Below are 71,194 nucleotides of genomic sequence, written 5' to 3' on the forward strand. Positions count from 1 at the left end.
CCAGAGAAATCCATAAGGCTGATTTCTTCTTAAAATTCTCTAATACAAATCTCCTATTACAGTTAAAAAAATATAATTTTTTAATGTATAAAGTTATCACCAGATAGTTACATTTATATCATATTAGCCTAACTCGGTAGGGGTGAGCAAAAGTCAAACCCCGTAACTAAACCAGACCAAAAATCAATAAAATCGAACCGAAATTAAATGATAACCGAATTAATCAAAAAGCGGGTTTGGTTATTTTTTATACTCTCGGTTGACCGAACCAAACCATTCACATTTTTATATATTTCTAGCTTTTTTATACCTATATTTCATGCATTTCGTGTTTTATACCACAATTTCATGTATTAATATCCCTAAGTCTAAGTGTGACATATAACTTCTTATTACATATTTGTTAAGAGTTGAGTGTACTATTGTCAATAGACACAAGAACAAGGTGAATCTTGCAATTTCATCAAAAACAGCATTTAATTACTTTTCTATAAATAAAACAAAAATATATATTTTTATTCTATTTAATTCTAATTTAAAACAAAAAAAGATACGAGTATTATATATCTCTGTCTGTAAATAATAATAAAATATTCATTCATTCATTCATTCATATCACCTACAAAACCCCCTTCATATGCTCTCAAACCCTTAACTCTTTCTCACTGTTTCTGCCAGAAAACCAATTGATTCAATCGGCTCTGATCGATGGAAGCAAGGGACGTACCACCGGTTTTGGAGGTTCGGACGGAAGGCGAGCCTGCGCTTGTGGAGGAATTAGGGCAAAATGTTGATCAGATTTTCCTCAAAGTCGATGAGGTATGAATTCATTATATTAATTAATTACACGAATAACTGCTTCCGATTGTTTAGTTTTATGATTATGAGTTAATTGATGACGATCGGTTGCTGAATGTTAAAATTGTGATTATTATGAATTTTGTTGTATGAAACCCTAAGTTTAGGTTAGGTCTATGAATGTGTGAATTGAATTTACTGTTTTTTTATTATTATTATTATTATTATTATTATTATTATTATTATTATTATTATTATTATTATGTCAGATGAACTTTTATTTTATAGAGATTGATTCTAATATATTGATTTATAAAGTTCATATGGAAATAGGTAGGGCTATTGTTACAGTTATTATTATTATTATTAGATAGGATTTATTGATGACGATCGGTTGCTGCATAGTGACATTTAGCAGGGAATGTTGAAATTGTGATTATTATCAAACCCTAAGTTTAGGTCTATGATTATGAATGTTACTAGGTCGTTTTAATTTTTATCTGAGATATTGATTTAAAGCTTTTATGCTAGAGGATTGAGCTAGATACTAGGCAGTTAATGCGTCGATACAGGTATTTGAGACATAGGTTATCGCGGTGGGATGTCGGTAATTTTAATAGCATGTAGGCTTTGTATACATAGCAGTTTAACGCAAACTAACAATTCAGTACAAAACGCTAACAATTGTAGCAGGTAGGAACTGAATAAGACTTAAAAACATTAATAGCGGCAATAGCCAATAAAAAGAAAGATAAATAGAAGGACTAAGAAGTAAGGTACTGATATTGGGAAAATAGGTGATATTTCGGTCAATGTCGCCAATATTATCCATACTGGTATGGTGACCGATATTTCACATGGGCAGTCACTGATAACCGATATTGACTGCATAGGCTAGATAAAGATCAGATGAGGTTTTATAGAGATTAATTTTGATAATTTGATTCTAAAGTTTATTTGATAATAGGTAGGTAGGTAGGTAGGTACGGGCGCACCGTTGTGTGATATAAAGTCTTTTGACTATTTTTTAAAACTTTTTTATACTTTGAAGTCGGATGCAACAGTTACATAATTAATACATAATGAAACTGAAGCCCCACATTGAGGAAACGTTGTCTTACGAATTTAGTTGAAAAGATTCACCCTTGAATTGGATTATTAGTTTTATAGACAGTGGAGTTTGTGATATATCTTATGTTCCAAGTTTTCTCTGATTAAATGAACCGCTAGAACATCATGTGTAACCATATAGAGCATGTAAACTATTTGGTCTAAGTTTGGCAATAGCGGATTAATTGTGGATTTGAGTAGCCAGAAAGATAGATATTGTATCTTCATGTAAGAGTCAGTCTTATAAACACCATAAGAAGTGGGTTTTTTTACATGGTTTTTTTGTGTTAATAGTGTTGATCATATTGCGTTACATTCTTCAGTTTATATGCATTTTTAGGGTTCAGTTTTTAACTTTACATGATATAACTAATATACAGCTTGAGAAAAGATTTAATGAAGTTGAGCAGTTCTACTCAAAGACAAATAAAAAACAGTCAAACACTTCTAAAGGTAGTTCAGCAACGAAAGACAATGAGAAAGATAAGCAATTAACAAGCTTTAAGAAGCGACAGCAGGATGCATCACGCAGAGAAGCAGCTGCTGCGAAGAGAATGCAAGATCTTATGCGCCAGCTTGCAGGATTCTTACGTCTGCACATCATATATCCTTTACATCTTACCAAACATTTCTTGAATTTATGAATCAATTTTGATTTTTATTGGAAGCAGATTAATTACACAATAAAATACATTGTATGGCTCCCATGTAACCAATATTGCTTCATCATACCATATTTGAATAGGTCGAAGCACTTTATCTTGACAAAACAAACATTTTAATTTTTTTGGGACCCACCAAGATGATGTACAGATGGTTAAAGATACCATAGTCGGTCTAATTTACTAGATGTGACTTGTGAGTAGAAGTTAAGATGGAACCTAAATTGTGTAGGATATCTGTGAAATCTATCGCTTATAACGTTACCCTCGTATTAAATATTCGCATCGCTTAAATAATATGCTACCATATTTGAACTTCCTTAACTGTCATTGGTGTTACGACGCACAAATGGGCTGGACCATTCATGCAACCGGTGGACGTTGTAGGGCTTGGATTGCATGATTATTATGAGGTATTTCTCTACTTTTTAAGTCATCATTTATCATCTAACGATCTATTTCTTGTTTATCTTATGTGACATTGCTCACTTTATGTTGGTGCACAATTTTCAATCTAGATAATTGAAAAGCCAATGGACTTCAGTACAATCAAAACTAAAATGGAGGCAAAAGACGGGAATGGGTATAAACACATTCGAGAAATACACGCAGACGTGAGATTAATTTTTAAGAATGCGATGAAGTATAATGATGAGAGAAACGATGTTCATGTCATGGCCAAAACTTTGTTAGCAAAATATGATGATAAATGGGTGAATAATTTTATGGCAAAAGTTGATGAAGAGGTAAGTTCTAAACAACGAATGTAAACTTTGTAATTGTTCAGGGATTGTTTGGTAACATTTAGAACTATGAATTTGTACTTGTAGGATGCAAGAAGAAGAAGAGAGGAAGCAGAAGCACAGTTAGATGTACAGCTGGCTCAGGAGGTTACTCATGCTAAAATGGCTAGAGAATTGAATAGTGAAGTAGGTTAAAACTTTAAAACTTTGTACCAAGTTGATTATTTTAATATTTTTTTAATATCTTCTTGATGGTTTTATTCCTTTTTCAGCTTGACGCGATTAACAAGCGGGTTGAGGAAATGAGAGAAGTTGTGCTTAGCAAGTGCAGGTTTGTCCTAAGATTATCTTTAAGCATACGAGCATAGAACCTAAATTTGTTTATTAATTTAATAATGAGTTAATGATAGTAATAATATAGAGTGTGCAATTTCAGGAAAATGTCCACGGAAGAGAAGAAAGCACTGATGACTGTTTTGACACAGTTATCACCTGAAGATTTGAACAAGGCGCTACTTATTGTTGCTCAAAATAACCCCAGCTTTCAAGCAACGGGTCAAGAGGTTGACCTTGACATTGATGCACAGGTTATAATCTATATTTTAAACAAATCGAATTTTTTAATGTTAGTCAGCATGTGTTGTGACATCGTGTTTTTGTTCATGTAACGTGCAGAGCGAGGCGACTTTATGGAAGTTAAAGTTCTTTGTGAAAGATTTGCTTCAGAGTCAAGGAAAGAGTCCAACAAGCATTGGTGGCACCGCCACCAACACTACCACTACCAACAATAATCAAACTAAACGGAAACGAGAGACAAATGATGGGCCTGCTAAGCCTACCCAGAAAAAGAGTAAAAAACCTTCGTGAGGCTTTTGCTATCTGGTTGAATCTGTGATTATGTTAATAATACATCTCTGTTAACGTCATAATCAAGGTTAGCTCAACTGAATATGTACCTTTTTTGGTTATTTAAGTAACATGTAGTTTTGGAGTCTTTGGTTACAATGAATTATCATCTTTTTTACTTTGCTTAGGTCGGGATTTGCCAGTTTTAATCGTTTATACAATCGGTTGGTTTTTCAAAACGATTACATATTTGTTTGTACATTATTGAAAATTCTTCTGGAGTTGGATTGGTTAATTACATGTTTTCCAAAATCCATAATTTGTTTAAATAAAGATCACCAATAATATAGATATAAAATTATAAATCACTTAACCCTGTAGTTTATTCTTAAACTGATTTAAGGAACGCCTTCAACTCACCATTATAATATTAGTGTTGTTCACGAACACTATTGAACGAACACGGTCTCTGTCTGTGTTTATCTGTTAAGCTTACCGGACAAAAATTTTTTGCATGCCCGGCTCGTTTGTTAAACGAACGAATATGATCGAACTTCTGGCCGGATGGACATCCAGACGTACGTCGAGATTTGGATCGAAAAGTCATGATCAAACATCGAGATTTGGATCGAAAAATCATGGAGAATGGATTCATGTCAACGAAGGCCTCGCCTTCTTCGCCGTCCTTTGGCTTTGCAAGAACTCCATTGTTCCCTTTCATAAATTGGGGATTTAGTTTTCATGGGGATGATCATGATTTTAACGTATAAATAACATTAAGAATATCTTTTTATGGAGGGCGGTTGCCCCCATAATTCAAGTGTAGGTATGCCCCTCTACATCCATGATGTGTAATTCAATCTCTAATTTACCTCTAATTGTAGGGTAACATCTCAGAACAACAAAGCAATCAAAAAGACAAATAGCATCAGTTAAGAGAGTGACAACGTGTGGTTTCAAAGAGAGATTATAGATCACTATCATCCGTGGGGCTCAAACCACTAAGAAATCTCCTAGATAGTGACATCTCGTGGTCCCAATAAGAGAACCATTATATGACGTCAATATATATGCGATTGTACATGTAGCTAACGAAGCGACACATACGCATATATGTTGAGAATTTGTAATAGTCTCTCATACACGACTTTGCTTTAATATCCTAACGGTCACTATATCACCATATCTCACTTAAATAATTCGATAATGACTACTATGTAAAAGATTAGAAACAACAAACACATGTGTGCACCGTGCACCATACATTCTTTGGTTAAGGTTAAAAGACGATTATATTGTACCTCCAAACATTTGACACGAATAATTAACTCCAACATGATATGCAAAAGGTAAACCTACAAGCGTCACTTACCTAAACATTAACACAAACTTGTTTTGTAACTAGGTTACACGAAACTTGGTTGTATTCAACCTTCTAATAATACCATGAAAGACACGCCCGTTTAGCATAATTGTTACACACCTCAGTTAAAAAAAATTCAACCCATAAACTAACTACATTAGCTAGGGGAGATGATATTATTGATAAAATTATAAATCCACATCACTCTAATAAAAAAAAGTTACACATGTTGTACGTATGTGTGTTCATTTGACACGATCAGGTAAACGTGCTATTCATGTCGTAAAGGATTAAACTCATTTATGCACCCTTTTATTCTGAGTCATTAACATGCCACCCGCTATATGACCGAAACACCTGTAGATTAAATCTGAACTCGTTTAATTTCATTTCAAGCGATACGATTACAACAGTTGCGTTAATAATTGCCACTTCCATTTTAATATGACTCACTTATTACAACATTTTGCCATATATTTTCTGAAGTTATAAATATTTAACACACAACATAATGCAATTGTGCCAATGAGCTAGTGTGTAGCGGTAAGAAAGAGACTTGTTGTTTCATGTGATGCATGTTCGATTCATACTCGTATCATTTAGTTTCAGATGCACCCGAGTGATGATGGGAGCATTGCTTGTCCTAGGGCTGTGTGGTCGACGACCCCTGACCCAACACCCCGTTAGGCCCGAAATTTTATTTAAAAAAAAATTATATGTATTTTTATGAAAAACAATATGTATATTTAATATTTAAAGTCAGTTACAAAATAACTAGCCTGGTCTAGTGATAAATCATAACCAAGTAAGCCCATAACAATTATCGGAGACGAGCCCTGGATAGGCGAGTAAGTGGTTTTCACTAGTTGGATCCATAAATTGAATGAATTTTATCTCACCGCATTGTTGTGTCTTCGGGTGAATGTTCACGGACGCTAACCTTAGATGAGGGTTTTTCTCCTATCAAAAGATCGATGTATTCCAATGCGGTGAATTTAGAAAGCCCATTGTTGACCGTTAGAAATAAATAAATAAAATGCAATTGTTCATGCCAATTCCGTGTACACAACCACAACAGAAAGTATATAACAATTTCAAACCTTAATTCCAACAAACAAGAACAACATTAATCAAAACAAAACAAAAACAACAAACTCCATCTTCATTATTAATATTATTATTATTATTATTATTATTATTATTATTATTATCCAGCGAGCAAGCTGTGTGGGATTCACAACACCCGGAAGAACACAAGCTCCGGTACCACCATCATTACTATTACTAATACTACCCACCATCAACAAATTCGTTACCTCCTTATAACTACTATTACTATAAATCTCATTCTCCGTCACCGGCCGGACTTTCCCACCGTCGAATCTCCGGCCTAACACGGTGCCTTTGGTTCGAAACTCGTGGGCCATGTAACCGGCTAGTAGCTTGCTCGATGACGTCACCGCCGGAGGAAGTGGTTGTGGGTTTAATTTGTGCAGGCGTTGGTTATTGTTGTTATTATTCATTGGGAACGAAGGAGGGGTGGTTTTGTAATTTAGTGTGAAGTGAGGGGTAAATTTGTCAATTCGGATGAATGGAAATGAAATGGGTATTATTATTTATTAGGGTTTCGAAGTTTGATCGGAATATGATGGTTCCGGTGGGTTGTAAGGAGGTGGTGGCCGGAGACGGTGGGGAGAAAGTGTGTGGGATTGGGGGGTTTTTATAGAGAGAAAATTGAATGTGTGTGTATATATATATATATGTATATGTCTATATGATGTTTGATAAAACTCTTTAATGTTGGATAGAATTACCAAGGGTGCCATATTGGATTTTTGTGTGATTTTGAAGGGTATTTTTGTAAGAATTGGGGGTAAGATGGGTAAGTTGTTTTAGCAAAGAGTCGGTGGTTTTGGATGTGGTGTTGTTTATACGTTTGTCACATTACAACTTATTTCTTCTTACATGAATAATCGATTAACATATTTTTATTTCAACATTACTATACTCATTATTTTCACGTGCAACTCGCATTGTATCTAATAAATACTAATTGCATGAGAGGAAAAAAAAGTAATTTTCGTTCGTAGGCCGCATATAGCCAACTGACCAAGGATGGCTATAGCTCAACACATATATATGGCATGCGGCCTCCATGTTAGCCATGGATGGGGCAAGCGAAGCGCGTGCGGGCAGTCTTAGTATTTGTGCTGGTTGTAGGTAATACTTAAGTTAAAATGCTTGTGAGATATAAAATCAAAACGGAACAAAAATAAATATTGATAGAGATTAGGAGGTGTGGAATACATGTTCGTTAATGACTCTTGAAATTCATGCAATAATATAAAAAATTTGTTGAAAATTAAAGTGGTACTAATATGAGTTTGTAAGTGTAGAATACACGTTTGTCATAACTAGTGTATTTCATGCAACAATGAACCCGAGGGAAGGGACAATGTCCCCTCGGTGGGGTTCAGGGGAAACACCCTATATGGGGTTAAAATTGATTGTCAGTTGTAACTTGCTACTGACCATTATTCATTAGTGATCATCATGCATGATCTTTAGCAACTTAGTCCCAACGCATTCTAAAACCTATATAAAGTTGTCAAATAATCGTATTACGTATAACTACATCTACTTCTCATTCACTATATCTAATAATCGACTACTTATAAACGTTTATATGGTTTATACAAATTTACCAATAATTATTCTATGTTAAATATCTGCTTGAGTTAAAATGATTTTTACTGTTTGGTTTGTTGGTTCAAAGTTTAAACGATTATGATAAATAGTTTAGGGTTTGTGTTTTAAATAAAGACTTATTTAAATGTTTAGATTTTAAAATGTTTTATAATGAAATTCTGATGGTGGTTTTTTTAATAAAGAAAAAAGTAAAACTGTGTTTCCCAAAGAGGAAGGTTTACCGCACATGAAATACGTACCTTCACTAGTAAGTTATCCGCAATTTACTTATATTCCCCTTTCACATTAATAATATTAATACTTTTCAGAAATGTTATTGTATGAAAATTAACATATTTTCTTAAGAAAAATAATTAAATAAGAAATTAAGAATATTATAATTTATTTTTTATAAAATCTTTTGTACTCGGGCTTAAACAATGTTAATCCGTTGTTTGGGTGTGAAAAGTAAAATCAAGGTTAAAGTTTTATTTTATTTTTTTATACCAAAATTTGTGTGGCTGGGAATGTGACATTAAGTTGAATCCAAGATTAGAGAGCCTAGATTCCTTATCTTTCATTCTAAACCTTAATTTCCTCATTAACATCATAACTCCATAAGCCGGTTTCATGAATGGTCAAGTGGTATGTCCATATTATAGGTTTGATCACAACCTGTTAATAAGTTTGATTCACGCATGTGATCTTCATGAAGGATATAATCTTGATTTCATATATGAACGAGAGCTTCTGAATAAATAATTTGAAGACGAAAGAAGTTAAATGATTAATTTATAGTTATGAGATAATTGTTAGAGGTAAAGATAGAGTATAAAATTTATTTTGTTATTTTTTTGAGTATTTTTAGGAATTAAAGTCGGAGCATAAACAAGTTAAATGTTACTAACAATAGTGAAAAAAGTCAAATGAGTTGTGTATGAAATATCGTTTATTTATGAAGGTTTGCGCCAATAATGCCTTTAAATTAAATCATCTCATATACATTACACATGATAATAAAAGCATTATTTGAGGTGGCTTTACCTTTTCTATTAGTTGCATAAATATTCATACCATCATGCTATTCACTTTCCATAAATAACACATGTGATTATCATCAAGAAACTTAATCGATGACTAAAGCTCAAAACATGGTGTATGCATAGGGGAAAGATAACTTAAGTCGATTCTAAAGATATTTATGGTATGGATTTGGTCCCACTACTTTGTCATTTTGTTTCTCATTAATCATTTAGTATGTAATATTGTGTGGTTTATGTATAACGGTCGGAAATCAATAGCAAAATGTTAGAGTTGCTCAATATCTCAATCAAGATTTGAATAACCTAAGTTGGTTATTCAAATGTCTAAGGTTGAGGCGGCGGAGATTTCTATGGATGACGTTGGGGTGGTGACAAGAGACAATGAGAAACATATTTATAGGGTTTGGAGAGAGAAAGAGGAATTTGTCATTGACGTGAAGAGCGAGAGGTTGTGGATTTTTTTAATGAAGATGCTCTAAAGGGCTTCAACTAAATGAGTTATTTAGTTGACAAACCAACCTTGTTGTCTAAATTTGTTGAATAAACTAGAACGTGGTTGTGATGACGGTAGCATTACGGCAGTGGTAATTGTGGTGGCAGTGGCGTGGGTGCGGTCAACATGAAGGACTGGAGTATCTTATTTGGTCGAGCATTGAAGACTATTTCTTTTATGACTTAAAAAACTAGTTCCAACTTCAGCTTTTTCTCTAATCAAAAATCAAACATGTTATATATTGATTTAATATTTCAGTTCTAATAAATTATGCGAACTAAATAAGTAGAGTAGAGCTAAAATTTTAATTCTATCCAAAAATTCAAAAAAAATTATAAATGTGTATAGTAGAGCTTAAATTTTAATCCTATCCAAAAATTCGAAAAACTTGTTGAATTATGGATAAGACTTGGTAAAAGAAACTTAACATCTTTGCATCACATCATGTCTAAAGTTGTCCATTTCTAATACCTTGTCATTGTCTTAACTCTATGCTACCAAACCAAGCTTCATAATGACACCACCCCTATCCCAAAAATGGCAAGGAGACATTAAAGATAAAGATAGATTTGTTAGATTTAACCTGTGGTGTATATAGGTGATGGTGGTGCGGTGGCTGTTAACAACAAGGGTGGGGGTGGTTTGATCATTTTTCACCGACTTAACAGAAAATTTTAACGACGTTATCAGATTATTACCACCGTAGTTACAAAATTCATACCACCAATCCACCTTAGTAATAAGTTTATAACTATTAGGATCAAGTTTGTAATTAATTAAATTTGAAATCATGCGAAAGCAAAAGACAAACTTTAAATTGTTTGCATGATTTATATTTCTGCAAATTAAAGACACTCAACTTGACAATCATAACATCTAGAAGCAAACATAAAGTATCTGGTGAAGAACATACAGACATGATCAAAATCAAATAACTATTTATTTCTGCAGATTTAATCTTGAAACCATATGCTCCACCTTCTGCATAATCGAAACAAGAGATTTAATGGTTAAGAAACAGAAGGAAAAAACATCATGGGACCCGATTGACAAGTTCAAACGATTATCAAGGAATCTTTAAGAACACACTTTCTATCCTAGTTTGTTCATCAACATATGCTCATGGATGGGTTGGTGATTGCATATATTGTATGACTCAATTCTATAGACGTTGAATTATTTTAGGTCTCGTTGTTTTATAATGATAATGGATTAAACGGGTTAAACAGAAAAATATTCTCTTTTAAGTCTTTTAAAAGAGACAGATTAGAGATCAAATTATCACATTAGCTGATTACGAAAATAACAAAAAGGACAAAAAATGATAACGGGTGAACCCAATGTGTTTCCGCCCGGACTTAAATACTGCATGTTCTGATCCAAACCCATTTGACCCATTACCTGACCCACCATTTTTACCACCCCTAATTTAATATAGATGATTATCTACTGCGATAACAACAACGAACAAAATTGACCATATATACAAATACAAAGAATGGTTTGACTCAGGTATGCTTTGTTTCCAACGGGTCAAATTATCAAATTAAAATAAATAGCAGGGAAATGGATTGAACGGGTCACTGTATAACTATGTGTAATACGAAAAACCTCCTAAACTATGTTAACAAAAATATTAGTTACTGCGAAATAATATAACTTTTCTCATAGTTGACACACAATATGTAGAATGAGTTTAAAAAATTGGACAAAAGTGTTTGGGGCCAACTCACCTCAACCCATATCAGCAGACCCATTTATTCCCACTTCCCAACTAGCCCAACCCCCGATCCTTTCACATGGCCACGGTGAAATGCTATCAAATTGGTGGTTTTATGGTCCACTCCAATGTCACTCATATCATAGTTATGGTCGATTTTGGTTGTGTTTCATCTCAAATGGGTCGAATTAATAAAATTTATCAGAAAGGGGAGGGGGGCGGTGTATATAGGCCAAAAGCCAACTATACAAATGGGTCATCTTTCATTACAAAGCAAAGTAACCAGCAAACACTTTTTAGAATCTATATTTAAATGCGTTAAATGTGATAAAAAATGATATTGTTACAATAATATTCTAAAGCTTTAACCAAAACTACTTTTAATTTTAGAGGTTGTATGCTTGGTTTAAAAAAGTGTGAGCCGCTAAAAGGAGTTTAGATCCCAAAAGCCGAAGCGCGAGCGCACGTATTACGTACACAAGGTGGTGCTCTATGTCAACCAAATAAGCTTTGTTTACAACTAGAAGTTGTGTCTATCTCATCTAATTTACATATCAACCTTTTTCTCAAGTAAACCTTTCATGATATCTTCATCCCTTTTGTTTTTTTTACGTATCAGCCTCCTAAGGTCCCTAATTTTAACAAATTTTGACCTGACGCGTTTTCTTGAGACACACTCGCGACTTAAAGGCAAGGTTACGTATGTTAAAATAGGCCACCACTACCCAACCCACCCATCTAGCCACCCCTGAGGCCCTGATTGAGCAATCAAAACATATATTTGTATCATAATATCAGAATGATGTTAATAATGCAACTTACATGCTCGGTGTGTGGCAAATACTTCCCATCAAAGGTCAGAACCACGCGATCCTTCCCGTCTACACCTTTCACTTTATCCACAGAGCATAAAAAGTCTATAGCTGACATTCTAAACAACAAATATAAAATTCAAATCAATCTCAATAAACTTTAAACCAAATTCTAATCCATACAGTAACTCAATGGAGCATTACAAAGTAAACTTACATTCCATCCCCAAACTGTTCATTGATAATTTCCTTAATACTTTCACCAAAGTGCATAACAGCCTCATTCAACCTTCACAATTTCAAACACTGTCAATCAATTACTCAAAAAACATGATTTAACAATCAAATCAGTATCAATTAGTAGGGGTGTAAACAGCCGAGCTGCTCGTGAGCTACTCGACATAGGCTTGTTAAAAGCTCGACTTGACATGAGCTAAAATGAGCTCATGCTTTTATTGAGGCTCATTTAATAAACAAGCTCAAGCCCGAGCTTCACATATCGAGATCAAGTCAGTTCACAAGCATGAACGAGCCTTTTATTTATATAGATTTTATTCAACATATTTATAAAACAACTATTATGATGTATAAAATTATTATTGAAAATAACTAAGCAATATATTATATATAAAAACTGTAATTATACTTAGGAAAACAGGATTTTAATAATCCTAAGTTGATAAAAATTCATACTTACATTCTGACCAATGATAAATCATCATAGATTTATACTAGATTATCACTCGATTTTTCTCACAACAACGATTATGAAAGAAAAAGATAAACGTATGAGAAAAATCAAGTATAAATCAAATGTAAATTGAGTGTAAAACATTATGCTACCGGGATTGCTCTTAACAAAAATTAAAAGTTAGCATTATCATAGGTCAAAGTGTAAGCATGAAATATTATCGGCCAATTAGTGATAGTTTAGACTATTAATCCAACTTTCCTTATAAATCAATCAATCAATCAATCATACCTAGTGAAGTCCCACCAACAGCAAAGCTATAGGTAGGGTCTGGGGAGGGTGGGATATAGGCACACCGTACCTCTATCCAAAGGGATAAAGAGGTGGCTTCCAGAGAGACCCTCAGCTCTAAAGTCCATATGTATGAAGCAATACAAAGGAAATCAAAGTTTAACAGTAATAATAATAATATTAATGATAATAATAATAATAGTAATAATAATAATAATCATAATACTAATAATAATATATATGAAAAGAATATACTAATACTATGTATATGGGAAGAATAATACTAATAGTAATACCAATACTAATACTATAAATGTGACCAAAATAAGGTAAATAGAAGCCCTAAGGAATTCCTTTCTCATTAAAAATCCTTAACTTTAATTCTACTTCTCCATGAATTCCTATCCTCAACCATGTCCTCAGAAAGGTTTAAGTCTATCAAATCATGCTTAATCTCTCATCCCACGTCAGTTTAGGTCGTCCTCTACCCCTCCTCCCTTCTATAGTAATGTTTTCTACGGTTCTAACAGGATTCGTCGGCTGTCTTCTCTTCACATGTCCAAACCATCTCAATCTCCCCTCTCTTATCTTTTCTGCTATGTTCGCCACCCCTAATCTCTCTCGAAACACAACGTTTCTTATTCGGTCTAACCTTGTGTCCCACACATCCAACGTAGCATTCTCATTTCTGCTACCTCCATCTTCCGCACTTGTGCCTTCTTGATAGCCCAACAATCCGATCTATATAACATTGCAGGTCTAACCGCAACCCTATAAAATTTTCCCTTTAGTTTAGATGGGAAACTCTTGTCGCACAGTATACCTGTGGCTGCTTTCCATTTACACCATCCTACCTGAACTCGATGGGTCACATCACTGTCTAATTCCCCATCGCTCTGAACAAATGATCCTAGATACTTGAACTTCGTTACTTGCGGAACCACATGCCCTTCAATGGTGATCTGTACATCCTCGTTGTCATTCCCCCCGCCGAAATCACAGTGGAGGTACTCCGTCTTAGAGCGACTAATCCTTAAACCTTTTGTCTCTAAGGTTGTTCGCCACTCCTCAAGCCTCATGTTTAGATCTTGTTTTCTCTCAGCAAGTAACACAATATCGTCTGCGAACATCATGCACCACGGAAGCGTCCCCTGAATCGACTTTGACAACTCATCCAAGACTACTGCAAAAAGAAACGGACTCAGCGCTGACCCCTGGTGAAGACCTACCTCTGCTGGGAAGATAAATAAAAAATAGCCAAACTATAAAGCTCTAAACCATCTCGAGCTCGGCCTCAGCTCATTTACGCCTGGACAATTAAATTAACATAATTATGATAGTCAATTCACAACTAATTCCTCCAAACACCACAAACTATCATCAATCAACAAATTAGGGCTAAATTAAACAACCTGTAGATAGTAGGATCCTGCATAATGGACGGATCATACGATCGAAGCGGCGGCTCCATCATCTGGTGAATATGCGTGTCCGTCAGTCCAGGTAACGCTGCCCTAAGTTTAGGCGCAGTGTCCGGCTTCAACTGCGCTTGGCGTCTGAGCAATTGAGCGACGTAGACGTTGGTCAAACCTGTCTCCGATGCGATTTGACCGAATGTTTTGCCGGAGTTTCGTTTCACTGTCATTAAGGAGCTGACGACATAAGCTTTCGTTGGGGTTTCTAGCTCCATGGTTGGGTTGCTAGTGTATTGAAGGGTGATGAGGTTGGTTGATTATTATTATTATTATTATTATTATTATTATCTAGGCGAGTAGTAAGTGGATGGGAAGTGTGGGCGGCGGATTGAAGTCGAGTAATTATTGTGGGGAAATCGAATTTGTGTTGTAGAGGTTTAAAGATATAGCGCTATCAATAAAATATCTCACTCAAAAACCTTTCCAATTAAAGACATTATCAATCTTTTATTTAGTAATAATAAATTTATTATGTAAATATATTGAAATAGTTTTCATTTTGATAGGAACTAGTAAGTTACCATCACCTGGTGCGGTGGGAATTCAAACGATATCTACTCAATAAACAACCGTGTTGATACGTTACTCGAAACTCAGTATAGCAATCGAAAAAGAAAAACCACCCAAAAAATAAAATTGTGATATATGCCACAATATAAAAAACAAAAGCATACCTATTTATATTTTAGAGAAAAACTAAAAAGAAAACTCAAAGAACATAATCATAGCATACAAAATATTATCTTGACACGTATTCGGTTTGTGAAAAAAGTTAAACTAAAACCAAAGAAAAAGAATAATTAAGCAAAGACAAACAAAAATGAGTTAAACTAAAGCCATAAGAAAATAAATAATTAACTAGCGACAAACAACAAAAATTAAATTATAGTTTGACAACTCTCATTGTCTAAATGTAGCAGTTATGTTTGCTATGATATATAGCTAGAGGTTGCCCTTGGCGCGTTGCGTCGGTTTCTTTAAAACTAACAATAGAAATTGAACATTATTTTACCACCACATCACCTTATTTTTCTGTTGTTTGATTTAGTATGGAATATATAAATTTATGATCTTAAAGAAATTAGTATGGAATATATAAATACATAACCTTTAAAAAATTATTTTTTATATAAAAAAAAAATAATGTGGCAACTACTTATGGAACCTCCACTAAAAATACGATACCATTAGGTTTCTCTCTCTCTATATATAGTATATATATACAATATGCTTTTTAAATTTATAATGACATAAGTTATAGTTTTCATTTTTTATTAATTTTAATAGGGTGAACTGCGGTTTTCGTCTCCGTGGTTTGTCTAAATATGTGGTTTTAGTCCATTAGTTTCAAATTTGTGATTTTCGTCCCTGTGGTTTCATTTTACTTGCAATTAAACCCAACCTCACTAACCCCGTTAAGTCTGGTCGTTAAACTTATCAGTATGCCCTTCACGTGAGGGGCAATTTTGTCCTTTTTTGTTTCTCATATACGCCCCGACCCTCACGTGAGGGGGCTTACGAATTAGGGTTGAGGTTTATTTAAGAAGAAAAAGGACAAAACTGTCCCTCACGTGAACGAACAGACTTAACAGGGTTAGTGGGGTCGGGTTTAATTGCAAGTGAAATGAAACCATAGGGACGAAAATTACAAATTTAAAACTAATGGACTAAAACCACATATTTAATATTATAGCATTAGTTTATATAGAGTGGATGTTGGTTCAAATTAAGTACTTTATGGGTTTCAAATTAAGTACTTTATGGGTTCCAAATTTGGAGAAGTTTCCTTGATTGACTTTATATGCTACGAAGTAACCAATTATCCAGTTCTAAACCAGAAATGGACTTGATTAGCATACGAAGAGATCCTGATTGGTGGGTTTGGAAGTTCGGGGATATGACATAATTTTCGGTTAAAGGCATTAGGAAGGTTATTAGTGATTTTTTTTTACTAGGATACGAAAGACTATTTTGGTTAATTATCTGCATAAAAAGTCAATATATATGAATGACATGTATTGAACGATAAGACTTCATAACGATAGTAAATATTAGTGGCAAAAGGAATAGATATCTAAAACATGCTTTGTCCTTGTAATGAAATTGATGAGGCTAATGATAACTTTGTTGCCACATGTTCGGTGGCAGGTCGAATTTGGCATCTAATTGTGTTGTGGCTTGGTTTTCCTTAAGTGACGGGTTAGTGCGGGTGGGTGAAGTGATAGATTGGTTTGAAGCATTGAAAGTTCAAAATCACAAGAAAGACTTGATTGGGTTAATTATGTATGCCACTTGATAGATTTTTCTAGAGATTCATGAATGATATTGATTAAAATAACAATCAACGCTACAAACTTATGTTATTTGACGATATTTTACATTTCATATATCTTTAGTTTAATACAAGGAACACAAAAGCAAAATTTAGGACAAAGTGGTGTGAGAATCAATTCTTGTACTTAGAACTTTTCCCATGTACTATCATTTTGCCGTGAGTTTTTTGTTAAATATAAGTTGTCTTTTGGAAGAAGAAAAAAAAAAGTATATTTAGAGCATTTATATTGTAATCTTTATTGTTATCTATATAATTTAACGAGAAAACACCTTTATTCATAAAAACTGTTCATTTAAAAAAAATCGTATACATATGATTTTCATATCTATTTGTATTCGAAAAAACAATACTTATTCACATAAAATATAGGGAATAAATATATGGAGTGAATAATGATCCAACAAACTATATCCGATTTATAATTCTAAGGTCATTTACAATTCATATCAAACTAAAAGAGGCTAATAGAAAACTTACAATTAATATACCTTGAAACCATGTTTACCCCTAAGTCCTAACAATTTCCCAAGAACCGTCAAAAGCATTAACACATCCCCCCCCCCCCCCCCTTCACAACTTCGATGGATAGTATCCATCATTCTATCTATAACACCTAGGCAAATCTTACATCAGCCATGGACGTACATGAAAGATTGTAATTGGTTTATAAAGAATGTCTCGCCTCATATATCATCAATGTGTTTTGAACCAATTAAATCAATCAATATGAGCGAGCTTCAAGCCATGAGCTTTTCAAACAACTTTAAATGAAAGTGATAGACTGATAGTGTTGGAAACAATTAGGTGGTGGTGGTGGCGGCGGCGGTGACAACATCTCATGATTTAGTTTACAAATGAATTACAAATTTATACATACGTTTTTTCTTTTTTAATTTTATGGTGATATTTCAAAATTACAACGTAAAAAGGAAAAAAAATACATATTAGAGATTTTTGTAGGTAAAAATATTTGATTTAACACTTAACAACTAATAACAACCATAATATATTTTACAACATTTGTATCTAACGTGTATATCGCACAAGAATGTGCCAAACAATGAACGCTTTAGCGCTTTTCTCTCAAACTGTCTCTTTTTTTGTCTTCATAATTATATATCCAAAATATTTTCAACATACCCTCCTTTGTCTCTTCCGTCGAAATCCATCTCAGTCTTTCGACGGAATCTGACAACCCCACCCTCTTCATCCGGTCCCACCATAGCATCGACCATGGTGCTATTAGACCGCCACGAATACTTCCAAGATCCCACGAACCACATTTGTGTCCCCTCTCCACCCACCCCTCAGCTCGATGCCACCAATGGTCTCTCGTTCCCTTTTGGCCACATTGACGGCCTTCGTCCCAATGACCTTCGGGCCACCGCTTACGAAATATTCTTCACGTCATGCCGGTCCTCCCAAGGTTTTGGAGGCCGTCCCAACATTAACGTTTACCCGTTTGAAAGTCGGGATCATAGGTCTAGGTCCCCAGGGTCACCTGGATCACCTAGCTCACCCTGTTCCCCATATAGTGGGGTCGGTATGGCAGTGACCAGCCGAGTGAAAAAAACACTCGGCTTAAAAATGTTGAACCGGACCCCTTCTACGAGGAGGAGCAACTCTTGGGGGTCCAACCCGTTTTCCCCTAGTGGGTATAATAATAGTCCTCGAAGCCCGAGAGGCTCGTTCTCGACTTTACCGTCTCGTAGCAATATAAGACGTCCGATGACATCGGCCGAGCTCATGCGACAACAAATGAAGGTGTCCGAGGATAGCGACGCTCGTGTAAGAAAGACACTCATGAGAACCCTTGTTGGCCAAGTAACTAACCTTCATTATTGTATGATCACAAAACTTGTTACATTCACAAAACTAATATGTTTTTGTTTATAACAACAGACGGGTCGTCGCGCGAATACAATAATATTACCACTAGAGCTCCTTCGTCAACTAAAGGCGGGAGAGTTCGAAGATGCAAACGAGTATCACGAATGGCAGAAACGCCAACTCAAGACCCTTGAAGCCGGGCTCCTAGACTACCCGTCTATTCCCATAGAGAAAGGAAACACGTTCCGGAAGTGCCTTCGGGACATTGTTAATAGTAGCAATGTGAAGCCGATAGACACGAGCAAGAACTCGGAGATCATGAAAACGGTGTGCAATTGTGTGGTTTTCTTATCATGGAGAAGCCCGAATGAAGCCCGGACCGATGTTTGCCATTGGGCCGATGGCTACCCGCTCAACGTAAACCTTTATCTCCACCTTCTGCAGGCCATTTTCGACTTGAAAGACGAAACTTGTGTTGCTGATGAGGTTGATGAGCTTTTAGAGCTTATCAAGAAAACATGGCCTGTTTTAGGTATCACAAGACAGATACACAATTTGTGTTTAACATGGGTACTTTTCCAACAATACGTTATAACCGGTAAGTTTATTACTTTATCGCAATTCGAACATATTTTGGACAAAACCGAAAAATACCACACTGAACCGAGTTCAGAGTTGGAAAAACCGAACAGAAAACCGAATTAGTTATGATCTCACTGAATAATTCTAACAGGACAAGTGGAGTACGATTTGCTTCGCGCTTCATTGACAATGCTAACCGAGGTCGCGAATGATGCCAGGAAAATTGACCGAGATCCAATATATGTGAACATGTTGTCGGCGATGTTGAGTTCGATGATCAAATGGTCGGAAAACCGGCTGCTTGATTACCATGAAAGCTTTAACAGAGAGACAGTTGACTTGATGGAGAACATTCTTCCTCTGGCTTTCTCTGCTGTCAAGATCTTGGAAGAATCTGGTTACGAGGATACCTCTGATTCCTCGGGAAACAAGGTCGATCAGTATATTCGATCCTCTTTAAGGAAGGCCTTTGCAAAGGTAAACCCAAAGTTCACATGTCAGTTAGTTTGATAGTTTGACCAAATAGTTTGACATTTGACCAGCTACTAAATGAATATGGGTATGATTTTTTGACATGGCATGAAGCTAAATGAAATTTGCAGGTTTGACTTTAGCCTAAATGGGCTCGGGTCAAACCTGCTCGGTCGACCTGTAAGTTTTGTCGGTCGACCCGTTTATCCAACCTGCAGAATTGCCCTTTACCAGGTTGGAATTTCGAACAGGACATGAAGCTAACACGAAATTCACGGGTTTGAGTTTAGTCAAAACGGGTTCGTATTAATTTTGGGCCGAACACGTAAACATGTTTAGCTAAAAGGGGTTGTGTTCGTGTCAATCCGTGAAGTTCGTGGTTGACCCGCTTAACCTATTTTATTTTATATATTTTTATTAAAATATGTTATAAGTGATAAATTAAACCAGCCAAATTTAAATAAACATCAACATAGTTTAAACATTAATGTTTAAAAATAAGTTAAAAAATAAATGTATATTTTAGTTTTAAAGTATTAGTATGTAAAAGTAAATAAATAAAACCTTTAGGGTTAAATAGGTTGTATTCATTTCAACATGCGAATACGCGTGTCGTGTTCAGGTGCATGAGTCTGATATGATTTCGGGTTCGACCCTCCAACAAGCGAATACGATCCATTAGCATATCTTCCTCTTACCACCTCTATATCGCGGTTTCATTTACTAATGTGATACAGTGTGTGTCACAGATGGTGAAAAACATGAACACAATGAACGGATCATTTAAGTTACGAGACGAGAGCGGAAAACTTATCGAACTAGCGAAACGGACGGAGGATTTAGCGTTTCGAGAGAAGGAAATGTTTAGCCCAGTACTAAAAACGTGGCACCTGTTCTCGGCCGGAGTTGCAGCAGTCACACTACAAACATGCTATGGAAGCATGTTGAGGCAGTTTTTAGCAGCTAACACCATGCTTTCCAACGAGATCGTCATTCTTCTTCAACGGGCCGATAAGCTCGAAAAGGTTCTGGTTAATATGGTAGTTGAAGACTCGATAGAATGTGAAAACGGAGGTAGGACCTTCGTGAGGGAGATGGTTCCTTACGACGTTGATTCCATCGTGTTGAGATATTTAAGGCAATGGGTTCAAGATTGCTTGAAAAGAGTTAAAGATGTTGTTGAGACAGCTAAAGAAACAGAGGTATTTATAAAATTATATAACTAACGAACCATGTTACCGTTGACGGTTCTGATTATTTCGTTCTGTGTAAAGACATGGAACCCGAAGTCGAAAAGTGAGCCTTACGCACAATCAACCGCGGAGCTATTGAAACAAACCAAAGAAGCGGTTGAATCTTTCTTCGACATCTCGATTAGCATTTCCGAAGATCTGGTCCGTGAATTTGCCGACGCGATCGAACGTATTCTACACGATTATACAGCCTTCGTTGCATCATGCGGTAATAACTAATAACACGAACCCAACATCATAACATATCAATCAAACCTTTATTCACATTCTTGTTCATGATACAGGTTCAAAACAGAGTTATGTTCCTACACTACCGCCTCTAACCCGATGCGGTCAGGGCTCAAAGTTCACCAGACTATGGCGAATAGCCGCAGTCGCACAATGTGGTGTGAACTTAGGTGATTCCGGGCTCGAAGAAGGCAATTATTCTAGACCGTCAACTAGTCGCGGAACGCAACGCCTCTACATCCGACTCAACTCGTTGCACTACATTCTCTCCCAACTCAATACAATCGACAAAATTCTATCAATCTCCCCTCGAATTGTCGCACAGTCTCCACGAAACCGATTCAGTGGCAACCGGAAACCGGTGGGCGGGTCATACTTTGAGCAAACCCGGTCCACGATCCAATGGGCCACTAAACACGTGTCCGGGATCGCGGCTTATAGGTTAATATACCTAGACTCGAACTCGGTTTTCTACGGGAGTTTATATGTCGGAGACGTGGAAACTTCACGAATCGGGCCCGCTCTGAAGATCATGAAGCATAACTTGACTTTGTTAACCGCGATTGTGACTGAACGCGCTCAGCCACTAGCAATAAAAGAGTTGATGAAGGCTACATTTGATGCATACCTTAGAATTCTTTTGGCAGGAGGAATCTCCCGGGACTTTACACGATCCGATCACAGGATAATCGAAGAAGATTTGAGGAATTTGAAGAAGCTATTTTCGGGTTGTGGTGAAGGGTTGATAGTGGAGGATGCGGTGGACCGAGAGGCGGAGGCGGCGGAAGGAGTGGTGGCGTTGATGGGGAAGCCAACCGAGCAGCTGGTGGATGAGTTTAGTGCCTTGGTTTGTGACGGGAACGGTGTCGGGGTGATGGGCGGTTCGGGGAAGAAACTACCGATGCCCCCGACGACCGGGAAATGGAGCAGTATGGATCCAAATACAATCTTGAGGGTTTTTTGTCATAGAAATGAAGGTGCTGCAAATTTGTTCTTGAAGAAAACATTTCAACTACCAAAAAGGAAGTAAATGGCTAAAATCAATCAAGGTGGGATTTGTGATTCTTGTGGTGTGAAGAGGGATACCATTTGTTCTTGAGCTAATATTCATATGGCTAAAAGAGTTCACTCAAGATTCTTCAAGATTCACATGTTTGTACTTTATAGGGGAGAAAATGTTCTTGCTAAAATTAACATTTTTAGCAAAAAGCGGTGCGGTTCTGGTGTACACAGTTTGGTTCAGTTGGTTTCAACGAAAATTCCGAGGCAAACTGCTTACTACGGTTTTGGAAAAGGCAAGTGAGACTTGTCGGGTTGGTTTTGCCGGTGGGGCTGGCCAAGCCAGCCAAAAAGGTTCGGTTTGATGGTTTGAACCGCTTTTAAAGAAAGTTAGATTGTTAGTTTGTATATATTAAAATTTTGAAAATAATTTAAAAAATATGGTCTCTTAAAATATTATATATGAGCATAAATATTTCAAAAATGAACAATAAATAAATAATAAAGGCAAACAACATGTTCAGTTTACATGGCCGGTTCCAAGTTTCGGTCATATAAAAAGAATCACTAGACCATTAAGAACAAGCTTAAGAAAACTAAAACCAGAAGCCATAACCACAAATGAGCATAACCAAGCAATGTGGACGACATATTCAAATACCAAGTCGAAGAGACGATAATAAATTAATAATTATCTCCATATCATATATAACAACAATGTGTTTTCACAACATGATCAAGAACTCTTTAATATAACACGATACAAGAAGATTAGCCTAAATGTATTACCATCCAAAAGCCGGACGCGTGTAAGATCTACATTATGTTACATATGCAAGAATCTTCATCTTCATCTTCAGAATCACTTACATCACTGCAGCCCCAAACAATAATAATCAAATAACACAAGATCAGTATTAACAATATAAAGTCGATATTTTTATCCAAGATTTTTAACAAAAAAACATAATATCAATCCTAACAAAGCAGAAACACTATCATATTAATGCAAAAATCGAAAAAAATAAATAAAATTGAATTTACCTCGGTTGATATTCCAAAACTTCAGCAAGTTTATACCCATTCCTATCATTCCACTGCACTTTCCTGTGCTTATTTCCCGATTTCTTCGATAATCCGCCTTTATTAGGCAACAACAGTTTCTTTGATTCATCATCTTCATCTTCCACCTTCTCCTCACTTTTTTTGTGATTCCCGTTCTCTATAAGTTTCGATTCCATCCCAGATTCATCCATTTACACATAAACAACAATACCCAACTCCAAAAACTATCCCCAATTACCCACAATTAAAATACCCCCAATTCAACTCCAAAAAGTCAAAACCATCACAAATTCAAGATAATTAAGTACGTTACACAATTGATGATCAATCAGACTTGACCACCCAAAAAGTCAACGCCAATTAATCACCAAACCCGGAACAATTCTAATCAAATTGGACACAAAACCGTCAAGATCAAGAAAGTCTTGCAAATGTCAACGAAAGCACCAAACTTTGACGAATTCACACAAACCCAGAAACGATTCACCAAGATTTCGAAAATGAATCGTGGGTTTGTGATCAAATTAGACGAAAAACGAGGTTGAATTAACAATTGGGTTTTTTTGTGAATTAGGGTTAATAAGAACTTGCAGAAACCCTAGAAATCAAATGGGAGGATTTGGGGGAAAATAAAAGAGAGTGTAGTTTGATATGCATTAAAGCAAATTACCGTGTAAAAATTAAAAATGAAATAATGATGATGATGATTGTTTGTTTGTTTATTTATTTATTTATAATAATAAGAATAAAAAATGATGAAATTGGTGTGTGGGGATATGATATTAAAAATGAATCAATGGCTGAAACAAGATTTGGTAAGTTAGGGAAAGTCTAGGTCGTTAATTTCGTTATCATCATATGTCCCGCCATTGTGTTTTGTTGGGTTGGTGGGACCCACGTTTCCTAGTTGAGTTTTGGTCTTTTGAAAACGTCATAACTAGATGAATTGGTTTTTGGTTAAATATGCTTGATTTCGTTGTAAAATCTATATCTATAAAATTTATGTAAAAGGTTATTAGGGTGAAACTGGCACACCCAAATTGGGTAGTTCGGGAAGTTTGGGAAAACGAGTACAGTTGATTTGGGTACTGGACCCGTGTTGTTCGTCGAGGAAGAACAATGAAAAAGGGTTGTTGGGTTGAATGTGAATGCCTCTTGCACTTTTGGTACTTTAGGGTGAATTTGGATAAAAATGAAGTGACGCTCTTTCGTTAGTTTTTTTTTTCTTTTTAAGACTGCTTGTCATGCGTTTACGCCCAAGACGTTATATGGCCACCTTATCTTCTTGTTGGTTGTTAAAGCATGTCGTTCACAATAAAAGGGAGTGCCACCCCTCTTTCTCCCTTCCAGTTAACGTGGTAGCGCTCATGAGTGCTCAAAAGAGAGGGGTCCACCTCATTTCAACCAATCATATTCTTTTTTTTTGTGAGTTAGTTAAAACTTACTGTTTACGTGACAGTGATGTGATTCTTTAAGTAGTCTAAATGTTTTTAAGATGATGCATGATTTTTTTAATGTTGTGATACATAAACTTTTGATAATAAGTTTATGATACATTGGACTTTTGAATTCTGATCATTTGTGATACATATCATACTTAACATTAGAAAGGAAACAAATCCATTGAATTTGGTATTCATTGTCCAATTTAAATTATTAATTAGGGTCAACTATTTACAAAAGTGCACTAAGAATAAATATAAAAAAAAAGTAATCATATTAAAACGTTAAACATGTACACCAAACGTATGTCCTTATCAATTATTAAAATAATTGGGTAAAAGAGAATTGCGTGCGTCATAGTAGCACGTAAACTCAAAGTGTGCCACAATGTTTTAGTCGAATTAGACTTAAAACTGAAATTTGAATCGAACTGATTGCATTTAATTCATTTAACATACGTTTACTATAAATAATATTCATATTATTTAATTCATTTAATTCATTTGAATCGAACTGATTGTAGGGGTATGGTACTAAACCCGGTTTTACGACCCTAAATTTATTATGTTTGGCTTATTTTATTATATGGACTAATACAATGTTATTGGGCTGAGGGGGTTTTGTGGAGGTAACCCTAACTGGGCTAGGCCCATTAGGGTACCATGATGGTGGCCATGAGGCTCCCTATATAAGGAGGTCTCCACCTCCTTATTAGGGGTTGGTCATTCTCAATAAGAGCCACCACCATATTTTTGTGTCTGTGAACAAGAGATCCTGGAGATTTCTTAGCGGTCACCTCCACACCCCCAAAAAGTCATTGCAGATCCCAACCAGCCGGAGAAGAAGATCAAGACGTGGTTCGTTCATCTCGAAATCCGTGGAAACATCGTCATGGATCAGGTCAGATTCATCTCGTGCTTCGACATTGGCGCCATCCGTGGGACGGCAATGAACCACGCTTCGCTTCTCGTCTCGGCCCTCTGATCTGTTCATCAATATCTCGGGTCTACAGTTTCTTCTTTCAGATATGTTCTATGGAAATCCAAAAATCCGTAGATCTAAAAAATACTTCCAGATCTGGAAATACACAGGAAGAAATACCACCGAACTTTTGGGGAAAACCCTTAGATCTGTGTTTTTTCTAAGTGAAATATACCAAATCTAGTTATGATTTTTTCAGATCTGGGTTCGTTTGAGCAACAGTCACACTTCATATTCATAGATCTATAAATCCTATTAGATCTGTTGGTTTTACATAAAACCTACCTGATGTGGATATTCAAAATCTCTAGATCGTGCGCGCCACCGCGGATCAAAATCGCTCCCTGTGGATCAACTTCGGATTCCGCATGCGCGCTCCCGGCGATCACTCTACGCCACAGCGGGTCGCATGCGCGCTCCCGGCGATCACTACGCGCCACAGCGGGTCGCATGCGCGCCCCCGGCGATCACTCTACGCCACAGCGACTTGCATGCGCGCCCCCGGCGATCACTCTACGCCACAGCGACTTGCATGCGCGCTCCCAGCGATCACTCTACGTCACAGCGGGTCGCATGCGCGCCCCCGGCGATCACTCTACGCCACAGCGGGTCGCATGCGCGCTCCCGGCGATCACTCTACGCCACAGCGGGTCGCATTCGCGCTCCCGGCGATCACTCTACGCCACAGCGGGTCGCATGCGCGCTCCCGGCGATCACTCTACGCCACAGCTCACGCATATCACATGCTCATGAAGACAGCCAAAACCTATGCTCGTGGCGCATATCACATGCTCACGCCTCACGCATGCTCACGCGTATCACGTATGCTCACGCATACCACATATGCTCACGCATCACGTATGCTCACGCATCACGTATGCTCACGCATATCACATGCTCACGCATCTCATATGCTCACGCATCACATATGTTATTGGGCTTCACGTATGCTTATGCATATTAGATGCTCACGCATCATGCACGCTCACGCACCACATCTGCACGTGAGAATAAAGGAGACATTGCGCAGGCCGCGCGTAAGCGACATAACAAATGAACAGTCTAATCCAAATCAGGATAAGAACAACCATGATTGTACTCACATGGCTACGCGCCATACTTAAAGGTTGGGAATCCTCATAATATCACATATGGCTACGCGCCATACTTAAAGGTTGGGAATCCTCATAATATCCCATATGGCTACGCGCCATACTTAAAGGTTGGGAATCCTCATAATATCCCATATGGCTACGCGCCATACTTAAAGGTTGGGAATCCTCATAATATCCCATATGGCTACGCGCCATACTTAAAGGTTGGGAATCCTCATAATATCCCATTTGGCTACGCGCCATACTTAAAGGTTGGGAATCCTCATAATATCCCATATGGCTACGCGCCATACTTAAAGGTTGGGAATCCTCATAATATCCCATATGGCTACGCGCCAAACTTAAAGGTTGGGAATCCTCATAAACCCATAGGCCACGCGCCAAGCTTAAAGGTTGGGCACACCTCATAATTTGCCCGAGGATGGGAACCATGCAATACATCCACTTTTAGTTGACATGTTTTTGCAGGTTCGGCTACGAGCCGCACAAACACCTATGACATCATTATTATCATCTGGCCATTTGTGCCTCCATTATTATTTTGAAAACAGGCCGGGATATTCATCCTGCGCGGAGGAGGCCCTTGTGGGCCAGTCATTATCATCATTTTATAGCTCGTAAGTCGCCTCGCGCGCAAGCTTTTATTATTCTTATAGCTCGTAAGACGCCTCGCGCGCAAGCTTTTATTATTCTTATAGCTCGTAAGACGCCACGCGCGCAGGCTTCATTATTCTCATAGATCCGTAAGTCGCCTCGCGCGCAAGCTTTTATTATTCTTATAGCTCGTAAGACGCCACGGCCGCAGGCTTCATTATTCTCATAGATCCGTAAGTCGCCTCGCGCGCAGGCTTCATTATTTTTACAGCTCGTAAGTCGCCTCACGCGCGCAATGTAACATCCCGAAATTTCAAGATAATATTAATTATATTACTTAATAATAGAGGGAAAGTTGACTCGGGTTCGGGAATTAAATAATAGAGTAGGAGTTGGTATGAGTCGGGCTAGTGTTGGATTAATTGAGATGGGTTAAATGAGAATGGGATTTCAGGGATATAAATACCCCCAAAACCCCAAAATATCTTCATTTTATATCTATTTCTTCACACACTCAAAACACACACATCCTAACCGATCAAGATTCGGAGCCGAGACCCGAGGTTTTGTTGATAGATCTGAGTTGGTAAGGTAAGAACAAATCCAACAAAGCTAATATTACTGTAAATGGTTAGGATTAGATGGGTTAACCGGACCCGAAACCCAAACTGCCCAAATCGGACCCCTAAAACGTCGATTTTAGGCCGATTTGATGGTTGGGATTTGTAGGCGCCGATCATACGATTCCGTGGGTACCAAAATCGAGTTATTTGGCTAAGAAACGAAGGAGTTATGGGCAAACAGATCTGCAGCGCGATAACTTCGCCTGCAAGATTAAGTTCGCCTGATGAACTTCGCCTTCAAGCGTAACTTCGCCTAAGGATAACTTCGCCTACGGCCAAGTTCGCCTAAGGATAACTTCGCCTACGGCCAAGTTCGCCTAAGGATAACTTCGCCTGAAGCCAAGTTCGCCTAAGGTTTAACTTCGCCTGAAGCCAAGTTCGCCTAAGGTTTAACTTCGCCTGAAGCCAAGTTCGCCTAAGGTTTAACTTCGCCTGAAGCCAAGTTCGCCTGAGGTTTAACTTCGCCTAGAGCTAAGTTCGCCCGAGGGTTAACTTCGCCTAAAGCCAAGTTTGATTAGAAAATAAATTATAAAGCGATAAGTTAAAGTAAGCTAATACTAGGCCACCAGATTAGATCAGACGAGTATTGATACGTGTAACTTGTACAGTCAGCCGAGCTCAAATAGAGAAGGGATTTACAGCTATCAGAAAAAGAAGCAGAATTCAGGTGAGTTTCTAGCCCCATTCCTTGTTATGTTTTCGGGGCTGTGTGCATACTTGATGTGTTGTTAATACATTTATCCTAAGTGATAAGTGTATGCCATATGTGATATATGTGATATGTATGAATGATTGCTTGATGGTACGTGAACGATCTTCGGATATTGCACGTACTGTCAGGTTGTAACGTTATAAATATGGTAAGTATGATATGTATGTTTATGTGTATGAATGTAATAAAGTTAATAAACGAAGGAAATGACGGTTGTATGGTTGTATGGTTACGAAAAGGGTACCGAGCCCTAATAATACTCGAGGTATGATGTATGGTTGTATGGTAACGAAGAGGGAATCGAACCCTACTAATATTCGAAAACAAGGGACCAGACCCTTATAATATCTGTGATGTTAGGGACCAGACCCTTATAATATCTGTGATGTTAGGGACCGGACCCTTATAATATCTGTGATGTTAGGGACCAGACCCTTATAATATCTGTGATGTTAGGGACCAGACCCTTATAATATCTGTGATGTTAGGGACCAGACCCTTATAATATCTGTGATGTTAGGGACCAGACCCTTACAATATCTGTGAGGATAGGGACCAGACCCTCATAATATCTGTGATGTTAGGGACCAGACCCTTATAATATCTGTGATGTTAGGGACCAGACCCTTATAATATCTGTGAGGTTATAGGGCGAAAGGCTCTTTAAAACGTATGATTATGAATGTAAAGAAAGTATGTAGGTAAGAAAGAAAGTATGTAAGTAAGAATGAAGGTGTGAGTACTTATGTGTGTATGAAAGAAAGTTATGAGGTTAACTACGTATGTATGTAATAAGGTATTGTATGGTATTGTATGATTAACTAGAACTCACTCAGCGTAGCTGACTTTTAGTATGCACGCAGGTGAGCTGATTATAGAGTTAGCATGAGGATGACACACGGCATGGATTGAACGGCTGGCATCTGAAGAAAGAAGTAAAGATGTTTTAAATATAAAGATTTGTGTTATGGTATCAAAGAAAAGATTTAATGTTTTGTAACAAATGATTGATGTTTTATATTCCGCGAAAAGTTTTAATAAACTCTGATTTGAAGGACTGTGTTTATGAGTAAATCCGACGCTAAAGTAGGGCTACCGGGTTCGGGGCCTTACACGCAAGCTTTATTATTCATATAGCTCGTAAGACGCCTCGCGCGCAAGCTTTTATTATTCTTATAGCTCGTATTCTTATAGCTCGTAAGACGCCTCGCGCGCAAGCTTTTATTATTCTTATAGCTCGTAAGACGCCACGCGCGCAGGCTTCATTATTCTCATAGATCCATAAGTCGCCTCGCGCGCAGGCTTCATTATTTTTACAGCTCGTAAGTCGCCTCACGCGCGCAAGCTTTATTATTCTTATAGCTCGTAAGTCGCCTCGTGCGCAAGCTTTTATTATTCTCATAGCTCATAAGTCGCCTCGCGCGCAAGCTTTATTATTCTCATAGCTCGTAAGTCGCCTCGCGCCCAGGCTTTTATTATTCGGCGTGCTATATCTTATTCATGCTAGTGCACCATCATTATCATAAAAACCACAACACGTCACCATCATGAAGAAAACCTCCCAAAACTCAAAGACAATAAAGATAAGGCCGAAGAAAAGGGAAAAAACCGCCTCACGCCCTAACACACCTCATAAAGTCCAGCGCTCCACCTAAACGCTTGCGCGCCCAGGAGCAACGCTGGACTTGGGGGGCTTGTAGGGGTATGGTACTAAACCCGGTTTTACGACCCTAAATTTATTATGTTTGGCTTATTTTATTATATGGACTAATACAATGTTATTGGGCTGAGGGGGTTTTGTGGAGGTAACCCTAACTGGGCTAGGCCCATTAGGGTACCATGATGGTGGCCATGATGCTCCCTATATAAGGAGGTCTCCACCTCCTTATTAGGGGTTGGTCATTCTCAATAAGAGCCACCACCATATTTTTGTGTCTGTGAACAAGAGATCCTGGAGATTTCTTAGCGGTCACCTCCACACCCCCAAAAAGTCATTGCAGATCCCAACCAGCCGGAGAAGAAGATCAAGACGTGGTTCGTTCATCTCGAAATCCGTGGAAACATCGTCATGGATCAGGTCAGATTTATCTCGTGCTTCGACAGTATTGTATATAGTGAGTGCAAGACACTAACAAGTAACAACTACAAGCTCGTTGCATAAGAATTAAATGCAATTTAATATTGGGTACCAATGTGTTTGTAAAATGCTTCCAATCAAATGAATGAATGTGGGACAAAGGGTGCATATTACCTTTGGTGTGTAACCTTATCATTCACAAAACTAATTTATATTATTTTTAAAATAAAATAAATAAGAATCATGATACGATAAAAAATAAAGAAACATCTTAAAATAAAGAGACGCGACTTGTATGTCGGTCAATCTAACCCGTCCTATTTTAGGGCCAAGCTGACATGTCCGTTTTGTTACGCACTAAAGCACCATCAGATACATGATTGTATTTCAAAGATTCGTAGCCAACACACGGTTGCCACGTCATCATGTACCATAATGCAAACGTAGGCATCTCAATAGTGACAGATCCATTAGTTGTTGGATATGTACCCACCACCCACCCCAACCTCCTATGGGTGATGCACTAAAGATGCATACAAATACAAAAAGTCACATATTGCTTAGAAGTTTACCAAAAATGATTGCAACAAAGGACTTCATTTTCACTCAAACTATCTGTTTACTCAACTGTAAAATAAAACATGCTGCATTTCCTAGTTTTTCATACCTTGCATTTTTCTCTATAACATCTGTTTAGTATTTACATACTATATCAAGATCAAGAAGATAACATAATATGGCGTGTTTCGAGAGGGCATCACCGGCTTTAAAGCAGATTTTGCTTCAACTCTATCGGTAATGTTTCTTTTTTCTTTTTTTTAAAACCATGATAACTCGTTAAGAAAACTCAACCGGGCCCCACCAATACCCTGCTAACCAGTAGCCAGTAGGACATGATTCCAGTGGAAGCTGTGTGTCACCCCTGGATGTTTTTTTTTATATATATTATGACTGTTAAATCGGTTCCACCTTTAAGTCGTACACGGCTCATTAGAGCTAGATATTTTTGGCTCTTTGGCAGACAATTATAAGTGTCTTCCATGTAGATTTTCCAGCCATGGTCCATGGTGGTGCACCCTATTTATGTAGCATTATAACGTCACTAAAATCCGAAGTGGCAAAGCCGCAAAGGTGTCAACAATAGTGTTCCAAAATTCACCAAGATTCTCTGTTAATTGTAAATACACATAAAGATTAGAAAGTACAAAGCAGACGTGGTAAACGGGCTGGACTCGACTCATTACACATGTCATTTTTGGTTCGGGTCGGGTTGACACAACACACTTTTTCTCTAGAATATTTTTTTTGAAAAAAATAAATGGTGTGTCATATATGATGACATGATTTACATTATTCAATACTTATAAATTTTTTAAACAAAATAATTCAGAAAGTTGTATGTATTAGAGAAGCACTTTGTATACTTGACCTGCTTGACCGGTTTTCATTTAAGTTGAACCGGTTAAAGATGCAACAGAACTGGAATCGACCCGTTCGTAGGTAAACGTGTCGAAGCTGCCACCAGTAATAAAGATTTTAAAACGAATTGTTCCTTTCGTGACAGTGCTGATAAGCCTTTAGCAGTCGAACACCACTTGCATGAATTTGGATCTTTGCAATACCACATTCAGGTAAACAAAAAAAGTAACAAACTTATCGAATTCAACAACTTTTCTGATTCAACTAACACAAGATTCACTAGTCATATGTTACAGAAGCACATCATGTATATCTATCTATCTCGACCCCTATTTTATCCACCGGATCCTCAATATTATACGGATTTCCTCATTACACGATTGAAACCGTGAAAGGAATCGGTCATGAAGTAGTTCAGATTGTTGAACCACCAAAAACAGGATACCAGTTAACTCTTAAACTTGATTTCTCCAAAATTCCGCGCAAGAAAGGTAAATTAAGTATTTAACATATTATAAAATTATAAACAAACTAAGCCCGAGCTTGAAATATTATTAACGATCCAAGCTCGTTTCGTCATGCAGATGCAGTGAAAATAATTACGGATATTTCATCTGTGCAAGCTGTAATACTGAGCTCTCAACTAAGAGAACTATTGAAAAATGTTAAGGATCAAGAAATATCTCAAGGGACATACAAACCGATTAAACTTGTTTATCATCCTAACGAGCCGTTCTATGTCGTTAAACAGGTAATTTAAAGTTTTCAAAAAAAAAGATATAAATTGTATATCTTAAGGGTGTTTTAAGTCATTTGTTTTATAGCCTGCAAAGTTGACTGTAGTTTTCCCGATTCGGTTCAAAGAGCATTCCGATATAGTTATCGCAAAGGCCTTCTTTCAGGTTTAAACTTTTGAATTTAGCAAGTCAAATTACAACTTGTAGTTGAAATATATTATTTGCTTCCGGTTTGAGTTAATTAAGAAATTCAGGAGCTAGTGGATGTTGGAAATTCGGGAGTGTGTTCTCGGGCGCCTCCTTGCTATTGGTCACCGATTCCGCCTCCCGAGTTAAGAGGTGAATCTATGAAAGATTTGAGCACTAACGGAGGATTTGTGTCATTTGGTATTTAACCAAACTTGATATTTACACTTTTAATGACATATTAATCATCCTTTACATTACAAATTCACTTGATATTTGCAGATATATCAGCACGACATATTGAAGGCAAGAAACTGGATAAGACCGTATGGAACTTGCTCAACTTCAATGCATTAGTAAAGTATCATGTAAAGGTAACATACTTATTAGATCAACTAATATTACATCATTTTCATATCTTAATGGTGAAATTGGTTCTTAAACAGTGTACTAAAGGTTTTGTGCAACGGAGAATGAGAGGCCGTTTGGAAAGCTTGGTTGAGGTAAAACAACCTTCATTATAAAACGTTAAACACGTTTTTAATAATAAACTAAGACTGAAATTTCTGTTTAACTAACCAATTTAAGATATCTAATGAATTAAAGATACATTTTGGGCGGATTTTGACCCGTTTTCTTCATGTTTATAATTGATTATGTTTCCAATTGCAGGCCTTGCAGCAAACAGGTATGGAAGAAGATCATAATATTGTGAAAGTTAAAGGTATTCACAAATGTTCGACGTGACTTTTTTTACATGATCTAGTGAAAGATCAAATCTTTCGCTACTTAATTGATTTGCATATTGATGTAGGACATAGAGGCATGAAGAAAGTTATTAAATATACAAAAAACAAGATACTAATGAAAAGATGGAACTTGGCAAAAAAGATGAAGAGAATTCGTGCCCGAATAAGAATCCGTGGATTAAGACGTTGGTTGAAACTTCCTAGTTTCTCTTCGGTAATGAGCTATCAGAAGTTAGAGAAGCTCTAGAGAAAAATAAGTTGTATGAATTTTGATAAACATACAAATATTTAAAATTTTGTCTGTCTACATGTTAGCAAGAGTCTAATCTAAGTTCATCTATAATTGTGGACTATATATAACGTTTTATATAGAAGTTGTGCAATAAACAAGTAAGGGGATTCATATTTTTAATGTATTAAACTTCCTCGATTTGTTAGTTCGTTAATTGAAGATTGTTATGGACATATGATTTGTTATCATGTTATGGTTTTCTATTTTACTTGGTCCTTTCCACTTTGATCGTTAACCGACAATTTGGTCTTCTTTATAAGTTTTTTCGTGTTGCTCGGTTGTCATCAAAGTAAGTTTTGTTATTTTACCAATATATCATGTTGTGTATTTAAGTTAAGCATCCTAATCAATATGTATATATTTGTAGCTGGAGCATATGAACAAAGTAACATCATAACATTTGGCGCCGCGTCGCCAAAAGATTGTGCAATACATTGTGTTGTTGCACCTATTATACTGTTGTTGTTGCGAGCTAGAGAAACCATGTGGTGGTACTAAAGATAGTTGTAATACAAAATGTGCTAAATATAGGAAAAGTTGTTTTAAATCAAAATAAGTGATAAGATTAGTAAACCTAAGATAAGACAATTTGTGCTCTTAAGTGTATTATAAAATAGTTATATAATGCAAAAGAAATGTACACCCTCAAATTCCGACTTATGGGGTTATATCGCGAGATGCATGATATACTAGGATGTCACACCCGACCGACAGCGTATTTCATCGGAGTGTAACGTATAATTGCTCAAAACACATGTGATCACAATATTAAACGTGACAATAATATCATTATTATTATTATTATATCAACCGACAAGTACACATATTGTTCGAAAAGAAAACAAAATAAAAGTGAACATTGAAATTCCAATACTAATTGTTTATTGATGTGACACTCCGCTAAACAAGTCATTTTCCGTACATGCTTAACTGTGATTTCTTAATGTTAATTCCCGCAAGATTTAAATTTTGCCAAGTTTAATCACAGAGAGTCTAGCATAAGCTCGGATATGCACGATACACTGCGTATAAGTAGTATATTTTTGATTCCATTATATCGAGTTAATATTGGTTGAAGTAATGCATCATATCAATGATTCCATAATATCGAGTTATGATTGGCGGAGAGATCTTACTGGCTTTGAGATTTGACGCGAGATAGAATGTTAATCTTTAATACCCTTAAGTGGTTTACATACAAATCAACATGAAATTGAAAAACGGGTTGCAGTCATACGACACGATTAGATATAAACTTCCAGACTTCGTTTGAAATTACAAGAATCATTCTTTGTGTTCATACTTGTTTACATAACTCATCCTTCCACTAACGAGCACTAGTTTTCTCAGTTATGCTCTGTTATAAAGTGGTAGTTTCGTCATTTTACTTATTTTTAACTCGCTAAAAAGAACATATGGAAGCATAGAGTCGCTATGATTAAAATATGGACCATCTCCTCACTGACTTCAATTCTATAGTGAAGTATGGAGGAGGATCAACATTGGTGATAGTCTTTCATGTACCAACACGTTTAACCTTACCGGGAAATTATGGGTCTAAATGTGTTGCAAGTTGTCAAATAGGTCATATACTTTTGTCTCGATAAAAAAAACGTTTAGGTGACCGACCTGGTAATAAAAATTCATATATGAAAAAAGTTGAACACACTGAAAAAAAAAACATTGGTCTGCCTCGTATCTTCAACTCCTATAAGAATAAAATGTTATCGTAACGCTACATTCGTGAATCAACTTGGTGGTTGTCTTTATGAATAACTGGCTTTTAAAAAAAACGAGTCGACATCAAGGTGTAAATAAGGCTATGATTCATTCTTATGTTTAAACATGACCAAACATATATTTATAATTGGTTTATATCAAGCAGAGTTTAATTGATTGCATAGATGGTTAAATTGATGGTTGAGTCTGTTTAATTTCAAACTTGGGTTGACTACCACTCTACCAGGTGGTTAAGTGTTATTGGGCCGGTAACAACAAATTGTGAGATATCCATTTTAAGGAGATAGGTTTAATGACCCTAAAATATGTACAAGAACAATTGAACAAGTGGCCATTTTATGATTTGGACTTTATGCACGTTTAAGGTGCATTTTTATTCTTTTTATTTTTTTATACATAGCATACTACTTCCGGTGAGTAAATACTAAATGAAGTGGTGCTAGTGTTTTGGTGAAGACATGGAGTCGCGGAGCGTCTTAGTGAAGTAGAAAATAAGTTGTCACTTCGGTTGTACGCCAGTGATAAAGAAACAAAATTTCTTTGACGAAGACCCAGGTTCAAACATGGGCAATGTGATTTGATTAAAGAAAAGTGTCTTTTTAGTTGTTTAATAAAAGAAGTATAAAAAAAGTATGAACGTAATCCGGTGTATAACAAGCTAGTTCTAGACCTATGTGTTAAAATTGTATGTTAGGAAATGATAACTTGCAAGTTAGGGTTAAACTTAATAATTTGATTAGCATTGTGAAGACTTCCTTTGAGTGTGCGTTGAATACTACTAGCATCTTGGAACACCACAAATTTGATGAGCGGTCTCATGGTTGGAATGAAATTTAATTTGATTCTTAGATTGGATGGCTTGCTTCCGGAGTGATATCTTAGGCCAATCTCGAGGATTGAGATCTATATCAATGCGGACATGGTATCATTAGGAAGATTTAAATGCCTTTGGTAGGAATATGCTTGATTTTATGTACTTTTACTTGATCAGTTGACCATTTCATGATTGTATATAAACTAGTTTTGATACCCACACTTTGTGGCTGGGCACATTGTACATTTTGAAATGTTGATACCGAAACGAGTCTTAATATTTGCGACGTGAAAATAGGAGAAAAATGAAATACTTTTCTATAATAAAACAAAAATGTTAAAGGCTAAAAGAAAAAAACAAAAAATACCCGAAAATAACAAAACTAATATAATATTTTAGTTATATTATAGAGATGAAGCTAATATTATACTATCAGTACCCTAAAGTATATTGTCATGAAAGTGTGAAATTTTTGTTCATGAATGACCATACAACTACGTTCAAAATGCAATTATATTTAAAATTAGTCAATTATACCTAATTGTGTGCAATGATATTACTACACGACTACATAAGGGGGGAAAACACTTAACCGTGAGTATTATAACTCGACTCGTAAGTTATCGCTTTATCCGTTTTCTAGACTAGACCGCATATACTAAGTTAACGTTATCAGTTTACGTGAGTGGTGCGAACAACCGAACATAATTAGAGTTCTAAGTGAGCCGAGCTATCTCCGCTTATTAGAAGCTTAAGTCTTTGATATTTTAAACTTTTAATTGTTTGGAAAATAATTGGATTGTTTTATAACACTTCTTATTTTATAAGTTCCTTTTTAGAATATTGCACCACATGAGGGCTGTTCAAAAAGCTCGCGGCTCGTGACTTGCTCGAAACTCGCTCGAAAATAGCTCGAAAAAAGCTCGGCTCGAAAAAGCTCGATTCTAAATGAGCTCGACTCGACTCGATTTCTAAACGAGTCGAGCTTGAGCCAGGTTCAGCTCGGCTCGTGGCTCGGTCTTGGGTCGACTCGTTAGCTCGGCTCGTTTAGATTAAACCCTAAATTTTAATATCTATATATAATAATATCATGCCAAGAAATGAATAAATAAAAATTATACATATATTATGTCACTCGATACCTAAAACCTTATAAAAGACTAACGAAAATAAAACAAATAAATTTATAATCTCTCTAGTTTATAAATTTTATATAATATGTATGTTAAATATATATTTTTTGTATTTTATATAACAAAATTTGTAAAATATTAAATAAAAAAAATAAAAAAAAATTAAAAAATTAATGGAGTCCAGCTCGACGAGCTCGGCTCGAGCTTTATACGAGCCGAGCTCGATTTTTCAGCTCGATAAAGAAAACGAGCCGAGCTCGAGCCAGGATTAAGTTCGAGCCCGAGCTCATTTACGGCTAGTGGGCCCAAGTAAGTCCCACAACCAATCAAAGAACACGAATAGATTTCCACGACACGTACCCAAGTCCAACATAGTAACATACACTTAATAGGGGTAATATAGTAATTTACAAAATTAACCATAATAATAATAATAATATTCAAACCACAAAGTATATGTGGCTCTTGATGCCTCATTAAACCAAAGGTTCCAAAATTTACACCCAATCCAATCTCTTCACATTCACACTCACATTATTCCAATAATCACTTCCCATCACAACTCCAGCTTCAAACTCATTTCATGGCAGCATCATCACTTTCAGCAACTGGGTTTACATCTTCTTTCCATGGAACTTGGGGGACTTCCATAGCCGGTGAAGATTATCCCACCATGGTCATGTTAGTCAAGACCGCACCCACTCGGGTCCGAATTGGGAACAAGCCGTTAAGAACCGGTCCGATGATGGGAAATGTTAATGAAGGAAAGGGAATTTTCGCGCCGTTAGTTGTTGTGATACGTAATATTGTTGGAAAGAAGCGGTTTAATCAGCTTAGAGGGAAAGCAATTGCGTTACACTCTCAGGTATTTTTAATTAAAGTTTAAACTGTTGTTTTGTTTGATGGATTTTTTATTATTTATGGGATTAATATGGTGGTGATTTGTAGGTGATCACGGAGTTTTGTAAATCGATCGGGGCGGATGCGAAGCAACGACAAGGGTTGATTCGGTTGGCGAAGAAGAATGGAGAAAAACTTGGGTTCTTAGCTTAGTGTTTGATTATAAGTTTAATGAGAAAGTTGAATTCTTTTAATCTCCATAGTGTGTATGTATGAAGATATTCCGGATGTAAATACTTTTTTCATCCGGTAACATCAAAATATAAATGAAATTCATGTGTCTTCATCATATTTACTTCATATATTGCTGCTTGTAAGGACATTACCGTTACTTGTGAGCTACTCGATATTAGCTCATGAGGAAATTGTGGCAGACTGCCACCGGCCCAACTGTCAGACCCAAATTCCCTCTACTAGGCCTCTTATTTGAGATTTCTCCCAAATTTGATGAATGGTGATATGTGGTTTTGTTTTTTTTATACGAGAGCCAAAACTCTTAGTGCAATATATAAGAAAGGCTTTGTTCGCTATAGGACACAATGAGAGTGGTTATGCGTCCATAAAAGTCGCTAACTTTCACTCGAATTTGTTTAAGGGGGAAGATGGTGTCCCGAGTGACCGACTCATAACCAGACTGGTTATGGTGTTGCTGAGAGAGGCAATGTTGCAAAATGTCTACTGTCTAGACAATGTCTATATGTAATGCCATGAAACTTAAAAGAATTATACCATAGGTAAAAAGTTACATTAAAAGATTTGGTTTGAGCTAACAGCTAACTATATAACTATACGGTTTTTAAATCCATATATTACTTAAGCAATATAGAAAATTATCCTAGTGATAAAAGCTTATAGATGTTTATGAATAATCAGGGACGGAGGTAGGATGACTGGACGAGAGTTGGTCTATTGATACCAGTCTTTTTTGTAGTTTATATAATGCGTATAAAATGGGATTTTCGGTTGACACCAATACTTTTTGAAGGTTGATCCATTAGTTTGATGAACAAATTTTTGACTCGTTAGTTTTAGGAAAAAATTATAAAAAAAGTTAAAAAATATTATTAATTAGTTTATTATTAAGTAAGTAGTTTATTTTTTATTCCAAGAGTTTGACAACGATTTTACCGTGTACCTGTCGAATTTTACGTGCTTAGGTACTTTGAACTAGAGGTGCACAAACCGGTTTTTTAACCTAAACCGGTTTCGAGTTGAACCGAACCGATTTTTGGTCAAAGCAGTCAGGTGGTTTAAGGCTCCTCAAAACCGGTTTTTGTAAAATCGGATTCAAAATGGTTCGGTTTTTGGGTCGGTTGGTTAACCGATTTGTATGCCCGCCTCTAATTTGAACCCAAATGATAATTTTAGTGCATTTTATGAGCATACATATATCTTAGGATGATATCTTTTTTTTAGAAAGACCAATATCCTTAACAAGAAAAAAGACCACTTACAAGGGAAAAAAAAGCCCAAACATACTTAGGGGTGCTTTGGAATTCCTTATTTAAGCTCCTTATAGCTTAAAATTTATGGATTATAAGTTATAAGGTGTTTAAAAAAGTTAGGTTTTGTGAGTGTATAAGGTATAAGTTACAACTTTATAACTTATACCTTATGTCTTAAATAAGGTATAAGAAGGTAAAATAAGAAATCCCAATAACACTCAACTTGGATGTTTGGAATTTTAACATTTTTAAACCAAGTCTTTTTATAGTGGACATGTGTACCAACAACGTATTCAAGGCACCGAAATCAAGGTTGTTTGATTCTTCAAAGGCAATACAAGTGTGGGTAATCATACCAAAACGTGGTTGTCAAATGCCTCGAAGTTTCGACCATAACTACCAATGGCCTGAGAATTTCGTCGGTTATCTACCGATGGATTGCCTAGGATTCTAAGCTACCTTTTTATTTGATTAAAAAACACATGTCGTTTTATTCGGTTTTGTAGTATTATGATTGAAATCAAACACATTTCGTCGGTTATCTACCCATAACTACTTCTTCACTGATACAAAAGTTAGATTTTTTGGTTTTTTGTTTATTCGGTTTGTAGTATTATGATTGAAATCAAACTGTCACACGTACCCCTGCATTTACGGCCTAGAAGTATGACAAATAGTTTGTACATGTTTTTGTAAATATTTAACAGTGGCTGTTTGTTTTAGCGGAATACTTAAGTTAACTAAAATATTACATTATATTGAAAACTTATTTGGGAATTAAAGTCCCAAGTATTTGAATTACAAAACACTGTTTCATTTGTGTACAAGGATTAATTAATAAAATGAGTCATTTTCATATAGCGAGCATCTACCATGGGTGACTCTAATCCTTGCTATATGTGCTAAACTTTTTTGCCTGCAATGTGAAGAGAAAATACGTCAGCTATATGCTGGTGAAATGTTGACTTTAAAATATTTAACAGTTATTCAAATGACAAAATAGTTTTCTTGAACAATCTCAGCGGTAATATTTTCCCATCCCGGGATTTATACCACTGCCATACATACACAATTCAAGAGTTCTCCGAACCACGTAACATATTGGAGAACTGGTTATGACTGCTTGTTTGCATCTAAACACATGTGTAATCGGTATGAGTTGCTTTTATTTTCTATCTTGTGTGGCTATAATAAATAATAACCTAAGTGGAACCCTTGCTCGGGTATTTGGAGTTAAATGCCTAAACTTGAACGAGCATCACTCTTACTCCATGTCGCATACTGGGCTTAAACCGTTGAAACTTCGATGATCGTGACTCGTTGCACGCTTTACGAGATATGTGTGTGTGGAATGTGTGTTTTTGTGTGAATGAGGGTTATGCGATGAGATTTTAAAATGGTCATCGCGTAGCGCATGACTAAGTATGTTCCGTGCAGCCACGTGTTACGCAACTATGGAGGTTACGTCGTGTATCGCGACACCGCCCAAATCTTAGGTTTTGTGAAGCTCCGTCGCGTATCGTGATGGGCTTATCCCTTGCCCATTGCGTAGCGCGATGGGTTCCAAAATTCATATTTTCATTTTCGGCCCTTCTACTTTCACAAAAATACAGAGCCGGCTCTCAAGCAACTCACAGTGATGCGAGTGTGCGAAGTGTGTCATCAAAATGTCACATTGCGCCCATCGCCCGTGCTTGTGGGTGTGTGCTTCGCACCTTTGCTAAGGCCACAAAGTGTTTTGTTATACAAGAATATTACCTTGTTATCGTTAATTTTCCTTATAAGGAGCTCACAAGTTTCTTCTTTTATTAATACGGGACAAGTCCATTTTTTTTCTATTAGTGTGGGAAAAACCTACTTTCTTATTTCACATTATCAATCACATATTTTTGGTCCCTCGTCTTTCCTAAATTGTCAAATTTTAGACCGAAATTTTTTGGATGTTACATAAACCGAGTAAACCAAATAATCTTTTATAATTTATTTAAAGAAATTGTTACCACTATTTGTTATTAGATCAAGTTGAGTTAACTAAGATTGAGTCAAATTTGGAAGTGTATTGGTCTAAAAGATAAAACTTGAATAACTATTGTTTGATATTCGGTGTTGCTCATGTCCAATCGAATTCAGATTTCTCTGATCGAAAACTCATCAATTCGGTTTAGACCGAAAACCAAATATACAATTTCGTTCGTTTTAAACATTTTCGACACGTTTTTAACTTGAAGCCAAATATTAGACACCCATTATTAAATGAATTATTTGATTCACACAAGAGGCATACCTACTAATTTCGTGTTGATTGAGGCTCTTTGAAAGATACATCTCGTTTTAACATATATAAATGAGTCACGGTTCGAATTATATCCTTACAAAACCTAGTAGTTTTTATTTCTTACGGTATGTGATAAAATTATACACATGTTTTTGAGGTTCACACTATCATTTGTCATTCAATTGTTGAAATTTTTCATAACTTTTAATTAATTTATTATTATATAGATTATATTAATATAATATTATTGTGTAAAGTTTACTATTCTTTTAAATTTCCAACCATTTTTACCTAATCACTTACCTAATGTTTTTACCTATGCCTAATTTGCGTTTGTGTGTTAATGAACTTCTCGTCTTCTCACAGTCAAGCACGAATATACAATGAAGCATGAACAACGATATGGTTTTCATACACTCTCAAGAGGAAAAAGACAAAGAAAATGTGTCTTTATCATACACACGTAAGAGTGTATGAAACCACGACCTGTTATATATATGACTTGCGAAATGATACTTCAAATAACTTTCAACTATTCTTATTTATCATCTTACACACGTAAGGGTTTTCTATTATTTATTCATCCATCTTTCAGTTTATAACCAATAAAAAAAAAGAAAAAAGGAAGGTGGTTCTATTTTTTATAACCATTTATCTTCTATAAATACATGCAATGAAGCATGGACCACCTTTTATCTTTTTATTTCTATGGATCATGAGATGACACTTCACTTAAGTTTCATTATCATCTTTATGCAAGCAACCACTTTGCTATTATTTCATTCACGTTTCAATTTATTATCAGTTTAAAAAGAAAAAAAATACCATTCTCTAAACCATTTCTCTTCTATAAATAACGTTCTCTAAACCATTTCTCTTCTATAAATACCATTCTCATTTCTTAATTTTCCATTTCCTTTTACATCCTCACAAAAATCATGGAGAAAAGTGATGACCCGGTCGCATTAGCCACGGTTGCACCATTGGCACCGATCACATCCGAGCGACCTGTTGGGACGGACCTTGAGTCATCCATTCCAAGCCATGTAAGTCATTGTAACGTATTCATAATAATCAAACTTATGTTAACTATATTAACTCTAGTGTACGATCTAAAAATAGACATGGCTAGAGCAATGGCTGCACCCGACACAGAACACCCCAATGGCACACCGGACCACCCCACTCAAGGGTGGAGCGTGCTCCAACAACACGTCGCTTTCTTTGATCAAGACAACGACGGTATCCTTTATCCTTGGGAGACTTACATAGGTGAATACAGTACTTGTACTTTTTTGTTAAATGTATGATTTGATTATGTCGTTTACTCTTGCGTTACAGGAATTCGAGCAATCGGGTTCAATGTACTTTTTGCATTTATCTTAACCTTGGCCTTCCATATAACATTTAGCTACCCCACCCTACCAGTAAGCTGATGTTTAGTATGTGGTTCGATCCATTTGTGCCATCTTGGCTTCAATTATTATTATTATTATTATTATTATTATTATTGTTATTATTATTATTATTATTATTTTGTGTGTTGTAGGGTTACATACCGTCGCTCCTGCTTCCGATTTACATAGAGAACATACATAAAGGGAAGCATCCAAGTGATTCCGGGACTTATGATACCGAAGGAAGGTCATTCTCGTCAAGTTGATCCACATCATAAATTTTATCGTCGCTAGTAGTGTTACACGTGACTAAAATAGTTTTGGAACGAAAAAAATGCCACCTTTAACAAAATAACATATAAAATCACATGATCACCGATTTCATTTTGTAGGTACATGCCGGCTAACTTCAAGAGCATGTTTAGCAAATACGGGAAAACATCGCCAGATAAACTAACATTTGGGGAGCTATGGAACATGACCGAAGGAAACCGTCTCTGGCTCGACTTGGTTGGATGGTTTGTAGTCAAAATGTTTCAATGATCACTAGATAAAACTATTTGGTAATATTTAATCACTAATCAAAACTGATGAAACAGGGTGATAAATAAGTTTGAGTGGGGACTTGTGTACTTTATTGCTAAAGATGAAGAGGGTTACTTGTCGAAAGAAGCTATGAGAGGTGTGTTTGATGGCAGCTTGTTTTACAATCTTGCCAATAAAAAGAATGCATCAATGGATAAGAAGATGTCGTAGAAGCAATTAACATATGCATATTTGCTATATGGACGTAACTTTCGTATATATAAGATGAAAAATAATTTGGTGATGTACAAATTAGCATTTACTCAAAAGTGGTTCAAATATATAATAAAAAAACGAGTTGTCATGTTATTTAAATTATTTAAATGTTAAAAAAAAACTTTTTTATGATTTGGGTTCATTACTGATTTACTTACTGTTATTGCAAATTCGAAACAATTAGTTCCTATAAATATAAATCAAGCTCATTTTTAACTATTAATTTGGATAATTTGAGGGCATTGACCGTTCTTATGAATCAAATTCTAAAAAGGTAAATCCTCAATTAGTTCATGTATCTTCTTTAAGAAAAAAATATAAACTTTATCTTGTTAATTCACTGTTTGGGGACCCAAACCATCATGACCTAGACTAGACATCATCAAATTTTTAAATATTTAGCGAAATACAATCGTCCTATAAAAGTTGCAACCCCAAAAAATAAATTTGGGGTATGCCAATGTTTATTACTAATCATTATAATATTATATGTTCAGTAGCGTTATATCTAATTAGTTGGTTTCTAGTTCATTAATCTTAAGGTTGTCACACTTTCCTTCTTAGACACATTGTACAGTAAAATAAATGATAAATTAACATCTTTTACTGATAGTATTAAAAAAATTATCTCTGATGTAAATTTATACTGTATGATTGTATGTTGTAATTTTGGAAATTACATAAGTTAACTTTGCAATGCTATAAAGTTTAAACTACTTTGTTATTGGAATAAAGCAATAAATGTCAAAGTTGTGTCTTATCATCGATCGCATTAAAGATTATTAACTTAACGTAGAGACGTGACATCCAAAGTGTTATATTCCGTAAAGTCCATTATTTTATAGATCAATGAATGAACAAGATTTGATCATGTATCGGTATCACTTCTCAATTGATGTTACATGTTAGAAAATATTATTTAAGGATATTGGTTTTAAATACTCCCAACTTTGACCTATTGATAAATAGTACTCTCAAGTCTCAACTTACGAATTGTTCCCCAACACTCCAACTTTTAACATATTTTCTTCTGGCACTCTCGGAATAACGAGACACTAGTGTTTGGGATAAAAAATGTCATTTTTCAAAGTTCAAAAGATTAAATCAAAATTTATTTATTAAACTAGCCAAAAGTTCCATTTCAAATTGAAAGGCTACGAGACCTAAATTACGGTGGAAACACACAATTTATAAACAAACTTTCAATATCTTTTGGGGTTCAAGAGCAGCTAAACGCCCAAATTCAATTTCTGGTTTGTGTAGAACCTAAACATGACATTCTCCCTCACTCAATTCTCACTCCCACCTATAATCAATCATCCCAAATACCCAACACCATTCAAATCAACCCTAAACCCACTTTCCAATTCCACCATACAGCATACTAACCACTAACAAAACCAACAACATCCATCAGACGAACAACTATCCGAACTGGGTTCAGAGATCAAGAAAGCAATGATGGATAGAGAGGTGATTAAGAAAGATGAGAGTTTATGAACCGGAGTTGTTGAGGAGATTGGACAGATTGAGTGCAGTGTTAGAAATATATAATAAATAAAATTTGATTTAATCTTTTAAACTTTAAAAAATGACATTTTTTACCCAAAAGTTAGTGCCTCGTTACTCCGGGAGTGTCAAAAAATATATGTTAAAAGTTGGGAGTGTTAGGGAACAATTCGTAAGTTGAGAGTGCTATCTACCAATGAGTCATAGTTGAGAGTATTTAAAACCAATGTCCCTATTATTTATATTTTTTTGGACATCTTAAACAAAACAAATTTAACGTCACTTCGGAGTGATTAAGTCTTCAATGTAGCAAATAGGTGGTGGGAATATATTCTCCACATAGAAAACGACATATACAAATAAATTAGATATATTGAAATGATTATGTATTCTGGTTTGGGTTGTAAATGACCCAGATGTCTGGCGGACGTCCAGCCATCCATTCAACGAAAAGTTCTTCTAAGTTCATCCATTTAATAAACTCACCGGACATGATTCACATGAACAAAAAAAATCCATTCGGTAAGCATGATCGAGGAACACGGCCAAAGGCCACATTCATTTAATAATTTTAATAACCATTAAATTTGTTATAGGGCTCTCACCTTTACCTGAAACTCAACTCGAAAAAACGTATACCCGAACCCGAACTAACCCAAACCCAAGAAAAGAGTAACCCGAATCAAAGTAATTCGGGTTGGTTCTCAGGTTTGATTTATATGCTTTAGAACCCAAAAAACCCGAATAAAATTTTTTTTTTTGAAATTAAATACATTTTTAGGTATATAAGATTTAGTCTTAACTTAAAGTTGTCAGAATCCGGTTTTAATTGACTATTGTCATTCTTATTATTATGGACCAATTACTTTTTCCGTTTATTACAAATAGCAACCGTAATCAAACAACCAAATCATTCCCAATTAAAGACAATATTGGTTCTAATTAGTTTTGCTCTTCATATTTTTTATTTCATTGTTTAGCATTCCTCATATACCTCATACAAGCTAGTTAAAACAACAATCTCTAAACCTTAAACCCAAACTAGATAAATTAGTTTAGATTTGTCAATAAGTAATCACTTATATCCATTTTGTCAAAGTTATTTCTGTTTGTTTGGCCACATGGGTTGTTTATGTTCATTTGTCAATATCGTTCATGTGTGCTCGTTAGTATCCATTTCCACTTAGTGCCGGTGTTAATGTTTGTCAGCACAAATTCTGGTTCATTAGAGTGTTCATGAAACCGTCCATATGTCCAACAAAAGTTTAGCATATAACCACACTCGTCTAGTTCAGTAACAACACTAATTCCATTTCATAAGCAAAGTTTTCGTAAGGATCGCGAATAACCAAAAGCATAAACATCATCATATAATAAAAATGTACAATAACATTTGTATTGACTAGAAGTAATGAGTGAAATGAATATTAATTTGAGTCTGTTACTCTGTATTATCACTCTCTACTTATGTTTTAAATTTGATCAATCAAAAATTGAACCACATTAGTCATTCTTTTTAACTTAAAATCAACATAATAGAAAATGAGTGGCGGATACAAAATGTAGAAACCAGATGTAGCAGCTAAGAGAAATAAAAATATCATCACAGCTGTAACGAATGGTATCAAATTTGTTTTCCAGACTTGTAACAGTAACAAGAAATCGATATTACAAGATACTTGACTAGTCTGGTCATAAACTTAAAACCAAATTATAACAATAACCTATAAACTCCAAAAATAATATATGTAGAACCTAAATGGAACAAATGTAAGCATAAAAAGGCAAGACATCTGTAACGATAGGTTCAGTTAATGTTCCAAACAAGTAACGATATCAACCATAGATAAATGCAGCAGATATCTGACTAATGTTTGGTAACACGGTTATAAGTTGTAAATTTGTATACAAAAAAAATCATAGAAAATGTATGTGATGGAAAACTTGCCGACTGATAATGCTAGATGTCACATAATAATATAGGGTTTGGGTGTGGCTGCGGTGAACTTATAGACATCTGTTAATGTAGGGTTTGTATTATAAATTGGGCCTGTTTTGTTGAAATGGGCCTGATAAGATTTAGAACATATGGGCCGGTTTACTTTTGATTTGTTCAAATAATTTTACTTGTATGATATTTACTTCACCCGGACTTACCATCTCACCGCTGACGTCGGGCGGTGCCTAGGCCTAGTACTCGCAAGTCACAACTCCCTAGTCCACCAACCTGGTTGTGCCTAGTGATTTATGTGGAATTTGGACAATAGAAATGATTTAGAATGATAAAAATGATTTAGTTGAAGGTTGTCAGACAGATAAGATCGTGGATGTGACAATAGTTGGGTGAAAAAAAATTTAAGACGAAATGTTCGTAGGTGTGTTTGCTACTTCCCGTCATAAGGAAAAGCTCTGTTATAGGAAGGCTCGTGCTAAGGTCTTAGATCGTGTTAAACAAAGATGCCTTTTGTATATGCCAAACGAAAGTTTATACCAAAGGTAGTTTAAACCTTCTTGTCATCCTTAGTGGTGTTCAAAGTCGGATATCCGGACCTTTCAGATAGTGGATTGCACTATCCAAATATTAATTCGAAATTTCAGATATCCAAATATCCGGAAAAAAGAATAACTATAAGAAAAAATTTAAAGAACTACTTCAATAAATATTTCGGATATCCAAGATATCCAAAAAAATATTGGTCAACTACAAAACAATGAGATTCTAAAAATTCAAATGTCAACCATTAAAAAGAATTAAAATATAAGTTGCATCATGACGCATCAAAATGTTATTTCCTATACTAGCTGGGTTGTAACAGAAAGCTTTTAAAATGTTTAGGGTATGCATTGCAAATAGAATTAGGGTAACCCTCGTACGCTCTATTTAAACGAATCTAACCCCAATTCCACTATAGTAACTTATTCGCCGCCGCTCTATTGCATCTCCCATTCATCATATCTCGACCTAAAGACGACGTCTCTTTTACAATGACGATGTAAGCCCTTTATTTTATTTTTTCATCTCTGAATTACCTCGCAATGTTTCTTTACATATATCAAATCAATGATGGTTTTCAAACGTATCATTTTGTAATTATTGGTAATAGTAATTATATTACTTTATAATATGCATATATTTTGTTGGTGTTAATGTAACGTAGACATCTACTAACAATCAGTCTCATAATCAAAGAAAATATAAACCAAACAAATGAAACAAATTTTTGAAGCAAATATTTGTTGGTTCCTTATTAGACATGTTTAAAGTTTTGATGAGTTTGTTTTTTCTTCATGTTTTAATTATTTTAAATGTCAGGTTACTTCGGTGTTATTGACTCATCATATAGCATGTTGATTGTTCATAGCATTATCAAATCACATACCCAAAAAGGTAAAATCTAAAAACCAATTAAACTATGCCAGAAATTGTTTATTGCTTGGCCTAAGTTGGGGTTGTCGAAAAAGTTTGTGGCTCATTGAAAAACGCTAAAAGTTAAAACGAGCCAGATCAGTTCGGCTCGATTTTGAAACAAGCTGAGCTCGAATTTATTATTATTATTATTAGTATAATAATAATAATAATAATAATAATAATAATAATACACGCCACTCGATATTTAAACATTAAAAAAGTATAATTAAAAAAACATAAAAAAATTAAAGACTCCAGCTCGACGAGATCGAGCTCAGCTCACGAGCTCGAGTTTGATTGTTCAGCTTGATAAAGTAAACGAGCCGAGCTCGAGCCAACACATTTAAGTTTGAGCTCGAGCTCGCCTTAACTCAGCTCGATTACAGCCCCGGCCTAAATACACATACAAGATATGTTGCAAAATTCAAATTTAATATCTATTAAAAACCAAATCCACTTTCACTCACATTCAATTTACGTGTCGAGTTACTCGCAAGCTAATTAGAAATAGAGATCAGAACGGGGGTTAATTAGAGGGTTTAGATGTGATCAATGTGCAGGAGAATGCGATTGATCTACAATTTTTGGCATGTGATGTGGACGGTCCGTTTGAATCGGAATTAAACAAGATGACCGAAGGAATGGTGACGGAAGATGGTAACTGCCAAATATTGCTCTCATCGTGCCATCGTGCTCGATGACCGTCTCTCTACTTACGAAGATTTGTCAGGTAGTTAATGACCATTTTACCATGACTTATAATATATTGTTAGTAGTTAAATATTTTGGTTGGTAAATGAGGGTCGGATGTTACTATATGATTTGACGGAGAGTTGTAAGATGAACATGAAACTTAATGATAGTAATCAACTCGTTTGTGTGAAGGATAAATTGGAACTTTTATCTTATAAATGTGGTTTAAAGGGTTTGGACGCGGAATATGAACCGACTAATGTGTGTGTTTAGTTGGTAAATAACAAATTATCTTACATGCTATGTGCTAACAAAGTATAAACATGTCCCGCTAAGCCACATAATTAGATAATCATATTTATGATATATCTTCTCGTTTATATCTTTGTCGTTGTGTCTAATATTCTTGTTTTCTTGATATTAACAGTCCGTTGGACATGCCCTTTTAAGTCATGCAAAGAAGTTGCATTCTACCTAAAATCTATATTTATAACAAATAATACCAAAGGTCCAGAAGAAGGGGTCGTGATTATGATGGATCCTGACTGCCAAATGGATCTTGAATCAGTAAGCAAAAGGATGTCTTCTGCAAGGACGATGTGGATGAAGTTGAGGTAAGTATTAATAATCGAATTGTTTGTTTGTTTTCATTTTTAAATAAAAAAAAATTCAAAGCAGCGACACGTTCTTCATTTAGAACAAAGAGTTGACAGTGAATACTGGATGTTATACTTTGATCTTAGAATAATGTTTTCCAGAATTATGTTGTTGACTTCATTTTGCAACCTGAACTAATACATTAATAATGATGTTGCATATTTAAAAGTTGGGAGAATAAGCAATATGCGGCAACACCTCCCATAAAAAGAAGGTGAATAATTTAAAATACTTTGTTACACAACATCTTAGAACATATTTATCCAAAAATAATAACCTATTTGTTATTTTTTATAGATACTGAGAATGGAAACGCATGTTTAGCATTTGTTGTTGGGAGCAAAACTCATGGTAAAAAAAGAGGCACATATTCTCACTTTTCATGTGTGTAAAAATTCTACATTGAAGATTCTAACATTGTGTTTGTGAGGCTTGGACTGCTCTATAAAAATGTGTATTTGGATGATGAATTCAAACAAATATTAAAACATGTGATCTTGATTTCAATCTTCATAAATAATAAGAAACCTGGATTAATCTTGGAATCGTAACTTTCATATAGACATATTTCGCATGCTATATACAAATAATTTATTGGAAAAAATAGAGATTTCTCTTGTTGTAATTGGATTGGTATATTGTTGTGAATGCTTTTATTAATAAAAAAACAAACAACCCCTCAGTCATTGACTAACAAGAGTAGAAATTAAAAATTAATGTATTTGTTTGAAACGCTGCCTAGGCCGTGGCGTGTTTCATGGGCCTATGTTATATATGTATATTGTTATAACGTTAATCGTCGTTTTAAACAACTTAATTTATATATTTCGTTACTGGTTAGGGCCTATGGACATTTTTCTTTCGGCTCGACCGAGTCATTCAAAACCTCTAGGCCTAAGCCTCCTTCATGATCCTGACGTCTTGATCTTTGATGCCACAAACGCATATCGATCACCTCCTGAAGAAACACTAACCGGACCCCGGACAGATTACTGATAACCTGGGGGTTAGATAGATGTTTCCCACGAGGGGTTAGACCCTTGGAAGATGGTTCTTCTGATAACCTGCAAAACAGACACCGTGAGCTTGTCACTGAGAAGGGGGGGGGGGTTCCTCCTTGTGACCACCCTCCGGCGTGAGAATCAGACTAGATTGCTCTTTAAATATAAATGTATATTAAGAGATTGCTAGAGCAGATATCAGGTATAATATGATAATATAAGATAAGATATGATAGGATGAGATGGTCATACCATTTGTGGTATTTATAGCCGAAGGTAGGTTTCCAAGGAGGTATGGCCGGCTGCAACAGTGTTCCTGTTCCACCAACAGTAGCCTACTCACGTGCCCTGCTGGTAGTTGGTGGGTAGGTAGCGGCTGATAGCGACCAGGCCTGCTGTATACTATTCCTTTTCCACCAACTGCCGGCTACGCACGTGGTATGACAAGAGTTGGTGAGTAGGCAGCGACTAATAGTGACATACAGTGTAGGAGCATGCTGCTCACCATACTGTTGTCCATAAGCTGTCGTATCTTTAGTCAGATCTTTTTCCCATACCTCGTCAGGTACAGTACAGAAGATCTTCCCGTATCGTACGGACTGGCTTATTTGGGCGGGAGTATTCCCCCTCCCGCCCTTGTGCGGGATTGTCCCCGGCTTCGCTCATTCCTTCAGGTGACACTGAATGATTGAGAGCTAAGTGCCTTGTGCGTGTAGCCTTGCTGCGCGGGTGGCCTTCCCTAATGGCTTGTATCCGAGGCTGCGGGGACAGGCGGAGTCCACCATTGGGAGGCATTTCCTGCGGGACCAGCTTGCGTACTGCGCGTAAGGACGTCACGTCTCTGAGCATGGTTGGTCCTGCGGATCCAGTTGGTTTCTGCGCAGACGTCCCTGTTTAAGGTGAGTCTTGCGGGTCCAACTGGGCTCTGCTGGGACCTACCTCTTCAAGTCCCCCCAGTCCAATGTTCTTCTCATGCGTGTTTAATAAAGTGAGGTGAACTTTTGGACTTAAGCAAATGGTTTTGAAAAGGGTTTTTTAAGGTTTTCCATGTGGATTCTTCCCGCGGAAGTCCTTGTCACTTGCAGAAATTCCCGAGTTTCCTGCTTGGTCTTTGGGTATGATGCGGGTAGGTCTGTAACCTCCTCGCAAGTCAGGAGCGTTGAGTCCCACTTGTGTGGACTCTCCATGAGGTTTTGGTAGTTTTGAACATAGTGATCAATTATGTTAAAACCACCAATTCCATCCTGGAGCTTCAAACAACGTAGTTCTCGACGTTCCCGCTATGCGGGGATGTTATTTCCGTTTCCGCAAGCATTGCCCAGAAGATCCTTCTTGGTTTCAATTCCCAGCGGAGCGCTAGGTATGTGAAGGGTTTTGCCTTAACACTGTACCAGCGCTCGTCTTACGGTTACTTTACTTCCAATGTATTCCTGGCGTCAATTCCCTGCGGGTGCTAGGTATGTGAAGGGTTTTGCCTTTACACTGTACCCGCACCCGTCTTATAGTTGGTTGCCGAGGAATATTTGGCTTCAATTCCCTGCGGGTGCTAGGTATGTGAAGGGTTTTGCCTTTACACTGTACCCGCATCCGTCTTCCGGTTACTTGTCCGCCAAAGTTGGCTTCAATTCCCTGCGGGTGCTAGGTATGTGAAGGGTTTTGCCTTTACACTGTACCCGCATCCGTCTTACGGTTACTTGTTTGCCAAGGTTTTACTTGGCTTCAATTCCCTGCGGGTGCTAGGTGCGTGAAGGGTTTTGCCTTTACACTGTACCCGCATCCGTCTTACGGTTACTTGTTTGCCAAGGTTTTACTTGGCTTCAATTCCCTGCGGGTGCTAGGTGCGTGAAGGGTTTTGCCTTTACACTGTACCCGCATCCGTCTTACGGTTACTTGTTTGCCAAGGTAAGGGGTATTTTCCCGCTTACTTTTTAATATTTTTAAATTTTGAATTTTTGAAATTCGAAAGGTTGGTGGAAAGATAGGAACAGTCCAAACCTCTGAAACGTCGTGCGACGGTTTCTTCTGACTGTGTCAGGACGTGCAGGAAGTTATGGTGACGTGACATTATATGGTCATTCCAGACGCTCTCAGGTGCGTGGGCGCGATTTTTCGGGCGCGTGGCCGCGAAATTACTGGCACACGTCCTTTCAACAGCTGTTTCCAGCTTGCTTTTTGCCACGTGTCATAGTTTCATTGCACATTCGATTTCTCTCTCCTCCGCATTAAATTCACCGCATTAATTGCGATTACTATATAAAGGGGGAGAGGGTTCTTTGTAATCCACACTTTCACCCTTCTCTTCTTCTTCTTAGCGATTTCCGGCAAATACTCCCCTTTTCAGGCAAGCATTTTCCCGAAATCGTTTTCTTCTTCCTCTGCAATATGTCTTCCCATGATGCTGAAGCTGTAGCCGACGATAGGAGTACTGCTGGCGAGTGCCAGTGTGCTCTACCTGTCGATCAGTACCAGTATGTCGTCAGGAAATTCATGCTTGAGTCTCTTGAGCCTGAGTTTCCTGAACCCCACCAGACTGTGTACGATGCCCCCAGTGGCAAGATCGGGGTATATGCTGCATTCTTTGTTTATGGGAACCTTAGGTTCCCATTGACAAAGTTTATGTACCGTGTCTTGGAGAGGCACGGTGTGCACCTGACCGAGGTGCATCCGATGGCGATTGCCAAGATCCGGCACTTCGAGTGGGTGTGCCGGATTCTGGGTATTGAGCCCTATGTGGACCGCCTGATGACCTTCTATACTTGGAGGTGCATCCAGGGGTGGTACACCCTGACAACCCGTATTAAGGGTTTGAAGATCTGCGTGACCGAGCGCAGTCTCCGATCGTGGAAGCGGGAGTTCTTCTACATTTCTGCCCGCGCCATCCCTATTGCCATGAAGTTTAAGAAGGGACAAGCGCTTCCGAGCCTTCACGCTTCCAGCTACCAGGAGGCGGAATGGTTCGCGAAGATATCCCGGGTCCAATCTCCGGTTTACCGGTTTGCGGAGTCCGGGATGGTGATGCTGGGAATGAGCCGGGTATGGAAGGATGCGTCCCGGTTTCCCATCCTTCTCGAATACGGTTTGAACTCTATTCCTTATGGTATGTCTTGTCTTTCTTGCTGATATGAGTTTGTCTTATAACCGTTTCTTTTCTTTCAGAGGGGAATGATTTGGAGTCGCTCCTGTACCCGCGGGAAGCTGACGGTCCCGTGCGGGTGGGCACTCGTGCTCTAGACGAGAACGAGTTGCCCATCCTGGAGCAAACGGCGGATCGGTTTGTGGAGGTCTACCCGCTGGGCCACGAGATCCTGAGCCAACGGCGGCCAGGTAAGGCGTTATTCTCTCCTCCACCCCTCAATGCTGTACCCGCTGCTGGAATTCCTGACATCCTGTCTTCTGAGGAATCCGCAGATGGTTCTCCGCTGGTGCGGAAGAAGAGGGCTGCCGGCGGGAAAGGGAAGGAGAAGGCGGCCTCCACAGCCGATCCAGTGCTCCTATCTGACACCGAGTCAGATAATGAAGAGGTGGCGGGGAACCCCGGTGGTGAGAAGACCACTGTTCCGGAGGCTACTACTGTTACCTCCGGAGAACCAACGACGACGACGGTGACCGGCATCAAGAGACCGGCTCCATCGGGCTCGTCCCCGCCCGTCCGTACATTCAGGCTCAAGAAAACCCGTAAGTACAACTTCCTTTAGCTTTTATCTTCATAGCTTAATATCATTTAACACTTATCTTCTTGTGCAGGCGTGGATGTTGACGCATTCCAGGGTGGAGCGCAGAGGAGTACCTCTCCGCCGATGACGGTAGGCTCGGTCAGCCTATCTGAGGCGACGACCCAGGCGCCTGCGCCTGTTTCCGCTGGATCAGTTGCTCAGTCCCTTGAGCCGACTGTTCCAGCCGAGATGACGTCACCGCCGGCGGTAAGTGCGATTTTTACAGCATCTTTCACCGAGCCGGCGGTTACGATTGCTGCGGATTCTGCGGCAGCGACTGCGGCGGCTGCCACCATGCCCCCGCCACCGGAACCGACGGCCGGCCCATCAGGTACGCATGGGAGTACTCGCCAATCTTTGCCACCTTCCCATCTGCCTGACCTTTTGGATGGGTTTCCTTTGGGTTCAGGTGATGGGTTCGGCGGCTATCGGCCTGTTATAGACCCTACAGGTGCGTAGGGTTCCTTTGGCCCTTTTTCACTTTTATTTTTTATCATCTTTTCCTAACTGCTTTTTTGTTTTTTGCAGTGTCGGATTCCAATGAAGTGTATGTTCCGCGATGGAACATACGCCGAGGAACAACCCTTCGTACCCCTGTGGAGTGCGTGGAATGGGCTCGCCACGCTGCTCCCCATGGTGCGTTGGGGGAAGCCATGGCTAGCTACCAGGAGGGTAGGCTAACCAATGAGCTTCGGGTTCTCCAGGCCCGGATGCAGCCGCGCGTCGAGCTGCTTTGTCGTGAAAACGACAAGTTAAAAGCAGCTCGCGCCAAGGAAGTATCTCAAGCGCGGGCTCTTCGGGAGGAGAACCAAAAGTTGGCCGCAGCTGCTGCGGAGAAGGAGAAGGCCTTCAAGGCCCTCGAGGTTGAGGTTCAAGCGCTACTCGAGGCCCGCTCCAAGGCTGCCCAAGCTGTTAACGAACAGCTTCGGCTGGCTAAGGAGACTGCGAGGAACGCAACCGAGAGGGCCACCAAGGCTGAAGCTGTTGCTGAGCCTTTACGCGTGGAGAACGAGGAGCTCAAAGCCAAATTGGAGGCTCTCCAACGTGCTCATGATGCCTTGGCGATGGAGGATGCCAAGAAGCTTCAAGAGATCCTGGACCAGAGGGGCGTGCTTGATCACACCGAGCGGAAGCTTAAGGGCGTTGAAGAGGCTGCTGCAAAGGAAGTGCTACTTGCCAACCTTAACAAAAGCGAAGCCGAACGCGCCCGCACCCAAGCTCAAGCCGCCCTCCAAGAAGCTCTGGTTGCCAAGGAATGGCTTCTTCGAGAAGCATTGCCTCAGGTATGTTTGGCTTTACGTCTTCACGCTTTCCTTTGTACATAGAAAAGGTGTTTGACACTTGTATTTTCTTTGTAGGTTGTGCATCGGGTCTTCTCAGAGACTACTTACGATGATGCCATGAGCGCAGCCCTCAACGCTTCTCATGAGGATGGGGAAAGGGCCGGCTTCCTGCTTGGTCTAGGGTTCGTTGAGAAAGGCGTCCCGCCTTCCAACTTCCCTTTGTTCGATGTGGACACCGAAGCTGCATATGACCAAGCGGTGAACCAATATGCCGCCTTCCCGCATCCAGTGGTGGAGAAGGTGAAGGAAGTCCCTGCTGCTGATGATGGGCTAGCTATCCTCAAAGCTTTCCTTGAACTGCCACGCTCTACCGATGGGGCTGGTCCAAGTGGAAGTGGCCCTGAAGCCTGATCCTGAAGGTCCCTTCCCACTGCTAGGATAGTTTTAGCTTGTACAGATGTATTATTTTTCTTTTCGTAGGCGGGTAGTTACCCGGCCATTCTTGTAATAATTCGTTTGTGAAATATAAATCTTTTTGCGTATAAGATTGTTATTTCCTTCTTTGGGTTTCTTGCTTTATAAACTTATGACTTGCATACTTAGTTTAAATTAGCAATTTTCCAAGTGTAGAATAAGTTAACCTGTTTGAACGTGGTTGATAATGGGTTAAAGTTTTGCTTCCTCTTTCGTGATTGTGCGGGTAGAACCGTCACTTGCACTTAGTAGGATGGCCAAACTTTACCCATATCTGACCTGCGTGTAGGTTTTCCTCATCTTTTGAACGTGGTTGATAATAGGTGTGAAGTTTTGCTTCCTCTTTCGTGATTGTGCGGGTAGAACCGTCACTTGCACTTAGTAGGATGACCAAACTTTACCCATATCTGACCTGCGTGTAGGTTTTCCTCATCCTTTGAGGATAAGTTAACCTTTGAACGTGGTTGATAATAGGTGTGAAGTTTTGCTTCCTCTTTCGTGATTGTGCGGGTAGAACCGTCACTTGCACTTAGTAGGATGGCAAATCTTTACCCATATCTGACCTGCGTGTAGGTTTTCCTCATCCTTTGAGGATAAGTTAACCTTTGAACGTGGTTGATAATAAGTGTGAAGTTTTGCTTCCTCTTTCGTGATTGTGCGGGTAGAACCGTCACTTGCACTTAGTAGGATGGCCAAACTTTACCCATATCTGACCTGCGTGTAGGTTTTTCACGCTATTGGGTTTGTGCGGGTAGGACCGCCTTCCCACGCAACGACTTCACATAATGTGAATGCCGTCACCAGTGTTGCATAGTTTAACCGTTCGACGCGCGGTTGTTGATAGGTTATTGTTCAGTTTCCTCATTATGATTCGTGCGGATAGACCGGCACTTTCATTTTTGGGTGCTGAACCTTTCCCCTTCAACTGACCTGCGTGAAGGTTTTTTCACATTATTGGGTTTGTGCGGGTAGAACCGCCTTCCCACGCAACGACTTCACATAATGTGAATATCGTCATATTAGTGTTCAGAAAAGTAAAATCATCAGCTTCGATGTTCTAAAGAGAATCATTTCCATTAGAAGTGGCTCTTGGCCTTTTCTTTACAAATTGGAATTGATTTACATGCGAACTGTGTAAATGAGCTCCCTTCCATGTTGTTGGGATGGGAGTGCCATCGAGCCGATACGCACCTGGTTCGGGATCTCGTTCTTTACGCAGCATGTAGTCTCGACATTGAAGCTGGAATTTTTATTCGTGTTTTCCCCAGCTGGGGTTCTACACGCACCCGCCTGCTCAGCCTTTATTGCGCCACGAGGTGCGCGAGCGTCCCATCTCTGACAAATGCTTCAACCATGTCTTTTACGTCTATGCATTCTTCAGTGTTGTGGCCTTTTGTCTTGTGAAAGTCACAGTATTTGCTCCGATCAGCATCGTGACGATGTCGGATTATTGGAGGCTTTGGCCACGGGAGCTCTTCAGTGGCGAATATCTCAGTGACGCTTTTGGTGAGCGGCGTCCATCTGGAGTTCCGGTGCGGCTGTACATTATCCCTTCCGCCCAATCGATGTTGCAAGCCGGATGAGGTGTCAAAGTTTACCCTTGACTGCCAAATGCCTAGCTTCCGCTTTTTATTTAGTCGGGTGGTGAGGACGTTGTCTTCTCTCGTCTTTTGAGTGTAGAGGTTTGTGCTCTGTGGGAGATCTCTACCCAGTTGCTTCTCCGTTTCCGCATAGCGTTTTGCTGCTGTCATGATGGCATCCCATCTTTACCCGTTAGGGTGCGGATGAGCTCTGGGTCATGGGCGCCCTGGATGAAGGCAGCGCGAACAAGATCTTCGCTGATATTGCCCAAACTTAGCTTCTTTGAGTTGAAGCGAGTGATGAAGTTTGGCAGAGATTCATCTTCTTCTCGTATGCATTTGAGGGTTGTCCATTGCTCCTCAGTATACTTCCGTTGCTGGCTGAAGTGTTGGCTAAACTTCTGCTGGAAGTCTGCCCAGTCGTAGATGTGGTTGACCGGTAGACGATCAAACCAAGCTCTAGCAGCCCCAACAAGCGTCATTTGGAACATGTAGCACCACGTGGGTTCCGTCCAATTGCTGACGGTTGCCCCCGCTATGAACCTGTTCAAATGATCGTCTGGATCAGATATACCGTCATATGTGCCTATGTTAGGCATTTGTTTGGCACTCTTTGGGGCGATTGCTTCCGCAATGTCCCTTGCAAATTTGGACGTTCCTGCATTTGCAACGTTTGGTCTGAACGTTTTGGAGAAGTCTCGTGGACTTCCACCTGTGCTTTTTGGTTTGAAGGCTTGTCCAAAATGCCTTTTCGGTTGGGATTCCATTTCCTTACGCTTCCCTTTTGCTCTATGGCGAGGGTTCGCGTCGGAGTCGGATTCCTCCGAGTCATCCTCCCAGTATTCGAATTCGTCGGCCTGTTGTACGGAACGCAAGCGTTCGTCCAACTCAGCCTGGAATTCCTTTTGTCGTGCCTCCGCCCATGCCTTAACTTCATCGAGAGTTTGGCGGGGGAGTCTTCGTTTCTCAACCTGGGTATCAGTGGATCCCAGTAGGCGATCATTTACTGCACTTGCCCCAGCATGAGTAACTGGGGTAGTGTTCGTAAAATTTACTTCACTTGCCCCGGCTTGGGTAACCGGGGTAGTGTTTGTAAAAACTGTGTTACCGGTATTCCCCCCAGTAGCTGGGGTTGTGGTTACCGGAATTTCTCTAACCATCTTTATAGAAGTTTGAAAAAACTGGAGAAAAATGTAGTTCTAGCTTTATGCACGGATGGCGCCAATGAAGAAATACTAACCGGACCCCGGACAGATTACTGATAACCTGGGGGTTAGATAGATGTTTCCCACGAGGGGTTAGACCCTTGGAAGATGGTTCTTCTGATAACCTGCAAAACAGACACCGTGAGCTTGTCACTGAGAAGGGGGGTTCCTCCTTGTGACCACCCTCCGGCGTGAGAATCAGACTAGATTGCTCTTTAAATATAAATGTATATTAAGAGATTGCTAGAGCAGATATCAGGTATAATATGATAATATAAGATAAGATATGATAGGATGAGATGGTCATACCATTTGTGGTATTTATAGCCGAAGGTAGGTTTCCAAGGAGGTATGGCCGGCTGCAACAGTGTTCCTGTTCCACCAACAGTAGCCTACGCACGTGCCCTGCTGGTAGTTGGTGGGTAGGTAGCGGCTGATAGCGACCAGGCCTGCTGTATACTATTCCTTTTCCACCAACTGCCGGCTACGCACGTGGTATGACAAGAGTTGGTGAGTAGGCAGCGACTAATAGTGACATACAGTGTAGGAGCATGCTGCTCGCCATACTGTTGTCCATAAGCTGTCGTATCTTTAGTCAGATCTTTTTCCCATACCTCGTCAGGTACAGTACAGAAGATCTTCCCGTATCGTACGGACTGGCTTATTTGGGCGGGAGTATTCCCCCTCCTGCCCTTGTGCGGGATTGTCCCCGGCTTCGCTCATTCCTTCAGGTGACACTGAATGATTGAGAGCTAAGTGCCTTGTGCGTGTAGCCTTGCTGCGCGGGTGGCCTTCCCTAATGGCTTGTATCCGAGGCTGCGGGGACAGGCGGAGTCCTTCACCATTGGGAGGCATTTCCTGCTGGACCAGCTTGCGTACTGCGCGTAAGGACGTCACGTCTCTGAGCATGGTTGGTCCTGCGGTTCCAGTTGGTTTCTGCGCAGACGTCTCTGTTTAAGGTGAGTCTTGCGGGTCCAACTGGGCTCTGCTGGGACCTACCTCTTCACCTCCAAAATTGGGAACAAGTCTGCATGCAATATCATGTAAACATTAAAATCAATCTCTACCTCTTGCATCAGAATTGTCATCAAATCTGTCACACCATGCTAAAGCGAAAACACGTGTACACAACGTTCATGGATGATTATATCTATTGATTACGCACCAGTCCTAAATGAGATGCTTCGTCTTGATTAGACACCCTGAAAACATACTTTAAAAAGTCAATATAAAATTGATGAGTTCCAGGTTTTAAATGTCATGACATAAACCAGTCGTTGAAAAACGTTAGATGTGCATGATAAATGAATAAAACATTAATGAATGATCAAAATGTTAGTTATCGTTTTATATCAAAAAGATTTTTCTAACACTACATGGTCAAAAATGTATTTACTGTTGTCTTAAAAAGTATCATAACGAATAGGTATACACAATGTGAAACTGTTTTACTTGGAATCTCTATGATGAATAGATGGTCTTATTGTAAAAGACTAAAAATCATAAACTTTGAAGAAGAATATGCATTCATAATGTGAAACCCTATTTCTAAACTTCGATGATGAATAAATATTCACAATGTGAAACGGTTTTTCTCATGTGCGCCTTTATTTACTATGCTATAAACGCCTTTTGCCTATGAAAACACTTGTTAGAGAATTCACAATTATGAATTAAAAGCCCCTAAATGAAATTTGTAACATTAAATGACGAATACGATAGCCTAAACAAGCAGCGACAACCCTCCGTAAACTAAGTAAGAATATGAAGTTAATTATTGACACATAAGCCTTTAATCAAACCAAACCCATTATGTATATATTGCCCCACTCACGTATTACCCATATGAGTAGTACAATCCGAAATATCCAAAAATATCCTAAATTTAGTAATAATATTTTTATTTAGTAATAAAAAAAATATTTTGGATAGTTCGGAAAAAAATTTCAGATAATTCGAATTCAGATTTTTTTAAAACCTCTAATCATCTTTATAAAAAGAAAAGAAAAAAAATTGGGGACAATTTTCCCTTCGCAACTCAATTATTTTAAAATTAAATTTTGAGTTAAAAAATATCACCTATATATGCATGTTTATAATTTACTAGCATTTGAGCCACTTTACCATAGGCGTTTTGTTAAATGAACGAATTTTAGGTATTTAATCATACATAATTTAGTGATTTTATTTTGAATTTGTAGATTAATTTTAATATTAACACACTAACTTCATACGTTACTTATTTAAAGTTTACATTTTCCTAATATTGGAATAATAGTTTAAGAGTGCATAAAATCAAATATCGATGATTACCTACACATATTAAAGAACTTTTATATGATCAATACAAATATAAGTTAAATAGTTTTTTTACAAATTATAAGATTATAAATATCATATTTATTCAACAAAATTTGAAATACACATAACTAAATATCTATTATAAACATTGATCGCTATTATTATACGATAATGGTTCATAAATCATTATTTAACTAATTTAATAATTCATTGTTTAATTCTAAACATATTATAGATATTCAATAGTTTATATGTTTTTTTAAATCATGGTCAAACTTTCTATATCTAATACTAAAATTAAATGTAACGGATTAGTAAAAGTTAGTATGATTTAAAATTACATGAAATACCAAATTTTTTTCGTATGGGTTATGTAACATCCTAAATATTATAATGTTAAATAAAGAAAGTTACGTTTAGTGATTTCGCGTTATTAATTAATTAATATCGAGTAAAGAACGAATTATGGACTTAAATTAATTAAGATGGGTTAAATGAAAATGAGCCTTAGGTCCATGAGCTTTAAGGGATATAAATATCCCCTAAACCACCATAAAACCCTAAACCTCATTTCATTTCATCTTAATCTCTACACACTCCAAACACACACACACACACCATATACGGTCGGCGGCCGAGAGGGAGAAACGAGCAAGATCCGAGAGAGAGTAAACGTTAGTTGGTATTAGATCTTATTACACGAGATCTATAGTGCATAAACAAGCTAACCAAGATCGAACGAGCACAAAAGGTATGTTCTTGGCGTTTAAAGTTTACGTAGTATTGAACGTTTTTACCATAAAGGTCCAAACTTTATGTCTTTCCGGGCTAAGTTTTACCCGAACTAGGCCATGAGAATGATCGCGGAGTTAGTTAACGTAATATCCAAGAAATTCTCGTTGAAATAAGGGTGATTTTGGTGATTAAGATTAAACAGAGACGGCAGCTGGGCAACTTCGCCTGCAAGCCATAACTTCGCCTTCATGCAAGTTCGCCTAACTGATAACTTCGCCTAAGGCCAAGTTCGCCTAACTGATAACTTCGCCTAAGGCCAAGTTCGCCAAGCTGTAACTTCGCCTGGTGATAAGTTCGCCCATGATAACTTCGCCTGGCATATGTTTGCCTAGAGTTAACTTCGCCGAACACTAATTTCGCCTATGCTTAAGTTCGCTTGATGTTAAGTTCGCCTATTGTTAAGTTCGCTTAATGATAAGTTCGCTGGAGTTAGCAAATGAGAAAATAAATTAAAAACCTAATGAAAAATGTGTTAAGACAGTTAATGGAAATAAAATTAACTGTCCCTTGGACCCTGCCAGGGGCTCTGCCCCTTGGACCCTGCTAGGGGCTGCCGCCCCTAGACCCCGCTGCCAAGGGCGCTGCCCCCGGACCCCCGTTCATTGTGGGTTATATAGAGATAGAAATACAACATGAGTAGTAGTAGTTAATTGATACATGTAAATATTATACAGTTAGTCGGGCTCAGCTCAAGAAGGGAATAACGATTAACGGAGAGCGTAACAGGATTCAGGTGAGTTTCTAGCCCCACTTCTGTGTTATGTTTTCGGGGCTGTGTGCATACTCGATATGTTTGTTAATACACTTATCCTAAGTGATAAGTGTATGCCTTATATGAATGATGTGAAATGTATGAATGATTGCTTGTTAGTACGTGAACGATCTTCGGATAATGCACGTACTGTCAGGTTGTAGTGTTACGTATAAGGTAAGTATAATGTATTTGCTTATATGTATGAATGCGATAAAGTTAACAAACGAAGGAAAGGCATGGTTGTATGGTAACGAAGAGTGACCAGACCCTAATAATATCTGTGATGTTAGGGACCAGACCCTAATAATATCTGTGATGTTAGGGACCAGACCCTAATAATATCTGTGATGTTAGGGACCAGACCCTAATAATATCTGTGATGTTAGGGACCAGACCCTAATAATATCTGTGATGTTAGGGACCAGACCCTTTTAATATCTGTGATGTCAGGGACCAGACCCTTATAATATCTGTGAGGTTATAGGGCGAAAGGCTCTTTAAAACGTATGATTATGTATGTAAAGAAAGTATGAAGGTAAGAATGAAAGTATATGCACTTATGTGTGTATGAAAGAAAGTTAAGAGGTTAAGTATGAAATGTAAGAAGGTATTGTATGAGTACATGATTAACTAGAACTCAATCAGTGTAGCTGACTTTTAGTATGCACGCAGGTGAGTAGAATGAGGCAGGTAGCTTGAGGAGGACACATGGCAGAGTTAGACGAAGCTGGCATCTGAAGATTTTTCTATGATGTTTTATTTTAAAAGACTATGTTTTGTTTTTAAATGACTATGAATGCTCAATAAGACAAGAATTATGGTTATGGAATGTAATGGTTTGAATGTTTTTAATGTTCCGCGAATGTTTTAATTAACTCTGATATTTAGAACTGCGTTTATGAGTAAATCTAACACGAAAGTAGGGCTACCGGTAACGGGGCCTTACAGGTTACAACTTAACAATTAAACCCACGACCCTATGGATATCACTGATTAAGTAGAGTAGAGAAAAAATAAGAGAGAAATTACAGTATCCACCGGATTGAAGGTGGTTATAATACACCATCCTCATTATTTTTGTTTATTAGTATAGATAGATTCAGATACTTGCAATCAACGTACATAGACAAAACATATAGTAGTTTAGTGTTGAGTGTTCACTAGTAAGGAGCTTGGCCAATGTAATTTCCACGAGGATAATAACTGCAAATAACAAACCACCAGCCATTATTAGTGCATTGCACCCTAGCACAACCAAGTTGAACAGAATTACGCCACACCACTTGAGTATAGTGTCCACAAACATGTCCACTAGCACATGTATTTGTAGTATAATTATAATAAATTTTCTCATCAACCCACAAATTCACAGTTGCGGTACCCGTGAAGGTACCACTTCCCTCAGCCAGGTTCTCACCATAAGGTCCACCAGAGTGGATTAGGTTGCAATCGCCTATTCTTTGATTAGCATTGTTTTGAGCATAGGCCGCCACAGTGGTGTTCCATACCATGTTTCCAACACCCACTTGGGCACGGGCCGCATTGTGAGCATCTAAGTAATCTTGTTGCGAGTTTTGTGTAATAGTAATTGTATATTATCTATAATTAGATTAATATCAAGAATTCAATATTTGTAAATCTATCCCTAAAATAAGGGATTCTATGTATTATGTATAGTCAAATTGTTTAATGAGAATGGCAAAGAGATTATTCCGTCTTTCATGGTATCACACCTATAACCGATCCTCCTCTTTCTCTTCCTCAGCCTCTGCTAACCCTAAGCCGTCGGCCTCTCTCCTCCTCCCACTCTCTATTTTCTTGCTCACCCATGGCTTCCCTCCACCCCGCTGTCACCGTTACCAACATCCGGAACTTCGTTACGAACATTCTCGACAACGAGAATGCCCAATACGTGACATGGTCAGAATTGTTTCGAATACACTGCACGGCCTTTCTGGTCGCCGACCACTTGGCACCACGAAAGGTAACCACCTCCTCTACCACCGCCGGGAAAGACAAGGCAACAGATCCGGCACCAGAATCGTGGGAACGTTTGGATGCAATCGTCCTTCAGTGGATCTATGGGACGATTTCCCCGGACCTTCTCCGTACCATCCTCAAGAAAAACACCACTACGTATGACACATGGACTGCTCTCCAAAACCTTTTCGAAGACAACAAGGCTTCCCGTGCGCTGTACCTTAAGGTAAAACTCACCAATACGCGTCTCGAAAACTTCAAGGACATGGCTGCCTATTGTCAAGAGGTGAAGACACTTGCTGATCAACTACTTAACGTAGACGTTCCCCTCACCGAAACACAGTTGGTTTTGCAACTCCTCGGTGGGCTGACGGAACAATATGTTACCATTACCACTGTTCTCTGATCCAAAGAACCACTTCCTGATTTCAACAATTGTCGATCAGCTCTTTGCCATGAAGAAACCCAACGTGCAGCCACGACTCTTTATGTAGCAAACTCTGCAGCCGCGGCTCTACATGTCGGCTCAAACGGGTCAGCAAACTCACACAGCAACACCGCACATCTTGATTCACGTTCGGACATACGGGCAGAATACAATCAGGAGAAGGGTAGACTCGGCAGCAACAATAACAGCCGCGGACGCGGGAGACACTCAACTGGACGTGGTCGCGGGTTATTCCAACAAATCGGTTTTTACCCGTGGACTCCATTCCCAGGCATGTGGCCTAACCCGGGTGCGGGAAATCAACAGTGGCAACAGTGGGCATCGACCCCACCTTGCCCGTACCCGACGACCACTAGACCTAACTCCTCGGGTCAAGGAGTTCTCGGCCCTTGACCTGCTCAGGCATACAACATAGAGCAAGCCCTTCATACCATGGCCCTCAACCCTCCCGAGCAGCCGTGGTACATGGACACAGGCGCTACAAATCACATGACAAATAACCCAGGTAATTTCACTTCTTTTTTTAATAATGGCATTTCACGAAATATAATTGTCAGCGACGGTAATACCATTCCAGGAGTCGGCCAAGGCAACCAAACCCTAACACCACCATACCCACCTTTAAAACTAAACAACGTTCTTCTCGCCCCTAATATTATTAAAAATCTTTTGTCGGTTCGTCGTTTAACCACTGATAACCAAATTTCTATTAAATTTGATCCTTTTGGTTTTCTTGTGAAGGACCTCAAGACCAAGGCGCGTATCCTACGCATCAATAGTACTGGGGACCTCTATCCACTCACACCTCAGATTCTCTCCAAAATCCGCTCTCCTTCCTCATTCACTGCTCTCACTCAGGATGTCTAGCACCAACGCTTAGGACACCCGGGGGAAAATTTACTGCAATTTTTAAATAAATCTGGTCATGTCAAATGTAATAAGGCTGTTTCTAAACTTTGTCAGCCATGTGTTTTGGGAAAAAGTACTAGACTTCCTTTCGTTCAATCTAATACTCATGTTTATTTACCTTTTGATTTGATACATAGTGATCTATGGACTTCACCGGTAATTAGCACCGGTGGTCATCGGTATTATTTTGTTTGTGGATGATGTCACTAATTTTCTTTGGACCTATCCCATATGCAATAAATCCAAGTCTACGTCATCTTTCAAGTTTTTTATAAACTAATTGAAACTCAATTTGAACGCAAAATCAAACAATTTCAATGTGACAATGGAAAGGAATTCTCTAATAATTCTTTTCAAAATTTTTGCAATCAACACGGTATCACTTTTCGTTTCTCATGCCCATACAGATCCTCTCAAAATGGTAAAGCGGAACGCAAAATCCGCTCAATAAACAACATCATCCGCACCATTCTTGCACAATCCAACATACCAAACACACTCTGGCATCATGCACTAGAGGTCGCTACCTACTTAATAAACATTCTTCCTAGTAAAACACACAACTTCAAAGCCCCCACTCAACTCCTCTACAACCGATCACCCTCATACGACCATCTTCGAGTGTTCGGGTGTCTCTGCTACCCTCTCATTCCTTACACAAAAATTCATAAACTTGAGCTTCGCTCGAAACCGTGTGTCTTTCTTGGTTATCCAACCCAACACCGTGGTTACAAATGTCTCGATCCATCGACACACACACTCATCACTTGTAGACACGTGAGATTTGACGAAACCGTCTTCCCATTTAAACACCTTAATAAACCACCATTTGAAAACTACTCCTTCTTAACCGACCCTATACACCCGCAACTTTGGCACTTAACCAAAAACACAGACCAACCACCCTTAACTCCCACCCCACCCGTACAACCCACACCCACAACCCAATCCCCCTTACAAGTCTATACCCGTCGGACCAGACAAGCAGCCCAATCTTCGGCCCATGCTCCTACCCAATCTTCGGCCCACCAGAATCCCATTGTGCCCACTGCCAGTTCAAACCAACCAATCCCACCTATACATACTACGGACTCTCGCCCCAGTCAACTCACTTCACAAACCCCACTTACTAAAACCCGTACCATCCGCACCAGATCCATGGATGGAATCGTAAAACCAAAACAAACATTTAATCTCAATAACACAACCATCGCCCCTATTCCACATAACCCAACGGTTGCCTTATCCACACCTGAATGGCGCCATGCAATGAATATAGAATTTGATGCCCTTATTAAAAATGGAACTTGGGAATTAATTCCGCGCCAACCCCACATGAATGCCATACGGTGTATGTGGTTATTCCGACATAAATTTCGGTCGGACGGATCATTGGATCGGTACAAGGCGCGGTTGGTTTGTGATGGTAGAAACCAACAGCTGGGTGTTGACTGTGAAGAAACATTTAGTCCCGTAGTAAAACCGGCAACAATCCGCGCGGTACTCTCATTGGCACTTTCACAATCCTGGTCAATTAATCAGTTAGATGTGACGAATGCTTTTCTACACGGCTCTCTCAAAGAGACAGTTTACATGTATCAGCCAATGGGATTCCGTCACCGAGACTATCCGGATCACATATGTAAACTTAAAAAGTCATTATATGGGTTAAAACAGGCACCGAGAGCGTGGTACCAACGATTTACAGATTTCGTTATCACACTCAGTTTCACACAGAGCCGATGCGATAACTCATTATTCGTCTACGGCCACGGATCCGAGATTGCTTATATACTCATTTATGTGGATGACATAATTCTCACAACCTCCACAGAAACTCTACGGAGTCACATTATGAAGAAACTCGGTTCAGAATTTGCTATGAAAGACCTTGGTCCTCTAAGCTTCTTTTTGGGGATCTCGGTAAAACGCACAGGTGACTCTATGTTCTTGTCTCAACGTAGTTATATGAATGAAATTTTGGATCGAGCTGGCATGTCAACCTGCAAGTCCGTCCCGACCCCGGTCGACACAAAACCGAAGTTAAGTGAACATGACGGGTCCGATTTCGGTGACTCAACCCTTTATCGAAGCCTAGCAGGGGCTCTTCAGTATCTCACGTTCACTCGCCCTGATATATCTTACGCAGCCCAACAGGTGTGTATTCATATGCATTCACCTAAGATGTCACACTGGAATGCTCTTCTTCGTATCCTTCGGTATCTTCGGGGCTCTTCAGACTTCGGCCTCACGCTTGGACCAACACGCACCATTGCACTACGAGCATACACCGATGCAGATTGGGCAGGTTGCCCAGACACGAGACGTTCCACTTCCGGGTATTGTGTTTACTTGGGGGATAACCTGTTATCTTGGTCGTCAAAACGACAATCTACAGTTTCTAGCTCTAGTGCAGAGGCTGAATACAGGGGTGTCGCGAACGTGGTGGCGGAGATATGCTGGCTTCGGAATTTGTTACTTGAACTTCATCGTCCTCTATCAGTTGCAACACTGGTTTACTGTGACAACATCAGTGCAATATATTTATCCGGCAACCTGGTTCAACACCAAAGAACAAAGCACATCGAACTCGACATACACTTCGTTCGCGAACAAGTACATCGTGGTAACGTGCGCATCCTTCATGTGCCAACCCGTTACCAAATCACAGATATCTTCACGAAAGGCCTCCCGAAGATTCTGTTTGATGACTTTCGAGCCAGTCTCAGCATTCGACAACCTCCCGCTTCGACTGCGGGGGTGTAATAGTAATTGTATATTGTCTATAATTAGATTAATATCAAGAATTCAATATTTGTAAATCTATCCCTAAAATAAGGGATTCTAAGTATTATTTATAGTCAAATTGTTTAATGAGAATGACAAGGAGATTATTTTATCTTTCATTGTGCATGGGTGGTGGTGGCGGCTAGAGCATTTAAGAAACAAATTAGAACAAACGAGAACTTAAGTGAAGTCATTTGGTAAGTTAATAATTGGTCAGTGGGTGTTTGATGATGGATAGACTTACACACATACTATAGCTTAGCTATTTATAGTTGGGATGGGTTTTACGTGTTACTATATAAATGGCTATTTAGTTACTTAAAGGTTAATAAGCATACCAATATAAGCAAAGTCAAGAAGAAAACTTCCTCTTTTCGCATAACGGCCTTTGCTTCATATCTTAAAATTAATATACATGCACCAGTTGCTACAAATCCATTCCCCATTTGTGCTTACACCGCCCAATCTCATGATAACGTACATGATGTGTATATAAATTACTATTATATTAGTTTTGTATATTGTGTTGTTTCCAAATGCATATAGTTCTTTCTTAGCCGATTAACAAAAAAAATAAGTATATAATTTCAGATTTCTCCAACAATTTGGATAGATGTACCAAATTAATTATTAATTATGATACTAAAAAGATTTAATTAGATTAGTCACGTATCCCTTAAGTCATCGTCCTTCGTACAAGAGCCTCGTTTTGACATTTTGATTTCTGAGGTGTAAAACTGTAACTTCTATATATTTTTCAAAATA

General features: G+C 38.1%; 8 protein-coding genes across 8 annotated transcripts; 5 read left to right on the plus strand and 3 right to left on the minus strand.

Annotated features, from left to right (window-relative positions):
• Positions 1–598: 598 nt before the first annotated feature.
• On the plus strand, positions 599–4,375 carry LOC143549468 (transcription factor GTE6-like). The gene is made up of 8 exons (XM_077040369.1): positions 599–819; positions 2,289–2,512; positions 2,911–2,983; positions 3,089–3,316; positions 3,401–3,499; positions 3,586–3,644; positions 3,750–3,900; positions 3,989–4,375. Exons 1-8 carry the CDS (start codon positions 709–711, stop codon positions 4,178–4,180), a joined length of 1,137 nt encoding a protein of 378 aa, XP_076896484.1. The 5' UTR covers positions 599–708; the 3' UTR covers positions 4,181–4,375.
• A 6,178-nt stretch (positions 4,376–10,553) lies between these two features.
• LOC143549469 (cyanate hydratase-like) lies at positions 10,554–15,012 on the minus strand. Its single transcript, XM_077040371.1, has 4 exons — positions 14,673–15,012; positions 12,496–12,567; positions 12,289–12,397; positions 10,554–10,727 (listed from the first exon to the last, which is right to left on the minus strand). Exons 1-4 carry the CDS (start codon positions 14,948–14,950, stop codon positions 10,686–10,688), a joined length of 501 nt encoding a protein of 166 aa, XP_076896486.1. The 5' UTR covers positions 14,951–15,012; the 3' UTR covers positions 10,554–10,685.
• Positions 15,013–18,127: 3,115 nt separating this feature from the next.
• Positions 18,128–22,472, plus strand: LOC143549470 (protein unc-13 homolog). Its single transcript, XM_077040372.1, has 6 exons — positions 18,128–18,894; positions 18,973–19,498; positions 19,634–19,959; positions 20,703–21,155; positions 21,228–21,414; positions 21,491–22,472. Exons 1-6 carry the CDS (start codon positions 18,304–18,306, stop codon positions 22,462–22,464), a joined length of 3,057 nt encoding a protein of 1,018 aa, XP_076896487.1. The 5' UTR covers positions 18,128–18,303; the 3' UTR covers positions 22,465–22,472.
• A 641-nt stretch (positions 22,473–23,113) lies between these two features.
• Positions 23,114–24,166, minus strand: LOC143549471 (uncharacterized). The gene is made up of 2 exons (XM_077040373.1): positions 23,478–24,166; positions 23,114–23,307 (listed from the first exon to the last, which is right to left on the minus strand). Exons 1-2 carry the CDS (start codon positions 23,687–23,689, stop codon positions 23,250–23,252), a joined length of 270 nt encoding a protein of 89 aa, XP_076896488.1. The 5' UTR covers positions 23,690–24,166; the 3' UTR covers positions 23,114–23,249.
• A 7,490-nt stretch (positions 24,167–31,656) lies between these two features.
• LOC143549472 (actin-related protein 2/3 complex subunit 2B-like) lies at positions 31,657–34,441 on the plus strand. The gene is made up of 10 exons (XM_077040374.1): positions 31,657–31,838; positions 32,608–32,674; positions 32,746–32,953; positions 33,047–33,213; positions 33,287–33,364; positions 33,454–33,586; positions 33,668–33,759; positions 33,832–33,888; positions 34,058–34,109; positions 34,200–34,441. The coding sequence occupies exons 1-10, from the start codon at positions 31,780–31,782 to the stop codon at positions 34,379–34,381; spliced, it is 1,095 nt and encodes a 364-aa protein (XP_076896489.1). The 5' UTR covers positions 31,657–31,779; the 3' UTR covers positions 34,382–34,441.
• A 4,005-nt stretch (positions 34,442–38,446) lies between these two features.
• LOC143549473 (protein PROTON GRADIENT REGULATION 5, chloroplastic-like) lies at positions 38,447–39,304 on the plus strand. Its single transcript, XM_077040375.1, has 2 exons — positions 38,447–38,978; positions 39,062–39,304. Exons 1-2 carry the CDS (start codon positions 38,697–38,699, stop codon positions 39,164–39,166), a joined length of 387 nt encoding a protein of 128 aa, XP_076896490.1. The 5' UTR covers positions 38,447–38,696; the 3' UTR covers positions 39,167–39,304.
• Positions 39,305–43,429: 4,125 nt separating this feature from the next.
• On the plus strand, positions 43,430–44,936 carry LOC143549474 (putative peroxygenase 3). The gene is made up of 5 exons (XM_077040376.1): positions 43,430–44,005; positions 44,075–44,160; positions 44,283–44,377; positions 44,523–44,648; positions 44,730–44,936. The coding sequence occupies exons 1-5, from the start codon at positions 43,672–43,674 to the stop codon at positions 44,884–44,886; spliced, it is 798 nt and encodes a 265-aa protein (XP_076896491.1). The 5' UTR covers positions 43,430–43,671; the 3' UTR covers positions 44,887–44,936.
• Positions 44,937–65,465: 20,529 nt separating this feature from the next.
• LOC143549475 (pathogenesis-related leaf protein 4-like) lies at positions 65,466–70,623 on the minus strand. The gene is made up of 2 exons (XM_077040377.1): positions 70,554–70,623; positions 65,466–65,884 (listed from the first exon to the last, which is right to left on the minus strand). Exons 1-2 carry the CDS (start codon positions 70,621–70,623, stop codon positions 65,466–65,468), a joined length of 489 nt encoding a protein of 162 aa, XP_076896492.1.
• Between the last annotated feature and the right edge of the window lie 571 nt (positions 70,624–71,194).

This window comes from Bidens hawaiensis, unplaced genomic scaffold (genome assembly GCF_021521415.1).
Source record: "Bidens hawaiensis isolate Kalapana, Puna unplaced genomic scaffold, B.hawaiensis_p1.1 tig00015610_1, whole genome shotgun sequence".
NCBI classification, from domain to species: Eukaryota; Viridiplantae; Streptophyta; class Magnoliopsida; order Asterales; family Asteraceae; genus Bidens; species Bidens hawaiensis.

Coding starts and splice junctions, on each gene's coding strand:
- LOC143549470 (XM_077040372.1), top strand. CDS start 18,304: ATGGTGCTATTAGACCGCCACGAATACTTCCAAGATCCCACGAACCAC. Junction 18,895..18,972: donor TGAGAACCCTTGTTGGCCAA/GTAACTAACCTT, acceptor TTATAACAACAG/ACGGGTCGTCGCGCGAATAC. Junction 21,415..21,490: donor AGCCTTCGTTGCATCATGCG/GTAATAACTAAT, acceptor TTCATGATACAG/GTTCAAAACAGAGTTATGTT.
- LOC143549471 (XM_077040373.1), bottom strand. CDS start 23,689: ATGGATGAATCTGGGATGGAATCGAAACTTATAGAGAACGGGAATCAC. Junction 23,308..23,477: donor GTTTTGGAATATCAACCGAG/GTAAATTCAATT, acceptor TTGGGGCTGCAG/TGATGTAAGTGATTCTGAAG.
- LOC143549473 (XM_077040375.1), top strand. CDS start 38,697: ATGGCAGCATCATCACTTTCAGCAACTGGGTTTACATCTTCTTTCCAT. Junction 38,979..39,061: donor CAATTGCGTTACACTCTCAG/GTATTTTTAATT, acceptor GGTGATTTGTAG/GTGATCACGGAGTTTTGTAA.
- LOC143549474 (XM_077040376.1), top strand. CDS start 43,672: ATGGAGAAAAGTGATGACCCGGTCGCATTAGCCACGGTTGCACCATTG. Junction 44,161..44,282: donor TTAGCTACCCCACCCTACCA/GTAAGCTGATGT, acceptor TGTGTGTTGTAG/GGTTACATACCGTCGCTCCT. Junction 44,378..44,522: donor ACTTATGATACCGAAGGAAG/GTCATTCTCGTC, acceptor TTCATTTTGTAG/GTACATGCCGGCTAACTTCA.
- LOC143549475 (XM_077040377.1), bottom strand. CDS start 70,623: ATGACTTCACTTAAGTTCTCGTTTGTTCTAATTTGTTTCTTAAATGCT. Junction 65,885..70,553: donor AGCCGCCACCACCACCCATG/CACAATGAAAGA, acceptor CAATTACTATTA/CACAAAACTCGCAACAAGAT.
- LOC143549472 (XM_077040374.1), top strand. CDS start 31,780: ATGGCGTGTTTCGAGAGGGCATCACCGGCTTTAAAGCAGATTTTGCTT. Junction 33,587..33,667: donor CGGAGGATTTGTGTCATTTG/GTATTTAACCAA, acceptor TGATATTTGCAG/ATATATCAGCACGACATATT. Junction 34,110..34,199: donor TAATATTGTGAAAGTTAAAG/GTATTCACAAAT, acceptor ATATTGATGTAG/GACATAGAGGCATGAAGAAA.
- LOC143549469 (XM_077040371.1), bottom strand. CDS start 14,950: ATGGAGCTAGAAACCCCAACGAAAGCTTATGTCGTCAGCTCCTTAATG. Junction 12,568..14,672: donor CAGGATCCTACTATCTACAG/GTTGTTTAATTT, acceptor GAAATTGTGAAG/GTTGAATGAGGCTGTTATGC. Junction 12,398..12,495: donor GAACAGTTTGGGGATGGAAT/GTAAGTTTACTT, acceptor TTTGTTGTTTAG/AATGTCAGCTATAGACTTTT.
- LOC143549468 (XM_077040369.1), top strand. CDS start 709: ATGGAAGCAAGGGACGTACCACCGGTTTTGGAGGTTCGGACGGAAGGC. Junction 2,513..2,910: donor TTCTTACGTCTGCACATCAT/ATATCCTTTACA, acceptor CATTGGTGTTAC/GACGCACAAATGGGCTGGAC. Junction 3,645..3,749: donor GTTGTGCTTAGCAAGTGCAG/GTTTGTCCTAAG, acceptor GTGCAATTTCAG/GAAAATGTCCACGGAAGAGA.